The sequence below is a fragment of the Ptychodera flava genome, chromosome 19 (assembly GCF_041260155.1).
Source record: "Ptychodera flava strain L36383 chromosome 19, AS_Pfla_20210202, whole genome shotgun sequence".
NCBI lineage: Eukaryota > Metazoa > Hemichordata > Enteropneusta > Ptychoderidae > Ptychodera > Ptychodera flava.
Genome location: NC_091946.1, coordinates 14380394 through 14452482, shown reverse-complemented (window position 1 = coordinate 14452482; position 72089 = coordinate 14380394). Strand labels below are relative to the sequence as shown.

The 72089-nt window shown below is 37.4% G+C and overlaps 2 protein-coding genes and 1 long non-coding RNA gene across 3 annotated transcripts; 2 read left to right on the top strand and 1 right to left on the bottom strand.

Moving 5' to 3' along the window:
• Window positions 1–26078: 26078 nt before the first annotated feature.
• Window positions 26079–29864, bottom strand: LOC139118242 (uncharacterized). The gene is made up of 5 exons (XR_011548648.1): window positions 29710–29864; window positions 27911–27975; window positions 27607–27694; window positions 27140–27249; window positions 26079–26632 (listed from the first exon to the last, which is right to left on the bottom strand). It is a non-coding gene; the product is annotated as an uncharacterized lncRNA (long non-coding RNA).
• A 31194-nt stretch (window positions 29865–61058) lies between these two features.
• Window positions 61059–68046, top strand: LOC139119020 (uncharacterized). The gene is made up of 5 exons (XM_070682633.1): window positions 61059–61118; window positions 66225–66311; window positions 66695–67175; window positions 67292–67441; window positions 67745–68046. Exons 1-5 carry the CDS (start codon window positions 61059–61061, stop codon window positions 68044–68046), a joined length of 1080 nt encoding a protein of 359 aa, XP_070538734.1.
• Window positions 68047–68334: 288 nt separating this feature from the next.
• Window positions 68335–70925, top strand: LOC139118241 (uncharacterized). Its single transcript, XM_070681520.1, has 3 exons — window positions 68335–68461; window positions 69788–70018; window positions 70436–70925. The coding sequence occupies exons 1-3, from the start codon at window positions 68385–68387 to the stop codon at window positions 70713–70715; spliced, it is 588 nt and encodes a 195-aa protein (XP_070537621.1). The 5' UTR covers window positions 68335–68384; the 3' UTR covers window positions 70716–70925.
• The last annotated feature ends 1164 nt before the right edge of the window (window positions 70926–72089 follow it).

The window sequence follows — 72089 nt, the reverse complement described above, 5'->3', positions numbered from 1 at the left end:
TTATACGAGTCAGGACCCCAAGGTGACTTGACTGTGGTTGCTCGCACACAATGGTTTGCATATTATATCATACTCAGTTCTGTGGCAATTGATATCTAAAATTCTTCATCATTTCCCCAATGAATTATGGTGGACTGTCCACATACCAAATGGTTTCGTTACCTGAGAAATGAGCTGCTGAAAAAACGCATTGCAGTTGGGATTGAGTTTACTAACATACTTCAAAATAGCTGTAACTGGGCAAAGAGGAGAACCCGTTTTTTGCATTCGGTTTTCAGATTCAAAGTCGTCTTTCAAATCCCCATGATGGAGTTTAGTCACTGCTAGATAGGCCAAATTAATGTATTCCTTCCCCTTTGTCATCTCTCTTCAAATTAAAACTCCCCTTGTAGTCCAGTCGGAAGGTAGGGTTCCCATGCACCCCATGGATGTATTTTTTTAACCTACATTTTTGTAATCCTTAGGGTCTATCTTTAATGAATTTTGATGTTCCCAAAATCAAATCGTGTCGCATGGGGTTTATTTGGCGCCATCTTTGCCGCCATCTTGGCCGCCATCTTGGATTTCAACGATGGGGTAGGGGTCACGTATCTACTGCTCGACGGAAACAGAAATAATAAAAAAAATATAAACGTTACATTTTTAGAAAGCCAAGATCATGGCCTTTTCATTGATATATAACTTAATAGGGATTAATTAATACTCGAACGTCGATTAGACTTTATATCGGTCATTGGCCGTAAATCGTAAAATTTGCGAAATTTCACACCCAATAATTAAGTTCCCGTTCCTCCAAACAATTTTTCATAAGGTATTTATATATTTTTTGGAAGAACTCAGTGCAATAAACAAGAAAAACAAGATTAAAAGTATGTGTCTTGAGATTTAGTGGGTGCATGAGCTTGTTTTCTTATTACGCGGTATGCCACATATCTGTGTGTAACATAAGGGGTAGGGGTAATGTTTCCCTTTCTGTTTCGAATCATGAATGATGAAACCATAAAAATGTTACATTTTTTGAAAGTGCTGCATCAGACCTTTCTAAAAATATATAGATTTATGGGGAAAGTTGCATATTTAAAAGTTACAAAGCTTAAACCTTTCGGTTTGTGTCGATTTCAAGTGATTTTTTAAGAACGAAATTACAACATATGGGTAGGGGTAATGTTTCCCTTTCTGCCTCGAATCATGAATTACAAAACCATATAAATGTTATACTGTTTGAAAGCTCTGAAATAGGCCTTTCCAAACATGTATAGTTTTATTGGGAAAATTCCATATTTTAAAGTTACAAAGCTTATGCCTTTCAGTTTGTGTCAATTTTAAGTGATTTTTTAAGAACGAAATTACAACATATGGGGTAGGGGTAATGTTTCCCTTTCTGCCTCGAACCATGAATTATGAAACCATATAAATCGTATACTGTTTGAAAGCTCTGAAATAGGCCTTTCCAAACATGTATAGTTTTATTGGGAAAAGTCCATATTTTAGAGTTACAAAGCTTAAACCTTTCAGTTTGTGTCAATTTAAAGTCATTTTTAAGAATGAAATTACAACATATGGGGTAGGGGTAATGTTTCCCTTTCTGCCTCAAATTATGAATTATGAAACCATATAAATGTTATACTGTTTGAAAGTTCTGAAATGGGCCTTTCCAAACATGTATAGTTTTATTGGGAAAAGTCCATATTTTAAAGTTACAAAGCTTATGCCTTTCAGTTTGTGTCAATTTTAAGTGATTTTTTAAACAAAATTATAATATAAGGGGTAGGGGTAATGTTTCCCGTTCTGCCTTGAACCATGAATTATGAAACCATATAAATGTTATACTGTTTGAAAGCTCTTAAATGGGCCTTTCCAAACATGTATAGTTTTATTGGGAAAAGTTGCATATTTGAAAGTTACAAAGCTTAAGCCTTTCAGTTTGTGTCAATTTTAAGTGATTTTTGAACAATATGCACAAAACAGTTAGTCCGTTGGCCAGGTATCGAAATCATTCCCTCTAAGGCATTTTACTCAGTATTCTGTTAGCTAGTATTCTCAGCTGTCATAATCTGCTTATTTTCCATTTAACTGATGGTGTGTGAGAGTGTAACGACTTGTTTGTGAAGGGCTGTCACGCCCTCAGTAGTAAAATAGGAATGGGTCAGGGGTAACATATTTACCGCTAGTCGGAAACAAAAACAAAAAAGTACCATAAACAATACATTCTTAGAAAGCCCAGATAATCCCCTTACCATTGGTATACAACTAAATGGGGATAAATCGATATTCAAACATCGATTAGATTTTATATCGGACATGAAATGGAAATTGTAAAATTTGCTTAATTTCAAACCCAATAATTAAGTTCATGTTCCTCCAAACAATTTTTACAAGGTATTTATATATCATTTGAAAGAACTTAATGCAATAGAGAAGTAAAAAACATTAAAAGAGTGTATCTTCATGAGACTTATGGGGTGCGTCGATTGTTTTCCTAATATATGGTATGCCGTACATCCCTCTATAATATACATTTAAGGGATAGGGGTATGGGTAATGTTTTCTCTCCTACCAAACGCAGCGAATAAGGAAGCCACATAAATATCATATCTCTGAAACACTAACGCAGTTGTTTTTCCAACAAGATATGGCTTGATTGGGTAAACTCAAAAATTATGCAGTGACAATGCCTAAACTCAAAAGTTTGTGTTACTTTACTGACATTTACTCGTTAAAAGGAACATAGAAAAATACTCTATAGGCACTAAATAGCACTAAAAAGCTAAAATGGTGGTTAATAAAAGACGTTTTACTCATTTCAATAACTCAAATTAGGGAAAGAAAGTTAACAGCTATAATATGTCAAGAATTTTGTATTCCAAACCCACAAACACTAAATGGATGTCATAGTCGTCATGCCAAGTTGATATGACAGCAGCAACAATCAATCCCTTTTCTTTAATTGTATCGCGAGAGATATATAGGCAATAAAGCACCACTTTGAAAGGATACCACACGGTTTGGACCGGTAAACAACATATACGCACGAAACTTCAGTCGTTTGTATAAGTAGTGAAATGGTCAAAATCGAGCTCGAGTGGTGTACCCAACTTATAGGGTTTTTTTATCGCTATATTATATCAGTATATTGAAACTTGTGATGAAAATACAAACAATGTGAAAGAAACCCACTTTGGAGATAGGAATGGCCAACTTTACAGTATATCGTAAATACATGCACAGTCACGTGACCGTCTGGGCAAATCAGAGCTCACTATTAATAGTGTTACTTTTAATACCACACGGGAACACGAGAGAATCTTTTATTGCTGAAAACCAATCACCATTAATCCACAATATAGCTTCTCCATAATAGATAAGATGGATCGACAACACTTTACCTTCCTTACCAGAAAACAAGAGATCATAACCAATTTTTCGAAATTATTTACAACGCAGAACACTATATACTTCCAATGAGGATTACATTTTCGACTGGGCACTAAAATTCAATAGCAAAATAATTCTGGAACTAAAACCCGAAAAGCCAAATGTCACAGAACGCATTCAAATTACGCAACTAAATAGTAAACAGAAGGCGAACAAACACTCTCTACACCAAGCAATAAGAAGGCGAGACAAACCTCAGAAATGACTAAAAAGGCTTATATTCCCATTGACACCTCAATGTTTAAAATGCCTTGTGAGTGAATCTATCATTAGTTTCTTATCATGGATGACATTTAACCAATGTTAGACCCTGACGTCTTTGAAGCAAAGACCCTACAAACGGACGTTTTAGGGTCAATGCTTGAAGATACCATACCCACTAGCATGATCGAATCAGAGAGACTAGATTGATCTAACTTTCGAGCTAGATCAGCCACCAGCAGCTGAGAAAAAATAAGTCAACATAATCATCAGAGTCAAGCGAGGTAGACAACGACTTCACATATTATACTCCACAGAGAGGACATTCTTACACAATTCACAAAAAGCGTTCAAAAGCTTCGTTAAAGGCATTGTTCGCGATCCCAGGGGCGGGCATGGCTGGTGGTGTTGCAAATGCAAAATTTTAGTCATGCTGAATCAAGGTGTAATCAAGTAATAGCTTATTTATAGATTGGGAAAATCCTAATCCTGATAGTAATGATGGAATATAAACTTTGTGAAAAGTTGAGAAAATTTGCCACTTCTATGATTTGTATGTTTTACATTCCATGTTGTACTAGCCTGTACTATACATGAACAGTCAATTCATCCGGCAAGTATTCTGTGCTGTTCTTTTATAGTTAGGTCCCCGCAATCCGAGATAAGTCTTACTATAGTGTCAACCATTCTCTTCGATTACTGTAATCTACTCCAATAAATTCCCATTTAACTCATTTGTATGATTACAGGGAAGCCTAAGCCTATCTCTTACAATCTAAGATTTGAGATATTTGACAACAACATGTATGCAATTTTCATATTTTTCATAGGCCTAAATAACACATAGAAGAAAGTCATACTCAATGTTTTGTCCAATTGAAGGTCAAATTTTCACCGAAACAAGTAGAGGTGGCCATCTGTAAGCCAAACGAGAATTAATATTAGCAAAGATGGATATTAATTGAGCCTTTCCCATTTCCGATCCCAGTTACTCATACAACGGGGTATAAGCGAAAGCCAAGAGTATCGAATGTGTTGAAACCTAAGTGGCCCCTATTCAGTACCACGTAGCCTACAGGTACACCTTAAAGAATACTTACCAGGCCAAAATACCGAGTGTTGAATTCCTTCAAAAGTGGCAAGCCTACAGGTACACCTTAAAGAATACTTACCAGGCCAAAATACCGAGTGTTGAATTCCTTCAAAAGTGGCAACACCTGGAAAGACACTGCGGCAACCAATTTATCACCCTGATCTCTAACTATTTACCTCTACACCCAATAAAGCACCGGGACTCAAGACAGTTGTACATCACAAACTTAAGAGAGCGATCGAAGACGCTCGCTACACAGAACGCAGGATGGAAGGCTGCAAAGACGATTCTTCAAATAGGCAAAAAAGAGGCTAAAAACAACACAAACATTCACAGCAACGACGATAGGTCGGGTTTTCTTCCTATACTACGGTACAAAACCAAACCAAAGGGTCTTTCAAAGGCCACCGCACTTCCCTTAAAGCCCGGCTCGAAATGGACTGGGATCATGATTAGTGCCAAGTTTGGTTGGGCGTTTTGGGGCATGGCTCTGCATAATGAGTCTGTTGGTAACGGTTGCGATCGTTCGCATTATCTGCGGATCTGTTGCTCTCAGATCACGCTCAGGCTCGGACTAATATAGATACGTACAGCCTTCGTTTCAAGGTTCGTTTCAGTCATGCCATGGCAAATACTCGAAGTAAAAAAGAAAGGAAAACTATCAACTTAATCAAACAAGAGTTTGCTTGAATGAATTTACCAAAGTTTCAGGCCATATCAACGTTCGTTATGTGAATGATTCAGCTGCTGACCGCCATGTACATACGGAATATTGGCGCCATCTAAAGTCGAATAATTATCAAAAAAGTAAAAAGATTATATCTGGGCTTTCTAAGAATGTATTGTTTATGGTACTTTTTTGTTTTTGTTTCCGACTAGCGGTAAATATGTTACCCCTAACCCATTCCTATTTTACTACCGAGGGCGTGACAGCCCTTCACAAACAAGTCGTTACACTCGCACACACCATCAGTTAAATGGAAAATAAGCAGATTATGACAGCTGAGAATACTAGCTAACAGAAAATCATAGTGGGTAAAATGCCTTAGAGGGGATGATTTCGATACCTGGCCAACGGACTAACTGTTTTGTGCATATTGTTCAAAACATCACTTAAAATTGACAAAAACTGAAAGGCTTAAGCTTTGTAACTTTCAAATATGCAACTTTCCCCAATAAAACTATACATTTTGGAAAGGTCAATTTGAGAGCTTTCAAACAGTGTAACATTTATAGGTTTCATAATTCATAATTCGAGGCAGAAAGGGAAACATTACCCCTACCCCTTATATAAAAATTTTGTTTAAAAAAATGACTTAAATTGACACAAACTGAAAGGTTTAAGCTTTGTAACTTTAAAATATGGACTTTTCCCAACTAAACTATACATGTTTGGAAAGGCCAATTTCAGAGCTTTCAAACAGTATAACATTTATATGGTTTCATAATTCATGGTTCGAGGCAGAAAGGGAAACATTACCCCTACCCCATATGTTGTAATTTCGTCCTTAAAAAATCACTTAAATTTACACAAACTGAAGGCATCAGCTTTGTAACTTTAAAATATGGACTTTTCCCAATAAAACTATACATGTTTGGAAAGGCCAATTTCAGAGCTTTCAAACAGTATAACATTTATATGGTTTCATAATTCATAATTTGAGGGAAAACGGGAAACATTACCCCTACCCTTATATAAAAATTTGTTTGAAAAACTCACTTAAAATTGACACAAACTGAAAGGTTTAAGCTTTGTAACTTTAAAATATGGACTTTTCCCAACTAAACTATACATGTTTGGAAAGGCCAATTTCAGAGCTTTCAAACAGTATAATATTTATATGGTTTCGTAATTCATGATTCGAGGCAGAAAGGGAAACATTACCCCTACCCCATATGTTGTAATTTCGTCCTTAAAAAATCACTTAAAATTTCACAAACTGAAAGGCATAAGCTTTGTAACTTTAAAATATGGACTTTTCCCAATAAAACTATACATTTTTCGAAAGGCCAATTTCAGAGCTTTCAAACAGTATAATATTTATATGGTTTCGTAATTCATGATTCGAGGCAGAAAGGGAAACATTACCCCTACCCCATATGTTGTAATTTCGTCCTTAAAAAATCACTTAAAATTTACACAAACTGAAAGGCATCAGCTTTGTAACTTTAAAATATGGACTTTTCCCAATAAAAACTATACATGTTCGGAAAGGCCAATTTCAGAGCTTTCAAACAGTATAATATTTATATGGTTTCGTAATTCATGATTCGAGGCAGAAAGGGAAACATTACCCCTACCCATACGTTGTAATTTCCTTCTTAAAAAATCACTTAAAATCGACACAAACTGAAAGGTTTAGCTTTGTAACTTTTAAATATGCAACTTTCCCCATAAATCTATATATTTTAGAAAGGTCTGATGCAGCACTTTCAAAAAATGTAACATTTTATGGTTTCATCATTTATGATTCGAAACAGAAAGGGAAACATTACCCCTACCCCTTATGTTACACACGGATATGTGGCATACCGCGTAATCGGAAAACAAGCTCATGCACCCACTAAATCTCAAGACACATACTTTTAATCTTGTTTTTCTTGTTTATTGCACTGAGTTCTTCCAAAAAATATATAAATACCTTATGAAAAATTGTTTGGAGGAACGGGAACTTAATTATTGGGTGTGAAATTTCGCAAATTTTACGATTTACGGCCAATGACCGATATAAAGTCTAATCGACGTTCGGATATTAATTAATCCCTATTAAGTTATATATCAATGAAAAGGCCATGATCTTGGCTTTCTAAAAATGTAACGTTTATAGTATTTTATTGTTTCTGTTTCCGTCGAGCGGTAGATACGTGACCCCTACCCATTGTTAAAATCCAAGATGGCGGCCAAGATGGCGGCAAAGATGGCGCCAAATGAACCCCATGGGACACGATTTGATTTTGGGAACATCAAAATTCATTAAATATAGACCCTAAGGATTACAAAAATGTAGGTTAAAAAAATACATCCATGGGGTGCATGGGAACCCTACCTTCCGACCCGACTAAAACTCCCCTTGTGTAAAGTTTCAAGGGGATAGGCTGCATCTCTCAAAATGATGTATTGTCCCTGCAGACATTTTTCAGACCCGGTCAACCATAAATTTGATATCCTTAACACTCTGGCATCGTGCATTTGGCCTATAGAGATCACCTCAGATTACAACGTTGTTGGTGAAAAATTAAGTTGTGTATTGGATTTAATAAAATGCATGTATATTTAGTTAGTAACTACAATTACCTTCATTATACTGCTTTTCTGAAGTCGTAGAAAATGACCCAAGTTACTTAAAATCTCGACAAAGAGGTTTATGGAAGACCTTTATCATGACCACTATGAAATTATCTATAGAGAGAACTGCAGATACATGAAGCCATCAGTATACCTGTCTGATTAATCGAAATGTGAGCACAGATATCTGTGAAACGTAAATCTTCTTGGCAGACCCCCTGCAGAATGACTAAGTGAAACTTTTTCCAATTATAATAATCAGCAGGATTATAACGTGGTGTAGATATGGGTACATTGTATATGTGATCCACCAAGGCATCCAATCACATTTTGATAATTTCTGTTGTCTCTGTCTTTGTAGTCTGCAGCAATGGTTCCAAATTCTTCTGCATTTGACCACTTAAAAAGTTGACTTATTAGAATAAAGAGACATGGTATTTGCCAGTTGGTTGAATTTATAGAATATTTTCTTGGCTTTGATTTTACATGAGGTAATTTTTCCATATGAATACATTACAATACATTTTCACTCACTTCCTGCAAATTAAATTGAAAGAGCTTTGGATAATAATAAACAGAATGAATTGCAAGGAACAGACATACCAAAAATAGCCTGAGTGTGTAGAAACTTTACTGTCAGAAACAAAATAATCTTCATTAGGTAAAAGTAAAATTTAAGTTTTGTTGAATTAATTGAGGTAAAATACATCTCTAACTCTGCAGTTGCTTGAATTAATAGAGGTAAGAAAATAATGTTTTCTGGAAATATAGGGATGGTTGAATTATTAGAGTTGTTGAATTACAGGGACAAAGTTACTCTCTTTTGACATTATTTTGGTCATTTCAGTTTATTTTGAAAGATTTATGATTATCTTGACGTAACTTACAAAAATGGTCTCCACCTCTGGTTGACACAACTCACACTCTGTACATACTGGACACAACACATGATTACTTCCAACATTTAATTTTTGATATGTACCAAAACTTATAGTAGTATTCAGGTGTTATGGGAACATAAAGGATGCAATTGAATTGTAACAATTGGTGATTGAGCGTATTTCAGTGAGCAGAACAACATTAATAATCCTTCAAAAGATACCAAAATAACCAAAATAATGTCAAAAATGAGCAACTTTGTCCCTTCAAGGTAAAGGTTTAAATCTTACCGTGTAACATTTTCCATAAACTTGTTGATTATTGCTATTGTAACTTATCTTCTGATTCTTATTATTGAGAATTCAGTCACACCATAAAGCTCACTGATGTCAAGAATTGTTTCCATCAAACCAATATATTTCAGAAATATTGCAATCTCCTCATAACCTTTGATGGGTGGCCGACTTCCATGACCATACTTACATTGAGGATTAATGTTGTTATTCAAGTAGTCAAATACTGTCCTTGGTACCCTGGGCTCTACGGAACCTTCGTTCAGTAAACCGGGGCACTAAAATCTCCCAATAACCATCACATTTAGAATGGTTATCTCTTGTCCTGAAAGGAAAATGAAACAGTACTTTGGGTGTAAAGGAGACTTTCGGATAAATACCCCATTCATTGTGTGTATGTGTGTGTGTGTGTGTATTTAGATATGTATGTTTATGTATGTAGCAAACTTTATATGTAGTGCGCAGATGTACCATGGGTTTATTTGAGGGAATTTGGTTATGTTGCACAGTCCCGCCAATAAAAAAGCCTTTGGTTTGAAATTCCCTGAACATTTCCTTAAAAAGTACAAAAAAGTTTGGTTAATAAAGTTACTATTTGGTGCCACAATATTGTGATCAAAACCTAACATTCTTGCTGCTCAGAAAAAAATATGCAGCTTGAAATAAAAAATTCAATAACATTTCCACCCAGTTTGACTTGTATACCAAGTAGTTTTGATGTAAAAAATATTTTCAAACTTTACGGTATCTGTTTATTATTGCGCTCATAGATTGCAGAAAAAATATTATGATAACCTTACAACTAAGATCCCAAACAGTGAAACAGTTTTGCTTTGGACAGGGGTTATTTCCCTTTATCTGACGAGAATTTACCCAAACACAATACTTATAGCATAGTCAGCAACGTCCTTAGGTCTATGCACTCATTGTCAGCAACTTCCGCAACAATACCACTCAAACAAACCAATTCAATATCCATTTTAACCAATATTTTATATATTTTAACACAACTCTGAAGAAACAAAGGAATTTTTTGTCTGCTATGTAGGGTGCCCAACACAGCCTGCCACTTGATTGGAGAATCAGCCAGATGACCCTGACCATATGATGGAAGAAACCGGTCATTCTCCAGTCAGGTCAAAAGGGGCGCCTCAATCAATACCACCCACTGAAATTTTGTGAACTTCCTCATGTTTTGCAGGCGACAATTTTCAAAAAACCAGAGGCCAATCAAATGCGGAGTTCTCCAATCTTGGCCAGGTCGTTTCGCTGAGAATAAACCCTGGCTCCATACAATCAGCTGACCAGATTCAAGTAAAGCATATTATTATGTGATTTATCATGGTCAATGCCTATGTTTGCTTGAATTTTTCATTTATAAACTGTAGCAGTAAGATTTTTTAATTGTTCTTTTACTAAATATGTATGAAAATTTTTATCAAATTTCTTTTTCTACCATTAGTTATGAGCAATCAAGGTAGCATTTGATCGTCTCATGTAAATCCAGTGGTTAGGAACCTATTCTGATAGAAGTTTACTCATTTTTTAATTATACAGTTGCACATTTGGTATTTACTGGTCCTCACAAGTTGTAAGATGTTAAATACACTGGTCCAAACAAAACTCTTGGTAGTCCTGACCTTTGAACACTTGCGTTGCCCACCCTGATTTATTTTGTATTTTTAATTTTTTAGTATTTTATGATTTTTAAGTTTTACAAGTTTACGTAGGTGCCTACGAATGACCATGTTTGCATGACCACCAAGTGTTTAATATTCAACTCTATCATATATAATTCCATTCCGTGCTGTGCAACCAGCATTTTAAAATCTAATTGGAGTGCTTGGCAAAATCAGTCTATCCATCCTCATCAGCCTCCTGACAAGTATTGTTTTAGCCTATGTTCTTAACCCTCAGGTGTCGCTGAATATCCGTTTTACTCCTCTGATGGGACAGATTAATACCTGAACTAATATGTATGTTGATTCCATGGTCTCTTTTCAGGAGTTGTGGGCCATGATTAGAAACACTATCTATGTAGTTTGTAAGTGTCATGTGCGGTAGGTAGTTCAGTAATAATGCATGTCTGAACTGCAACCACCTTTTAGCCTTCTCACTTAACATGTCACACAGTTGAGCAAAGTCATGAACTACAGTACCGTATCAACTGTTTTAATGCTGTGAATGTTTTATCATTAAAATGAGTTATAATTATAACACCATCACCATTTAAAAGTCAGTTTTGTAATCTTTTGTCAAAGAAATTATAGCATATTCAGAAGTACGTAACAGTTTACACATCCAGAGAGGACATTCTCATCGATGATACGACTGCATGCTCCAGCTTTGTTCTCGAAATTTCTTTACAAGTCTTTTTAACAGGTTTTTCCAGGATAACTTGTTATGGCCATGCTCAATATGATTGAAGATGCCAGATTGTGATATTAACAGAGCTGTGCAGATGCTGCACTCTTACTGGTTTGTTGTTTTACCGTCTGCTGTTTTTATTAAAGTTTTAATATACTATACCATGCAATCATCTGTGTCTACTGTGTTTCTTCATTCATATCAAATAAAAATGCTAGAGCAGCTGACTTCAGCTGCATACCAAGTTTATTGCTCTTTGGCTTGCCATAACTGAATTTGGAAGGCTTCATTGTACACCTCCATCTTCTGCTTAAATTGGTCAGACAGCTGATACTTGTACTTATATACATCAGTTTGAATATTTTCTGGCAATTCTGCTCATTTGTCACTTTTCAAAGCATATTTCTGCCTGTGAGAGAAAAGTTCCAAAGCAGTGCTGCCTTTTTTGATTGCAAATCTACCCACAGTGCCTTTCTTTCCCTCAATTCTCTGGTGCAATAGATGCCATGTAGTTTTCCACTTGCGTGAATACCAAAGGATTTTAAACTTGCCTTCTTTTAACTCCACAACTTTACAAATACGTGGCACCTGTTCATATGTTGTGCAAAAGACTGCCACCATTACACCAGGCTTCAGAGAGCTGTAAACATCAATATGTTGAATGTTTCTCGCCCATTGTCCTTGTTTGCCGATAACAACCTGGAGAGAAATGTTCAAAAATGAAATCTGGAAAAGGGCCCTTGGAAAAACTTGTTTGTAACCTACTTCACAATGATATGAAAAATTGAAATTCAATATGAAACATAGGCATCAAATGATCATTCGAATTGGCTGTTGATTAAGCTTGCAGGGCAAAGTATTGTGCTCATTCAAACAATTAGTTATCTGTAAAAGTGAGCATCATATTGTATTGATAGGCTTCTTGTTGGGAGTGTCACTCAGATAGTCAAGAGAATTACTACTGTCCATGCTGTTAAGTCATACAAATGAGCTTATTAGGTGGATTTATGTTGTAACCAGATATGAACTGAATGGCCTCGCGTGCACATTTTGTAAAGTACTTCTTGGGGTATTGGCTTTTATGAAGAAGGAAAATGTGTCAATAGATGACAAAATTTGTTCCCGAATTTCTCAAAATCATCTGTGCCGCGCCGTGTAGCAGCAAAATGAGTTCGTGACCTTTGAAGTACGCGTTTCAAAAAATAAATACCCATGGGAACCTGCTCACCACGCCACGCAACTCATGTACAGCTGACTATGGTGCACTTGTCAGGCGATGGTCGATGATTCTGGTTATTGCCTATATTGTCAAGTTCAATGCCTAATTTACGGAAACACGAACTCTGTCTAGTGTATTCGAAGCTCTGCGTACAGGTTGTGCACACGGCCTCTACCACGTGGTGTCCTGTGGACAGTGTGGTACAACAAGCCGTCGGCCTACCACCGTACCGCCGGGAAACGCAGACCTATTGTACGCAGGAGCTAGCCTACTGCTGCTGATTTAACATCAATGCCAACATGGAAATATCATGAAAACTTTGTCATTGTTGGTTCTGTAGCTAATACAATCTTGAAAAGCAACTTAAAAGACACAGACTGTCAATACGTCGCCATAATATTATGCTGATCTCAGCGGAACCATGCCGGAATATAAATTCGCTGACACACACACAAGATTGAAAAGTGTCACTCTACATCTCATTCTCAGAGAAAAATGCATTGATCACCTGATAATCTAGCTTTTGGTTCGCTATGTCCAGAGTAACCCACACGATTCTTAAAGTCAAACGTCGACACGACAACATCAACAGTCAAACTCAAGATTAGCGATCAGCGCGGCCGAGTGACTGAATTCAGAAATCACTTTGTGTAAAATGTTTTAGTATAGCGCCCTCAAACATACTTATTTAGCCTCCCCATAGACTTATACAGGCCACAAATTTTCTTTTACTCATAACTTGATAAATTCGCAAAGCACAACACCAAAAACTAATCAGTTCTTGCAAATTTGAAGAACAAATTGTGTGCGAAATGTGATCGGAATCTGCCAAGCCGTTTTTGAGATATCGTGCTAACAGACAGACACACACACAGAAACGCCTAAACCATAACCTCGCTGCGCGCATGCGCACGCGAGGTAAAAATGTGTAAGTGAAGCTAGTTGAATAGCAAATGTACTACACCTTTAGTATTTGAAAAAATGTTGATTGTTCATAGGAATATATATGACAAAAGCACAATAATGTGATTATATGTCAGCAAAATAGGATTCATATTAGTCAAATTAGTTCAGAGTGTAATTTACTGCTTGACAGCAAATAAATAGTAAATGGTATGTTGATCGTATACTAACTTATGAGTGTGATATTTGCGGTAATCTTCCATTGACGTTTTGTATTTGGCCAGACCATCATGGAATCGTCTATGGTAACATATAAGTATAAAATGTTACGAGTACATGTAATTAAAATACACAGGAAATGTTGATTCACACTATGAGATGTATAAAGATTTCATAATGAATAGTAAGTATAGGATAGTAATTATATTTCATAATGAATAGTAAGATAGGGTAGTAATATATTTGATGTCAACTTCCTTGAAGGCATTATTAACGTTTGTACCTTTTGGGTGTGTAAATCTTATGCTGTACGCAGTAAACAAGGCCATTCAAATATAAAATGTAAACTATCATACCAGACCACCTCTTTGACTGTGTGTTGATACACGACCAAGGCCTGCCAACTCCAACTCCTTCATACAATCGAAAACGTCTTGTTTTCGAATTTTTTCAGCACGGGCTTTCTTTTCCTGGAGTATCGATGTGTGCATGGTTTGATGTGTCAGTGAGTGAAGAATAGAGCGTGGGAGAGACCAGTCAGTTTTGCCAGGTGCTTAATTTGCCGAATCCTCATTGGTCTCCTTAGCATGGATTTTCAGTGAGCTGTCTCACCAGCTAGAGTATCAGAGGAATTGATGGCATATAGTTGACAATCTCAATCGCTGCTTCTATGGCGTGGCAAGGTATAGTGGGCAGCTGAAGCTGTTTAGTTGCATTGCTTAGAACCAGATCTTTATTCTTGAGAGCATAAAAATGGCTGCCAGGGGAGCCAAACAACGAAGGACTTGCCCTTTTCCTTTCGAGTATGCAGTATATGTAAGTATAATTTGTCTGAAATCAGTGCTTGTCTTTTGACTGATGAATTTTTCATGTCCAACACTGGGGCTTGTACCCGCTCATTCACCGCAGCTAATACACAAATCACCACTTCCACGCGTCATCCATGTTTACATAGCATTATGGGAAATAAAGCCAGGGTGACGGGGTCATTTGTGCCAAACTCAGCACATCATAGCAGATGATAATAGATGCAGCACCGCAACAGAGCTCAGCAAATTTCTTTTGTTTTCAGAAGTTTCTCGTCAAAACTGAAGATTACTTTGTCAAATTGAATTCAGAACTCACTGGTAAGTAAAATTATGTATATTTCATGCCAAATTTATGTATATTTCATTCCTATTGTCCGTTTCTCAAATGCCCGACGATTGAGACCGGCGAGAGGACAAAGCCAAGTCGTAACTATGTAGCAATGTATTTTTTTAACCGGTTGTCCAGTACAGTGACAAAAATAAAGTGCTGCAGTATAATACATTTCAGTAACTTGATATAGTAAATAAATCTCATTTATCTTTCTCAGTAAACAAGCGAGCGGCCGATATAGCTCCGCTGTGTTTATGTAGAGAATAACTATTTTTGACACATGTTGATGAAGAAGGTGGAAATCTTTGATAGCTCAATGCAGTGGCCAGAAAAAAGTGTCTAAAATATGCTGCAAAAATACACAATTGAAGATTTCATCATATGCCGAATATATCACATTGGATCATCCCTACGAACATGTCAACCAAAGCTATCTGATGAGTAGTTTTTTGAGAATAAAATTTTCTGACCAAAAATGGCAACAGTTGCCCCCAAAAATAAAAATTGCGGATTTCATCATAATTTCAAAAGATCAAATTCAGTTCATCTATAGAAACCTTTATACCAAATTTCAAAGCTGTTAGACCAGTTCTTTTCGAGAAACACATTTTTTGACCAAAAATTGGAAAAATTGCCCCGTAAATTCAAAATTACAGATTTCATCATTATTTCAATAAATATCGTTCAGTTCATCTATAGAAACCTGTATACCACATTTCAATACTATCAGATGAGTAGTTTCTGGAAATACACATTTTATGACCAAAAATGGCAAAATTGCCCCAATAATACAAAATTTACAGATTTCATCAGAAATTCAATATATATTACTTAGCTCATCTGTAGAAACCTTTATACCAATTTTCAAAGCTATCAGACCAGTACTTTTTGAGAAACACATTTTTTGACCAGAAATGGCAAAAATTGCCCCAAAATTACAAAGTTGCAGATTTCATCATAATTTGGATAAATGGTCATTAAGGTGATCTGTAGGAACCTGTATACCGAATCGCAAAGCTATCAGGTGAGTAGTTTTGGAAATACACATTTTGTGACCAAAAATGGCAAACATTGCCCCAAAAATACAAAATTACAATTTCATCAGAAATTCAATATATATTACTTAGTTCATCTATAGAAACCTGTATACCAATTTTCAAAACTATCAGACCGGCACTTTTTGAGAAATACATTTTTGACCTAAAATGGCAAAAATTGCCTTAAAAATGCAAATTTGCATATTTTGTCACCCGTGCTAAAAATGCTTCTGTTCCACACCATCGGTGAAAGATGGCAGGTATAGACGACAACAGAATGTCGCTTGAGAAGTTCCAAACATGGTCGGTCAATGCTCTAAGAGATTTTGTTTTCAAAAGGGGTTTAAAGAAGGACGGAACAAAAGCCATTTTAGTTGCCCGTGATTTTGCTGCTTGGGAAATGAAGCTGCCTCTTGAGAAAAGTCGTGAAGAGATTTTGAAGGAAAAGCAAAGGACATACACAAAGCTCCTGGAAACTCCTCAAGGCCAACTCCCAAATCCATTCTTTGGAGAACGGCTGGATTAGTGAAACAGCTGGATTGACGAAGTGGCCACCAGTTGACATCTACCTTTTCGTAATGGTTGACCATCCTGGAGCCGATATTGACCATAGCAAAAGGATGCTAAATGAACACAAAGAGGGAAAAGCATATTGTTTCTTTGAAAATAATTGGGTAAAGGAGGTTTTCTATCATTGCATATCTGAAAAAAGTAACTATGTATTTCTGCAAGCCACCTGTACACCGTCTCAACAAATCAACAGTTCCCCACATGAATTATGGTTCTGTATACGTACTACTACGCAAGGGAACATCCATTCTGCATATTGTACATGTACTGCTGGGTACGTTTATAAAATATTACGTACGCATAATATTATTCTAAACACATTTAAAAGTGTTGATACAATCTTCTACTTGCTTACAGGTGGCAAGTGGAGATTTTTGTATATCTACCTGACCTGTTATGTTTGCTTCTTTCTAGATAAAATCTCCAACGCATACATTACTAGTAAACCAAATCGCTGTAAGTGAAATAATAAATGCGTTTCATTGCTTTTCTTTCAGTCTGAGTGAAACGTGCGTTCACGTTGTTGCACTGCTGTTTAGAGTAGAAGCAGCCAACAGATCTGGTATGACTAATCCATCTTGTACCGAGGAGCGTTGTAAATGGGTTGTACCGAACCTAAAGACGTCCATAGAGCCTCTACAAGTTATAAACATGAACTTCAAGCAGACAAAGTATAAAGCAGCAGGTAAGTAAATTGCTAATTTTTCAAATGTTCTCTTGCTGTTAACTAAAGCACCATTTACGTGTCATGAATGAATCTTTATAAAACTTTTGTATAATTGGCCTAACCAGCATATTTAGTTGCCTGTTAGTCCGAGTTCAATTTTTAATCCTATGATATTTTTTATATTTGACAAACTCAAATTTCTTTTTCAGGAAATTTCTTCTTCCAGGAATTGTCAAGAGACCTCTGGTAGACTCAAGAAAGAGGCTTTTCCAACCACTTCGAGATAAGTATGCCATTTCAGATGAGGAAAACAACAAATTTGAGGGACAAACTGTTCGAATCAGTAACCCGTGCGTGTTTCCTCACGATGTTTGACAAACTTACTGTGGCTAATCCTGTCTGTTCTGACAACAACATGACAATAGCCGATGCTGTACCTTCTGGTAGTTTGCAGGACATTGCAAAAGCTGTTGCACACATTCATGGTGAAAATAAAGTCGATGATTTTATAAAATCTTTACCTCTGTATACCGATGATGAGATTAATCATTTTGATAAAGGTACTACCAAATAACATGCAAATTCCTTGTGGCACAAACTCAAAGTCGGTAGAATAACCGCTTCGAATTTTTATACAGTATACACAAAGGTGCAGAGTTTAAAAAGTGATAACTCTTGTAAAGACAAATTAAATTCTGATATTTCGTCTTTAAAGTATGGGAGGAACATGGAACCAGTTGCGAGTGCAAAATACACAGAAATCTTTACTAAGAATCACATTGATGCATCTGTTCGACATTGTGGCATTTTCATAGATAAAGAATGCGTATTTAGGGTCAACGCCAGATCTTCTTGTTTAATTGTAAATGCTATGGCAACGGTTTTTTGGAGATAAAATGTCCGATGAGCATTTCCAATACATTCCCTAAAGCAGGTTAACCAAATTATTTGGTCAAATTGAATGAGAAAAGTACTTTGAAACAATCATACTTACTTTACACAAATTCAAGGGCAGATGGCAATAAGGGGGCGCAAATGGTGTGATTTTTTTGTTTATACAAACCATGGATATCATTTGGAAAGGATTATGTTTGAAAGGGAACATTGGTCAATTATTGTTGAAGCTTTAGAGTATTTCTTCCTAAATTTCCTTGCTTTTGAACTCGTTTTTAATGAGATTAAAAAATACCTGATCAACCAGAAAGACAAAAGCATGCAGTTCGCCCGAAAACATCGATAATTCACAAATAAAATTTCAGTCACACGGATGCGGTAAGGTTTTTGAAAATGATGACAAAGTTCAAGTTCATAAGACATATAACAGTAGGAAGAGAAAATGTTAGAATGTTGAGATTGTCATTTGTCCTTTTTGCAATGACATGTGTTTAGAGCAAGAAGAGATAGTTGGTTTCGATCAGAGAAGCATCCAGTGTGATGGATGCAAAATGTGGTTTCATTTTAAATGTGTTGAAATATTAACAATTTCGATTCTAGAGAGTATTGGCGAAATTTTGCTGTGTAAGTATTGTCAGTAGGTTAAGAAATGTTCAACGCTCAAATGTTTGAGAGATGCATGTGATTTTTAGCTACTATAGACTATATTCTATAGAAGCTATTGGGATGGGTATCCGTCCGGCGTCCGTCGTCAGTCTGTATGTATGTATGTATGTATGTCCGTTTGTGAGGCGTCAGTCCACTCAAATATCTTGAGAACCGCAGTACTTACTGATTTGATATTTGTTGTGTAGATGAAAAATATGATTTTGAGAAACTAGTTTTGTAATTTTTTGATATTGTTGAAAATGGGCAAATTAATGCCAAAAAAGGTGTTTTTGGTAAAAAATCTTCTTCTTCATAACCGCTGATCAGACAGCTTTGTTATTTGGTATACAGGTCCCTAGGGATAACCCAACTTAGATTTGTTCAAATTGTGATGAAATATGCAAATGTGTATTTTTAAGGAATTTTTTGTCATTTTTGGTAAAAATTTGATTTACATTGTATGTAATTCTTGTACTGTATAAACCCTATCAATTCACCCAGAAAAAAATAATTAATATGATTTTAAATAATTGAATTAATTAGGAAATCATCAAAGCCAAAATAATTTTAGTATGGAATTATCAGAAAGTTCAACTTTTTTGACAGTTCATAGTGAAATGCTTACCATCTTGGAGGATTAAAACATGTAAAGGCAACTTTCCTGAATCCCAACTTTGATATATTCTGAACCACCATTTATGTTATCTAAAAGAAATTGCTCATAATAGTTTGTCATGATAGGGTGGTCAAATAAATAGAGACAGAGAAAGTTCTAATTTCCATTTATGGTTGACTTGGTAAGGATAAAATAAGATTACTTTTTGAGGAAAAAAATAGAGTGGTCAATTAAAAGAGTGGTCAAAGTGATAGGGTTTTTATGGTAAAGCTAGGCTGTAAGATTCCTCATGTGCTATTTATAGCAATTATGCAATCTGTGTAAACAGTGCAATGAAAGTGTAACATGATTCCTTATAATGCTTTTGATGACCTTGAACTTCTTAAGTTTCAAACATTTGTCTCTTCAGTGTGCTTTCTCTGAGTACGTACAGTCTCAACTTATTCAACAGAACTTACTTACAATGTTAATTTCAAAGTTAAAATGTGCTTGGTTAATACCGGTATGATGAAATACTGATATTAAAAGATAACCAGCTCAAGATTCTTTATAACCTGACAGATATGCTGTTTTTTTATGAGGTAAATCTTGATTTAAGCAAGTCTTGTTTACTTTAATTAGAATGTAATTAACTCTCGTTTATTTGCTATTATAGACTAATATACAATGTAGTCTGATGAAATATGCAAATCTGTATTTTTACGGAATTTTTCTCCATTTCAGGCCATCCTGAAATGAGCTATCAAAGATATCCACCTTCTTCATCAATACATGTGTCACAAAAGGTTATTCTCTACATAACACAGCAGAGCTCTGTCAACTGTTGAGTCGCTTGTTTTTTCAAAACCACTGGTCAGACAGCTTTAATATTTGGTTACAAGTCCCTAGGATGACCTTAGTGAGATAATTTCATACAGTCAGGAAATACTAATTTTGTATCCATGTCCATAGTAGCTTCAGGGACTTTGGCCCTATGTTTTTGTATATGTACCTGGACTAATTAAGTGTTCTTCAAATAAATAATTTGTTAAATAGATATTCGTCTTATGAGTCGTCTCTGTCAGTAATTGAAGTACATGATGTGTTTATACATGAGGTCCAATCATATCAGTCATATTGTCTTGCAGGATTTTAAAACTATGATGTACAAATGTTTATGTCAAGTAAATTAATATCTATCAATTTATTTACACAATGGCGGATATAAATTACACAATACTGAGCAAACACAAACAATATCATCTAAATGTTGCAGGAAAATAATCGGTATTTCATGTTTTAAAAGTCTAAATGTTTTTAATCACCTGATCGCCATCTCAATATAAATTCTGCGGTTAGCAATTTCTTTTGTTTTTAGAATATCAGATCTACACATTTGCTCATTGCCCTTAAGACGAGGTGGAACATACAGGTAAGCATTTCGGAGGGCAAGATCATCTGTAATCTGAAATCCCCTGTTGGCCAAAACTAAATTTTGGGCTCAAATATATTGAGGAATCCTGACTGTCTCGAAACATGGCAGTGAGATGTCCTACCACCCCACCCAGTTCACACAAAGTTGAAAGCTCCGGTAGGAATTATGCTAACAAGATATTTTACAGTTTGATGTTTCTCGTCTGACCAGGTTGATGCTTGGATTTTAAGATGTTTTGGGGTTTCTATAAATAATTCTGTGCAATCAATGATAGGACGACAATTGTGAAATCTTGAATTTGAAAATCTTCTTGGCAAAGTTTGTAAAACAATATCTTTGGGGGATTAAATGCCATGCATTTAAGATTACGTCCGAGGAACTTAATCCATGTTGCAAATATTTTGCTGTCAGTTGCTTTTGAAATTTTAAACCTGTCAGCAAGATCATGGTGTAATAAACCTAACTTAAGTCTCATCAAAACTAAAAGAAATCATCTTTCCCAACAATTTTCTTGTGGGCCGAATTTATTTGGTGACTTAGAAAATTTTCTAAAATGTGTCGAAACTCTGCTGGGGCACTTCCAATAACGCACTTTGGGTAGTTTTACCGAGATCTGGTCATATAAAATATCAAAAGTTGCTCTGTTGGGGAGTCCATTGTAAAATTTACATTGTGTGTCACTTTTGATGTCCTCGTCATTAACTGAATGATTTCTTTTGTCGAAAAACATAGCACTTATAAATATTGATTTCTTTCCTTAACTAAGTCAACCATCATGTGTAGGTTCTTTATTTTCATCACCTTCTGCAACATTTTGAGCATGGTTCATATTGTGCGGCATAGTCATGAAAAAGTACATTCTGCCTTACAAGTCTTTCACTGTCATCATCTGGAAATGCTGGATCACGTATGTTGTTATTGTCCGCCCTGGCTGCATTCTGCAAATGAATTTCATCATCACGATTATTTGAACAGTGCGCTACTGCTGCATTCTGCGATACACTATTACTCAGTTCTGGTTTGTGTTGGTGCCTATAATTATTCAGCGATTCATCAGTTAATTGGGGCTCGTTGTTATCTATGACTTTATTTCTTCCTTTTTCAGGCTTTTAGTCCGCCTTCTTTTGTCTGGTATGCAGAGCTTCCTGACCAATGGTATTTTCCTCTGTTGTGGTATGTTGACTGGCAGGTATCCTAGATTTTGTGTTGGATATGGATGACCAATCGTTGGTTTGCCATAAACAAAATGCTTTAAACAAATTCGTGAATTAAAATTTTGAGTCCAGATTTTACACTTTGAAGTTTACCTGTTGACCAACTTCACCCAGCTCTTACAAGCTTTAGGATCCTTTTTGTCGGTCGGAAAAGGAAAGAGGCGGAAAGGTGGAGGACAGGTACATATGGTCCTGTTTCAGGTGGGCAATCATGTGTTGAACATTGCCCTGCTCTCCATTTCTTCATGAGTTGTAGACTGTTTTCACAACCAACAACAGCACAAAGTCTATGGGACATGGTATACATGCTGTAATGAATTATGATTAATTTTATTGCCTATGCCAGTAATACTTACATTTAAATACTTCGATTGATACCGTACTAGTAAGCTGATACGTACTTTCAAACTCAAAAGAAACCTGAGTCTAACTTGTGACAACTTTTGGCATATTTTCAGAAAGAATACTAATTAAAAATAAATGGTATACAAGCTATGACAATTACATCTAGATAGAATAAGACAAAATAGGCATGATATTTTTTACTGCAACCGGTTAAAAAATACGTTGCTACATAGTTAGGCTATGACTTGGTTAAGTCCTCTCGCCGGTCTCGATCGTCTGGTCTTTGAGAAACGCCGAAATGAAATATACATTAATTTAACGCGAAATATGCATAATTTTACTTACCAGTGAGTTCTGAATTCAATTTGACAATTTGAAAGTAATCTTCAGTTTCGACAAGAAACTTCTGAAAACAAAAGAAACTTGCTGAGCTCTGTTGCGGCGCTGCGTCTATTATCGTCTGCTTCGCTGTGCTGAGTTTGGCACGAATGACCCCGTGACCCTTGCTTTATTTCCCATAATGCTATGTCAACATGGATGACGTGTGGAAGTGGTGATTTGTGTATCGCGTAGCGAAGACTCACCACATTAGAAAGGTTAAGCATTTCAAACGGGAAGGGAACGGGAACGGATACGTCATCACTTTCTGAGCGCTCTTATCATTGTTCTTATGATATGTCACTCGTTCTCTTGTGAATGGCAGTCTATGTTCAACACTGACCTTCCTTTCTTGTGTATTGTTGCTGTGGTGTTATCGATACCGAGTTCCCTGCTAGTTCCAAAGAAGTGATTGGCATAGACGGTTTAGGTCTGGTTATAGAACATGTACTGGCATTGCTGTGCCTTTGTGGAGTAATGTGATAGAAATGGTTCAAGCAAATGAGATGTGAACGACTATGAAATCAAAGAGAGTTTCGATCGCTCCAGAATTACCAGTATATAGCAATGCACTTACAGCACAAGTAGGAGTTCAACAACATCGTCTTCAGTATGAGATGTTGGAATTGGTTATACGCGTCTTCAAATATTGCTGTCGACATGTCTATAGACATCTTCTGGAGCGGTTGGGGGACGTCACGTTCTCTGGCAGTGATCATTAGTTTCAACATGAGCATTTCTAGGAAAGAGAATCATCACACATATAAACTTTATGACCTGTAAATGTGACCTATTTTATACTTTATGTTGTGTTTAAACTATTGTTTCTGTTGTTAATTCCTCAACTAGGACAAAATACTAAGTGTATAGCTTGTCAATACAATAAATGTGAGTAAAATCATGCATCGCTGTTGTTGAAATTGGATTTAACTCTGAATGGGAATGTACATATAGAAATCACAAAAGCATTGGTCATTATATGTGTAAAGGTGTTTTGTCTGCCCTGTTTGAAAATATGTGACATGCAATCAGTTGGGTCATAATTGAAGAAGCAAAACGAAGAAAAGATTTTAATAATATTTTGAAGAAACTGTATATCCCAACAGTTCCGTGAATTCATGTAGTTGTTCCTGTTTTGGGGCATTTTCTGAGCCAACAATTCGTCTACGTAATGTGGGAAAATCTTGGACATTCGGTTTGGGCACTATAAGTAAAAACCTTGAAGAGAAACCCCTTTTGACATTTTTGGAAGTAAGAATAGAGTGTCGAGTTCCTGGCTGTGAAAATCCATGTACGAAGAGACCAATGCGGTCCATTTGGAAGTTGGCATTTTTCATGACTGAAATAAACGAAAGGTTTATTGAGGCCGCACCTCTAATTGAAGCCGCACCCTGACTTTGAAACATTGTCTTGGCTCATTGTTTGCCCATTTTGGGTTTTTGAATTGTACCATAATAGAAGCCGCACCCCTTCTCTGAGCCCATCATGAAACAATGCATGCTGAAATACACACCAGCTGGCTTGCGTCTTGTCATTGACTTGTGCTAATGAATGATAGGTGTCTTTCTTACAGAAAAAATACACAACACAACACTACTACCATTGTGCATTTTGTCATTGATAGTAACAAAAGTACAAACAATGCCCCATGTATTGGTACGTTTGTGTGTATGTTTGAACACGGCCGAAGTTTTTGTCAGTGTGGTAACACTGTACCAAAAAGCACATTTAACAGGGTAGGCAAAGTACCAGGCAAAATATGTCAAAGTAGCATCTTTGAACATATAATACTTCCTGCTTCTCTGTTCACATTAGTACCTTTTTCACATCTTTGACTACCTACGTGCAGGAGATATAAGTACCACTTTTGCTGATTATTGAAAAGGTAAGAAATATGTGAATATGTGTCTTACTTTCTTTCAGCTTTCCCATACAGGCAAATTGTCCTATCTTTAAGTACTTATACTACTTCACAAAGGAACTTATGATATGAGATTTATTTAGGCATAAAATATTGGATAGAGGAAGTCCTATACCTAGCATATTCATGGCATAATCCAACCCTGTAAAAGTAGTACTTGTAACTTTATACACAGAGCGAACAAGTATGGACAAAGGTGGTCATTTATTTGTCATGTTTTAGCCTAGACAAATGTTGTCAAAATTAAGACATTTGTCAGCATATAGAAAGCAGCTACTTTCAGTGTTCTACAACAGGGGGGTTTAATTTGGGCAAAGGTGGTCATTTATTCTTGGTATTTTAGCCTAGACAAATGTTGTCAAAATTAAGACATTTGTCAGCATATAGAAAGCAGCTACTTTCAGTGTTCTACAACAAGGGGGTTTAATTTGGGCAAAGGTGGTCATTTATTCTCTGTATTTTAGCCTAGACAAATGTTGTCAAAATTAAGACATTTGTCAGCATATAGAAAGCAGCTACTTTCAGTGTTCTACAACAAGGGGGTTTAATTTGGGCAAAGGTGGTCATTTATTCTCTGTATTTTAGCCTAGACAAATGTTGTCAAAATTAAGACATTTGTCAGCATATAGAAAGCAGCTACTTTCAGTGTTCTACAACAAGGGGGTTTAATTTGGGCAAAGGTGGTCATTTATTCTTTGTATTTTAGCCTAGACAAATGTTGTCAAAATTAAGACATTTGTCAGCATATAGCAAGCAGCTACTTTCAGTGTTCTACAACAAGGGGATTTAATTTGGGCAAAGGTGGTCATATATTCTCTGTATTTTAGCCTAGGCAAATGTCAAAATTAAGACATTTGTCAGCATATAGCAAGCAGCTACTTTCAGTGTTCTACTACAACAAGGGGGTGTAATTTGGGCAAAGATGGTCATTTATTCTTTGTATTTAGCCTAAACAAATGTTGTCAAAATTAAGACATTTGTCAGCATATAGAAAGCAGCTACTTTCAGTGTTCTACATCAGGGGGGGTTAATTTGGGCAAAGGTGGTCATTTGTTCTCTGTATTTTAGCCTAGCCAAATGTCAAAATTAACACTTTTGTCAGCATTCCATTAGCAGCTTCTGGTGGTCAGCTGATACCTCAGATAAATGTCAAACTTGTCACAATATATATCATCATCCCAATAGCAGCTACTTTCAACCTCTGCATTGGCCAAGGGAAATGTTAGGAGCCATCCTGGGAAATTTGGGGGAAAAGGTGGTTAACTTTAAAAGTCACCCATCAGCCAGCACTGCATGTGGTAACTCCCATCCATCAGACATACTCACTACCAGGCAAAAGGAAATTAAATCAATGTAAAAAATTTAATTCAAAGAAAAATCATTGGCAATCTTATTACAGAAATTGTTTGACAAATAAATTATGGCATTAAAAAATGCTCAGAAAAAAAAGTCAGGCAATAAATAAATAAACACAAATAAACCGAAACAGCAACACCAAGAAGGGGCCTGCAGTGGTGATCAAAATTTGCCAACATACGACTCTTTCACTGCCCAAGCAGGTGCACCATCAGGCACAGGCCTGCTTGAAGCTGTCCCATCACTCCTTTCGTGAATGAACCCACCCCCCATTTTAGTCAATCTTCTTTCGTGGCGCTTGTCAAGCAGTGTGAAGGCTTCGTTGACAAATTTTGATCGCCAAAGCAGTTGCCTCCTTCTCAATGGCTTGGCTTTCCTGGAGACAGCCAGGTCATCATCCGAAGAAGAAAACTCAGCAAATGAGTCAGTGTCCTCGCTTGACATATAGAGAGTACTCATAACCACTTTGAGCTTTTCTTTCTTTTCTTCCTCTATTGATGAGCACTTTTTTAGAACCTCACGTCGCCTTATTAATTTCTGGAAGAAAAAAAAAAAAAAAAAAAAAAAAAAATATATATATATATATATATATATATATATATATATATATATATTAATTTCTAGAAAAAAAAAAAAAAAAAAAATATATATATATATATATATATATATATATATATATATATATATATATATATAAATCACTATTCCTGATTAGTTGTTTATTCATCTGATGATCACTAACCAGCATGAAACTCGAGTAATGAGGTTGAAGGTACAACTTGAAACTATTATTATTATACTGTACAGACAGCTTAAATTCCCTACGTAGACAACACAATAATGTATGGCAGTAAAACTTTATATATCATTCCAAAAGTAAGACTGGCTTCGGACACAAGATAACTGAAATGCGCACAAACAATAAAATGTCTACCTAAGTACATTACCACTTTGGAATTGTCATCATTGACCGAGATTTTGTTAGCCTTTGTACTTTGAATCCATGTTACTAATGCCAATAAGAAAAATAAATTGTCTCATTACCTGCTGCTTTCTTTGCCTCCTGGCTTGTTTGACTCTAAATGTGGCAGCATTGCCTGAGGTCTCTCTCTTCTTTTCTTTTCTTTTCGTGAAAAAGTATGTCCTCATGGCAACTAAAAGAAGAGTTGAGACAACTGGATTAATACAAGGGAAACATACATTTTGAATATTACACTGTGATATAATGTCAACTGAAGACCCCATCTATATTTGAATACCCTTTTCAGAGCAGCACAATAAAATTATGCATGAAATAAATATGGTGAGAACTTAATATTTGTAAGACCATGAAATTGCATATTCAATCCTGGGCTGTGTGATCCATGCAGCAACTGCAACATCCTTGATCCCAACAAGGTGAATGGTTTATTGATGGTCATAACATACAACAGCGGTGATACAGAGGTATATTCTCCAATTATGTTTGATGTAGCCTGACTTACTCGCAAATATCATAAGAGTAAACTCACCCTGAATAACTGCTTCATCATCATTTAGTTGACTTTTAACGGCTTTCTTTATTTCTTTGTTCACGCTCTATTAACTGGGTGACCAAACCTGAAAGAAATAATTGGCAACAGTCAGACCCTACCAAACAGTACCAAAACAAAACATATCAAGCTACATTCCATTCTTTAGTGGTAAGATCATTCATTTTTGGTGGCATTTCACAACTAAACATCTCTATAGTTTATATTTATAGTCAATGATACTTGCATATGTTAGCAAATTGTTTGGCAAACGCATGAGGGACATCATGATTAAAATACTTACGGTTTACTTGTGTCCCACTTCTGTTCATTTTCAACAAGAGCATTGTACACATCGTGAACCGCTTTCTGCAATAAAAAAACAACAGACATCAGACTTCAGTTCAACAGGATTGACTTCTTCACACATGCTAATCATCACAGTAAACATTCAAAGACAATGTATTCGCCAGCAACAAATGTCAAGGGTCAAAAAAAACCAAACATCAGATTTGAACTCAACAGGATTGGATGAAATATGTAAATAATCAGCTGTTTATTCTTCACACATGATAATCATCACAATAAACATTCCCAGGCAATGTGTTCGCCAGCACAGTAAGTGTCAAGGGTTATGTCTGGAATTAGTCGAATTCTGTAATTATTCACGGTATGTTTGGTGGTTTGAGATTAATGCTTCAAGGTACGGAACATACTGATATCGGTGATTTATTCTGACGCTGGCGTACGCTACTGCAACTGTAGCAAAAATAACAGGCGACCACTAATTTGTACAAGGAAAAACAGGGTTACTCAGAATGACCCGTTGCCCATAGCAATGTCCCACATTATACAGTAAACACTGCCATAGTCAATTACCTGATGCAACAATTTTGAAGAAACGGTGTTTGTGTACAAGTTAAAATAGTTGAGAGATTGAGATACCATGTTTCAAATACGTAGTTTTCATTCAATACCCACGTACCCTTACCGATGCCTGACGTACAACAACACCACCTGCATCATATTGACATAATGAACTGCTTATACTGTACTGTGGCTGCTGAATGACCATGGTGGGTGCGTATAAGCTTGTGCACGTTCCGTTTTTGATCATGAGAAAATAAAATTTGACCGCAAAACAGTTCACAAAAACATGCCAGTAAAGTTACCAAAGGTCATTCACTTGCCTTTATTGCACAATCCGAGTATGAGCCACCGGTTCGGCAACACAAGACGGCTGTAAATCAAGGGGACCCATCTGCCATGGACGCTTAATTTATGCTAATTTTATGCACGATTTTTTTCAACACCATTTGATCTTCTATCGCTTTCAAAATCGACTTACACGTCCAAAGAAATTGATTGTACAATCTCTGAATACAGAAGTGACATATTTGTGAAATTTCAGCGTCCAAAAACCCGTAAACTTGAAACAAAGACATCATGCATGCTGCTGGTCAACATGGCCGACCTTAGTGAGACTATTCTATTTAGGGGACGGGGTGAGCAGGGTCAGAGAATCAAGAAAGTACTGGAAAAACGTGTCATTTTCCTTACAATGTTGTCAAGGGAACTCCAGTTTCCCATTGTTTTAACATCTTTTAATAGTTTCCTTATTATCTAAAAGGAATTTTACCAAGTTTAACGACCAAATACACTCTCCTAACGTTTCTGTATTGGAGTTACACTAGGGTAGGGGCTTTTTATGCGGGTAATTTATTCACGCAGAATTCATTGGTACTAATTTGCATAACAATAGTGAATGCCCCTGCAATGCTTGGTGAGCATTGAGAAAAATATCGAAACACAGGAAATGTACGTAATTGAAGCCGCACCGGGACTTCAGTGCCTGATCCCAGGGGTCCCTCAAAAATATTTCTAATACAAGCCGCGGCTTCAATTGGGAATTTTACGGTAATTAGTATAGAGGTGAAGCGCACATGGTGGTCTCTGTCTGTCTCTGTAGTCTTTGTATATGTGCTGACAATTTGTCTGTTAATGTGTCTATACCTCCGTGAATCTCACTAATTGTCTGGCATTCTATTCCTCTCTCTCTCTCTGGCTAATTTATGTGACTTTATAAAAATGAAAATTGTTTACCTGTTTGTTGATGCCACTTGGAGCCGTTGTAAAGTTGTAAGATCATGCTGGTTTCTGGAGTATCAAGCATGCCATTTTTTTGAAGAGAATATATTGAGTTGAGATAACCACTGCGTGAGTTCATCTATAATGTGGATATTGCGGCATCCGTTTGAAGTCATAATGTCGCATTAAGTTTTGGTAGTGTTAAGTCTTCGGTGCCCCAGAGTTCAGAGAAGGGATGTGATTCTTTGGAGGAAATGTCCTCCTGACTTTCCTGGGCTGCATCATGGGACTGTTGGAAATGCTGCTTCAACCTGTCGTGTACAGTGTGGAGTCTGTCCTATAGCCAACGACACAGTGTTGATTTTCCGCAACCTGACAACACAATAGATTAAAGAATAGCATAGTATGGGTAAGATGTTTGTTTATCAATTGTCGAGGTGGTTGAATTGATAGTAGTGGAATAGTAAGTGATTGATAGTAATTGGTAGTCCTAACACGTGATATAATATGTATCGTTTATGCACAAATGATAAACAATAGATATAGTGGCACGTGCGACCAAAATTAGTGTCTTTCCAAAAAAGGGCTATTTATTTAGTATAAAACTAGGCACGTATTACATTATAATCGACAAATGATATAACATGTGAATTCATTGTGAAACACAGACCGCGGCTGTAATAAACATGATGTTTGTGTTATTTGAATACAAAGGGTCGGCCAAAGGGTTAACAGAGTCAAAGGGAGGTGAGCAGAAATCCACATGCAGTACAGTCACAGGAATATTTTCGTGACGTTTTCATGCTTCTTGAACCTATACCCTTTGAATACTGTTTCAACAAAGGACGCATAAGCAAAATTATTGAAACTTTTAGTCAAGGGACATAATGTATTTATTGGGAACCACTTCCAGTGGTGGGATGAAATGTCATGGGTTTAATTCCATGTCTCACCTGTAGGCAGGGCTACTGCAAACCATGAAACAACATTTTAAACCCAAAGTACCAGGTACAGTGACTTGCACATATGGCTAAACTGAAAGACAAGAGTGCGCAGATCCCAGCTATGCTGCTTCCGGTGGTACTCCTAGCACCCGGCTGATAACCTGGCAAGCCTTTAATGGGAAAAAGAAGACAGCTTTTATTAAAGGAAGTAAATGACTAGTAGATGAAAGCCAGACATGGGTATTATACGGTGTTTTATGTCATTTGAATATGAGAGGTTAAATTAACCTGTCATGTGGACTTTTACATACGAGTTTGTGTTTCATGGTGTACTGAAGTTGTTTGAGAAAGGTTAGAATAATTTCTATTAGACGTCTGTAAGGTCACAGATTTTGTTCAAACAAAAGTCGGTAATATTGTCTCGTTCACATTGTTAGCATATTTCTCTTTAAACGAGGTAATGACATTGCTAGCAACGATCCTCAGGACAATGGTTACACTAGGATTGTAACTAAGATAAACATGTATATCTAACGTGATTAAAAGAGAGAGCTCAAAAAGGCCCGAAAATCCTAGAAAAACCATCGAGAAAGCAAAATTTGAAACATTTTGGTTCATACACCCATGAATATATAACTAATGTTGTGTCAACAAGATACGCGTCACTTTGGTGATAGTTTAGAGGGGAAATTGAGGGGAAATAAAAACGAGTATAAGTGAAGTGGATATTTGCAACACGTTTCATCTTGAAGGACCCATTGAATCCATCCTATGTTGCTCGACAAAACACGTTCCAAATCACGACATGCGAAAAATAGTTCGATCACTTGAGGGAATGGTTGAAAAAACAATCATTTCTTTACATGGGAAAGAAAACGATGAGTGTAATGAAGACCATGTTGTTGTTGTTGTTCTGGAGATACATAAATGTTTGTTACTGAAAATTTAGGTTTTTAGTGTCACAACTCTATAAATTTAATTTTAGAATGGGAAAACTCAGCACATACAAATTTTTTAAAGATAAATACAATTTCGATGTAATGTCCAGCTGCACCACAAAAAAACAAAATCTTCCACTTTGAACTTGTATTCTTCTGGAGTAGTAGTTTTGCCATCTTCTTCTTCTTGCAATAATCTTCCTGCTTCTTTTGTCATGGGTGTTGCTTGTTTTCCATGGGGTGTAATAACATATCCATTATCTTTCATGAGATGGTATAGATAAGCCACTTCATCACCAACTTGTATCGGAAATGATGAAAACCAACATCCAGTTTGTTGTTTTAATCGCCATAAACGATTGGTAAATCCATGAGCGATGAAATCATCTGGACCATTAATCTTGTATAAAATGTGGTAGTGGTGGCTGACATTCCAATGGCACATTTGAAGTTGTGATGTATCATGACAAAGTCTTTCAACTTTTCACATCTTAGGATATTGGTCAAATAAGGTTGGGCCATATACTCTTGTTGGTCGGTATTATACTCAATGTGGACCATACTATGAAAACTTGCACCAGGATTGATATAGTTGAAATCACTAAACACATCTTTTCCATTGTAGAAACTGGCCACAGTAAACACTCTGTATTGTGATGGCTATAATGTGAACAAATACAAGAACCTACTTACATAAACATTTATAAATCAATGCGCGTACATAGCACGTGCTAAAGAAAGAAAGATTTATTTTGTTTGCGCGCCAATACTAAAAACGCGCAAACATATTACGTATTAGGCTGCTTTGGGTTGTTCTTCTGCAATATGAACATCTTGGATATATTGATGGTAAAGTTCACGTATTTTGTCTGGTTTGATGTCATTCATAGCTATGTCAAAATGCCAAATACAAAATATACTGATGTAAAGTTGACCTTCATCCATAATACCCATAGTATGGGCATGACACAGTGTACGAAGATCATCTCGACGCGCTTTTCGTTCTAAGAAACATACAAATATTAATTTATATGTTTCTTCACTTAAATCTGAATCAAATACAAACGGTGTTGTATGCGTAGTACCCATATTGAAATAACGTATTACGTATGTACGTACATTAAAAAAAAACCAAAAGCACGCGCAGCGGAAAAGCTAGTTAGTGAGGTTCCATTGCTCATTCTTAAAGAGGCACTCCCACTTGGTAACATTTTTAAAACACATTTTTTAATGCCAACGGTCGATATTTGACATTGCAACTGCGCGCGGATCGCGAGATATCGATAAAAACATGTCCAGAAAAAAGTTAAAGTGTGAATTCCGGTGGCCCATCTGAATTCAGCTTCCGAACATAGAACGTTCGGCACTTGGGCCATTATCAACTAAGCTATGGAGTACGAGTCTACGCCGACGCTGCTGTACCACTGTTTTACGATCGTAAAACCACTCGCGTCGGTGAGCGGTCATGTCCCATGGGAGTAAGCTTAGTCCTACTGACTGGGCAAAAAAGCGAAAAACAAAGTTTGCTGATTCCACCAGAATTCGCATAGATGACTAGCACAGATAGGTGCAGTTGATACATAGTATGCATAGTGGCCGCCGCGTGGTATGCGCGCATACAACACGCGGCGGCCGCTATGTATCGAACCACGCGTAACTGTGTGGCAGACGACAAAATGTAGTCATCAGAGGCAACTAATATTTTACACGTAAAAACTGATATCTATGTGGTATTGTTTAAAAATTTAACACATCTGATTGAGAATAATGAAAATGACAAAAACTAAAGAGAAGTTTTAAAAAAGAATTACGAGAGGTAAAGGCATTGATAATGATGTATATAAAGTCATCGCAGTAGGAGGTAAATTAATTGCGTCATTCGAACGTTTTTGGACTCCTTAGAATATCGTCAATCAGCACTACAACATACTTTCGGGGGATTTCGGGTCATAACCAGAAAACGATCGTAAAACTTCGGGATGTGAAAAATACACTCTGGAAATGACATGTTTTTATCGATATCTCGCAATCCGCGCGGAGTCACCACGTCAAATATCGACCATTGGCATTAAAAAAATGTGTTTTAAAAATGTTACCAAGTGGGAGTGCCTCTTTAATATTCATCACCCCCATTAGAGACCTATTGTTATTGCCATTAGTAGGGGGTGATGAATATTACAATGTCACTTCAATGCATGAGACAACCCCAGTGCGACACACACACATGTACACAAAATCAACTACAAGTGAATACTAGTGCACCGGTTCACTCCTTGTGTTCGCTGTCTGCGCTGGGAACACACTGGAAAACTCAATGATTATACTGCGACCAGCAAATTAATATGTACACAAAGCACGTCTTTTCGATGAACATTTGGACTTATTCTATTACTAATGAAGCTAAGCTAACAAAGACACAAGCTACTATTTTGCGATTAATCCCTCATAGGATTCTGTATAAGTATAGTGGAGACAAATTAAAAAAAAAATAATCATACGGTGAGGTGATTTTCTCTTTTAAAAATCCATCGACATTCAAATTAAAAATACGGCACTGCATAGCAAAAATTATTTCAAATTTAGCAAAGGTGACAATATCACTTAAAGCAAGCAAACAATACTAAATACAAATAATTTAGTACAATATAAATGTAAAGTATTGTATATATAGTGTTGTTGTGTATGTTTTATATAAATTTGCGTACAGTTTATATCAGTTGGTGTGATTTGTTTGAAGTTAGTGTTCATTGACAGGAAAAAAATATTGTGAAACGGTCAACTCTTAGATTTTCATTTGATTAGTCACTTTGTTTTAACTTTCACAGTTATCATCATTTTCATCGGTTTATTTTTTTTTTACCATAGGAACACAGGTCTGAAACAGAATTTAAAACAAGTATAAACAAGGTGATATAGTAGTAATTGCTTTTTGACTTTGCAAGCTCTCATTCAAAACATGGCATAATTTCCTTTGTGTACCTTACATTTCAGGGCTCGAAATTAACATTTTATCCCAGCAGTCCGCATTTTGACCACCACATTTTAAATTTGGTGGTCATTTTAAGGAAACTGGTAGTCAATATTTTTTTTTGAACTGAATCATATTATCAGGCTTTTTGTATTCATGAAAAGAGAGGTCAATGTTATGGTAGGAGTCTTTGAACATGCATGGCTATACCCAAAATGTACCGGTATAATACCTATGTTGGATAAATATAAAAACTGATTTTGCCAACAACTTCTCATCTACTGACTCGTGCTTTATTGGAACCCAAATAACATGCAAATATGTGGCACAATGTCATTCATGTTGTTGAAAAGTTATTTTTTTCAATCAAATCTTGATGATAACAAATACAAATTTATGTAGGGGAAAATGGGGCAAGTGGGCCACTTAGTGGTATTTTGCTTTATATAATTGTAACGACTTCATTAAATTTTACAATTAATATAACAATACATTGTAATTTTTTATTTCAAATAAGTAACTGTATCCTCACAACTTGGAAAACATTGTGATAGTACGCGAGAACTGAGCAATGCTCAACAATTTGGATTCAATTACTGGTAGCTCTCAAAGCGATATCTAACTAAGCACTAAACTATCAGCCTGACCATGCTTTAGTATTTTGTGCCTTGCCATCTCGTTACATTTTTGTAGCTACAGCATCTCATAACTTAGAACTACACATTACAGAATGGCAATCGCGATGCAGACAAAATTCAGAGTAAAGTTGACCTTACTTTTGTTTAAGTATAGTGCCATTCAGCAGTCCTTTGAATTATGTGACAGTGGCCTGAATTTTAAACTGATTTATGCCATCACATTCAAAAGATGTATTGCATCAGTTTTTAACATGAAATTGTTGCAAGAATAAATCACTTGTCGTTTCATTTGAAATATAAGTGTATTGCTCTGGTCACTGATATATGCTGAATAACCAGTTGCTACAGTTCAACTCTCACCATATGCATAGTTATAATGCATGAATTCTTCCACAAAGCAATTTTTGCAGTGGTACTTGCCAAAAATTAAAATGATGGAAGTAATCATGCCTTATGTCCATGTACAGGGTGTGAGTTGAGCTGTGGCAACTGGGTAATTCAGCCTATTTCAATAAGCAGAGCAAAACAATAATATTTCACAAGAAACTTAAATAACTGGAATAATGTCAAAATGAGTAACTTTGTCCCTTTAATCATTGTCACTGCTGCTGTGGTCCGAACAGCAGAATTGTTCCAATTTAGATGAACCAAAGACACCAGTGCATGATTCATGGTGTCATTTTGTACATTTTCGGCACTTCCACCAGTTGTAACGAACTGCTCTGACTGCATTTTGCATGGCAAATAGGTTCCAGAGGCCCTGCTTCTTGGGCAAGTCTTTTCTTCTTACCATGTTCTGTTGTGGAGCAAAATATATAAAAATCATAGTCATATAACATATAATTGACTGTATTACCCTAACAATATAATACACATTCTTAGTCAGACATATTTAGTTATCCACATACGCATGCACGTATATTACACATACTATTAAATATATGCTATGCATACAAAAAATAAATACCTACATATTATTTATTTATAAGCTAATAAATTTATATATTAACTTAGTATATATCAATAAATATATAATTTTAATTGATTGAATAATTCATTACATCATCAATTTATCCACCAATAAATATAATAATTTATTCAATTACTTTTATGCAAATAAATATATTATCTATATTATAAAACAATGTTATTATTGTATACTTGTAAACTCATTTATCCATTTATTTATTAATTCATTGTCATTTATCTATTTATTTCCTATGTGAATGTGTCTATGTGCTTACATGCCAGCTGCTTCCGCTGGTAAACATTAATTTTTCAGGCAGTACACAGCTTTGAATTCACTATATGTGGTGGCCCACTTGCCCAGAATAGTTGGGGTAAGTGGGCCAGTCACAAAACATGTCACAGTGTTCGAAATAATCGGTGGCAATGGTGGCATTTGCCACCAAAAACTGTCAATCTGCCACCAACATTTTTTTCTGGTGGTATTTTTCTGCCACTAAATTTTGGGTCATCATGTCATCGATCCTACGGCTTGAATGAAGGAACACTGAAGGAACACGCGTTGTCTGACGGCGGAAAAACTCATTAGCAAAAAATCCCCAAACTAATTGCGACATTTTGGCATGAATGAAAACATAGCGTGAATCCAAACTTGTGATTGGCTATCTCCAAATCGATGACAGCAGCTATTGTACACTTGACACGTTGTTGCCCTCTGTGATAGCCGCATATACGGCACAAGATTAAAAGCATGTTGTGACTTTTGAAAACAAAGCCAAACTGCAGTCTGCATGAATTAAATAATAATAAATACTTGCAATTCATTAGCCAGTACAGGGCTCAAAAATTCCTATCGCCCGACGCCCGTGGCTAGTGAATTTTGCGTTCGGCAAGTAAAATCAATATGCTTCCCCTCCGGGTAAGTGCAGCAGCGGTTGAATTAAACTAAGCTCTGGACAATTGAAGCTTGAAAACGTATTTCATTAGGTCTGTACACGCCTACAATCATTGTAAGTCCTTCAACTCTCAGACGTTTTTCTGAAAATCCTTGAAAATCCGCCCGACATTGCAAAATAATCATTCTTGCTGTTGTAAAACACAAAAAAGTCGTAAAAATAGAGTTTTGCGACATGTTCTCTCCGACGACACGGAGTGAACTCACTGTTTTCTATGTGTGCAGTAAATGGTATGCTCTTGACAGTGGTTGCCATTCTCTCTGTGCAAGTGTATCATACGACAGTCGATCGGCTTCACGCGATAGTGTAATTGCTCCATGTGCTTGGTAAATGGCGATGTAAACTCTTTCGAAGCCATGGATCTCGGCAAAGCTTACTGTTCAACGTAAATCAACACCCAGTTGAAAAAGTACAAGTTTACATCGTAGTCGACACGGGCTCAGTCGACCAAGGAGGCCACGTATTGCAGCTACGTAGTGCGTGAGATGCAGACAGTTTCAAATTAGGTGACCTTGGTTGTTAGGGATCAGCTCTCACTTATAACAGAAAACAAATCTTCACTGAAGAGTAACGGAAACGAAACTTGAATCTGCTCTGTTCACGAATACATTTATCAAAATAAAACTTTGAAAGACTGCTGTGCTCAGTGAGCAAACATGTAAACAGGTAAACGGGTTGCAGAGGTACATGTGCGTATGCATTGGCAGACAAACACTAGCAGAGCAGTTATTTGTGATCTCCGTTTTATAATAAAGAGCAGCAGCCAGCCATGCACATTGTAAATCACACAATCTTATTACTCTTATGCAAAGATTTTAATTCGGATTAGGTTGTGGAAAAATTCAAAATTCAAAGATGTTTCTAGCTGGCCAAATCTACAGAAAAGACTAAAGTATTCTCACATTTCTTCTGCGACATTTCAGATTTGGTAATAGTCCTTCATTTTAACAAGATGTAGTTCATGTTTGAATCTGTTTTTTTCCCTCTTTGAATTCACTTCATATGGCCAAACTCTTGCTCTCTGTTACAAATTACTGGTACAGTTATTAGAAATTTAGGGCAAGTAATATTTCCTCTCGGGCAAGTGAAAATGAAATTCACGTGTCTTTCGGTTAGTAAGTTTGAAAAAAATTTTCGAGGCCTGCAGTATGGGTTGACTTTTTGTGACGTGTACTCACCATATTTTCAAGAATTTATAAATTAGAATGAGTATGTGGCAATGACAAAATGTTGTATTATACCTATCGCATGATGCGTTAAACTGCCAACAATATTTCATAATTGCCACCTGATTTCATATCCGGTGGCAAACTTTGCCACAAGAAATAAAAAAGTATTTCTATCCCTGTGTCACCATATTAGTAAAATATAACTTGCTGTACTGATTCAATGGGCTGCCATGGAATATTTATTCAATAACATATATGTTTTGATAGATGAATCAAATTGTAATCGAGAATTTTCAGTTTATAAATAATTTTCTCAAATTTTACCAGTATTTCCCACGAGAAGTATTTAAAAATGGCCGCCGAAGGAAATCAAGAGAGGAAATAATCGACCCTTGTTATCGAATACAATGTAATATATGCAGCAAAACTTGTACAACATGGAGGAGTTATTTATACATGCAAAATACAATGATAAATGTGAATACTAAAATCTTAGAAAAATACGAGATGTTTTCACTTTATGTCGTTATTATGAATTTGGCGGCCTTATTGGAAAAAGCAAATACGATTTCTGTCAAAAATCGTGTGATAATTCAACAACTGTCATTGATCGCTGATTATTTGGTGCCATAAACAAATGCACCGTTGTCTCTGTCATGTTTACATAGTTATTTTTTATCGAAGTAATATCAATAGAATACGGTCGAAATCCATGTTATCACCACTTTCACACATACTAGTGGACACGTGACAAGTAGTAAAACACCCAACCCTAAGAAGAAAATACGGATTTTTACCTGAAATCGGCGCCTCTGCTGACGGTTGCCACCATCGCCTGGATTCGTCTGATGTCTCACATCGCATTCTCTTTTAGAAATTTGCTTGTTCAATTACGCGCGCATGCGCCAACTTTCAGCCAATCAGAGTTTGTAATTTAGCTTGAAATGTGTAGCGCCACCATCGGTGAAATTTAAATACATTTACCGTTTCTACCCTTTTCCTTAACCACTCTATCTGATATTTGCTCCCATAAACCCCTATGAATGACTACTGAGCATGTGCAAAACACACTACCAGTAACTAGGGTAATAGTCCTCCACCATACGTCGAAAACCGGGCCGAAAACGGGCATCTACTTCAGAAACTAGGTAAGTTTTCGCCATTTTTTCAAATTTTTTCTAAAAGCATCGTTATTTTGGACGCCAAAATTGTCTAAAGAAAAAGACTGTATAACTGATCGGCCGCATTTTTTAGTGGAAACCTAGTATTTTTCTGTCAAAGACCGTGGCTCATTGCATCCAGGAAAACAGTGTGTAACACGATCGATCAGCTGGTTTTCAATGGCCGCGATTTTGAATGTCATGCTGTTTTTGTTGTTTTCAGAATTTCAATAATGGCTGACCACAAAAATGAAATCAGTAGTAGGTGTAGGATATGTTCCCGTAGTAGATTTAGCGATAGTTCGAGTGAAACTTTTAGAGAGGCTAAGAACTACGCAACGGAGATCAATGACCTCTTCGGTGTAAATATTAGCTTAGACCACCCAGACGTTCACCCGACATTAATTTGCCCAAACTGTAGGAAGGTATTGAGTAGGTTTAGGAATGAGGACCATGGTAATTTCCGTACAAGCCTGAAGTGTGTAGTTTTCAAGCCACACCATGATGATTGCCAGCTGTGTTTTTCTAAAGGTAGTTAGAAAGTCTGTAGCAATAGAGGTCACTGCCTCCATACGCATTAGCTACTAACATATATAGAATAAAAGCTGTAAATATGTAGAGAAAACACGTTGTTTACCATTTTTAATGATTTTACATTGGGACAGTTTATAAACAATATAATGAGTTTAAAAGTAATTTGAATTCATAGTGTTGTCTTTAATTTATCCAAAGTCAGTTATTTTTCTGGTTTAAATATTGTTTATGAATTTTTTCTTGTACTTTTTTTAAGTTATTTGTTATTACTATTACGAGTACCATGAGCATGTTTGTCCTATGGTAGTAATTAGAGTAATTAACATGAAGCAGTTTTGTTCATAGACTATATTGTGACACTAGGAAAGTAGCAAAATTTATGATGAAAAAATGTGGTGTCAATACAGATTAAATAATAAATTTCTCTCTTAACTGTGCTCTCCCTGGCCTTTCGAAATTGTTAGTAAATTTACGAATTTGGTTAAAAAAAAATTAGTAAGCACAAATTATGTAATGCTGAGCCCGCCCATTTTCAACAAGCACTTCTGGTACTCAATAAATGATGTTAAGGGTATAGAAATGATGAATGATATATTATAGACAAAGGAAAGTGAAAAATTCCTTTTTAGTTTTTTTTTTTGACAATGAACACTCATATTTTGATACACATTTTCAAAAGATCCATTAAATAACACAGTACATCATGGGTCATGAGTGCATGTAACATTGAAATTTCTTCCTTGTTTCAATAAAGTGTGTTATTTTGATCAACTGGCCCATGAATGTTATTTAATTAATCGATCTTTATTACACAACATAACATTTTCAAGTATATTGTGACACAAATTGTAACTCCCTTTGTGTGTGTAGTCAGTGCTTGATGATTATATATATTAATATATGAAGTGGCCATTAATATTATCAGTGCTTGCACAAGTTTTAGATGCTAGAAAATCTCTCCCCTGTTTTTTCGTATTTGGAAAGCTCTGTTACTTTGAAAGTATGTATGTCATCCATAGGTTAGGTGGTGCCTCTTGGTAGCTGCAGTCATTCTGCCATGTTCATCTCTAAAATTCTTTTAAAACAACCACTGATCAGAACATTTGGCAGTCTGTGGTTTCGCACAAATTTTGTCTCATTATAACAGCAAATTTAAGTACGCAAACTGAGACTGGAGATCCTGCTAATGTTTTTTTAGAGACAGTTATACTTTTAAAACGCTGCAGATGATCGTCATTTATTTTTTGTCTGGATAAACGTTTTCATCTTGGGACTGTGCACAGCATTGTCTTTGGATCATCAAAGAAAACTATCAGTATTCATAACATTTGCTGAGACAGTTTCTTGTAAAATATTTTGAAGGAAACCTATTAAAATTGGCAAGTTCACTGAAAAAAATTCAATCTGCAGATCGTCAAATGACAAATCTATGACAACTAAGATTTCCGGCTCGTTTCCACCTCCATGCACAGACAAACACTTTGTTGTACGGTACATCAACCATGGGCGGTTGGGACTGCAGTTCGACTGTCTTTCCGGCTGACTGTCTTGATCTCTTCTCGGCGGTTTCATTGTTTCCAATTTTTTCATATCAGGTGCCGTTTTTATGCCCAACTTTCTTTCCCAGCTGAGGATACTATCTATCTGAAGCATTTGTAACTGCCCGCTTCCCTCGATCGACCCGCTTCAACATCCATTCGGAAAGTTGACAGCATGTGAGTGTTTGGGTGTCTCGAAACTACCGTAATGGGTGGTATGCATGACACACCACTATGAGAGTATACGACCCGGGGATCTTGAAACCTTTTCGCGCATGCTCATGTTAGCACAGGTCAAAGTCCAAAGCTATTACCATCGTCGATGCGCCGATGATATGGCCGAGTAGTTTTTGAAGGACGAGATATGACAGTATTTCCCGGAATTCATAATCTTGACCGAAAATCAGGCTTCAAAAATAACAAAATTGTTCGTAAATGGCCGATCGGGCATGTATTTTTTTTCGTAAATTTTCATTTTTGTTCGTAATTACGAAAGTTACGAGCGACAGCGAGAGCACAGCTTAACAAAAAGACTTTAATTTTTTTGCAAGCTAAGACCATATCAGCTTTAGTTCCATCAAGGCATCTGTAGATGTTTACATATACAAAGCAGTCACTGCTGCCAATAAGAGAGCATTCATAGAAAGATGTTTATTGCACATTCAGTTGTGACAGTCTACATTTACTAATACTTGTCTCTTTGTTTGTTTGCAGAGGGAAGTCTTGAAAGTACTATTGACCATTCATATGCAATGACTGAAACTGCAAAAAGAGGGAGACCTCGTAAACGAAAAGGATGCTTTTTTGGCAGAAGCAACAAAAACAGACAAGTAAATGACTGTGATTTCAGGACTGAGTCAGACACAGAGGATGAAAGACAATGTAATTCAAATGGAAGTGAAAATCAAAAATTGAATGACACAAAATGTACAGAAGCACTCAAATTAAATGATGATTTAAATAAATTGTTAAGACAACGTTTGGGTATTTTAAGTACTGTTGAATCTGTTGTTACTGATACAGGTTTTGAATTGGAAAGGTTTGTTGATTGTGATACTGCTAGTCTATTTAATTGTTCCATCTGCCGTTGTGTTTCTTGTCAGCCAGTGATAACACACTGTAATCACATTTCATGTGCTACATGCATGTACCACTGGCTGTCAATGAACAAAACGGCAAACACATGCCCAGTTTGTCGTGATATTATAGATTATGAAAACAATGACACAGATATTGTTCAAATTGGTCATCCAACCGTCAGATATTTGCCTGATGTGTATAGAAATTTGAAATTGAAGTGTTTGTTTTGTTCTTCTCTCTTTAAAGTTTGTGATATTTTTAATCATGAAAATGTCTGCTCTAAAAAGGGAAGTGGACAAGTACGGCGTCGAGGCAAAGGTCGCAAAAAGTTACCACTTTTTGAAATTCCACCATATTATGCTCGTAGACGGGTACTTGAAATTGATAGAACTATAGATGATTTTTGCACCACAAATTTTGAAATCAAAAGAGATGTCCTTGTGTTCCTCTTAGCTAATTATTTACATGAATCTGGTGAAAAAGAGAGGAAAAATAAGCTAGCTGATCTGTTCAGAGATAATTTAAAATGTGAACTAACCGTGGAAGAAAGTCTGGCAAGCAGAATTGATACACTTCAGACAAAAACTCAATATATAGAGCAGTATCGCTTGTTGAAAAGTAAAGGGGTTTCTGCTGTTCTGCAGTCGATTGATTCAACTAACAAATTTGAGCGAGAGCTAATGCCAAGTAATGTTGAATTCTGGGTTCAAGGGATTGGGGGTACTGAAACCTACCATCATAAAGCATCACTTAGTGTGGGGGATACTGAACCTTTGGATGCATGTGCTGCAATTCCTTTCCATGTTGCTGATTTTCACTGTTCCAAACATTCAAGGTTCTAGGTTTCCATACGATCAGGCAATAGCAAAATCTCTTCAGGAGCTCGATGATGACATTGTTATGGGATTGCAAGCTCATGGCATTGACCCAAGTGATGAAAATTTGATATTGGATACAATAATAAAAGATGGAGAAGATGGTCTGGGGACGTCAAGGTTAAAAAATATGCATCAGATACAGCCCTTCCTGACAAAGCTTTGCGTTTTTCATTCTGTGTGTACAAAGCTAGTGTGTGTAGAGATGGGGAGTCTGTAGATGTGTTTCTAGAAGATAATCCCTCCAGTGTCAAAATAAATCGCCCAGTCCTCACAGCCCTTGCTGACGAAAACTGGGGCAGTACATGTAGTGTCCCGTTCACAGAAATAAATGCAGAAAGAGACTGGTTAAGGGGGAAAGTAATGAAAATAAAAGTTGGAGATACATATCGACATCATAAACTGCATTTCATGCACTCTATGGTCGATGAGAAATTGTCACGGGCTGAATCTGGACTGCAGGGTGCAGGTTCAGCATATATGTGTGACCTATGTACAGCAATAAGGCGTGATGCAAAAACTAAAATGGGAACATATACAATAAATCGGTCATATGACCAACATGTTCAAATTGCTGAGTACATAAAACAGAATCCTGACAACCTCTCAGTAAGTGCACTAAAACAACTAAATCTAGGAGTGAAAACAATGCCTTTGTTTAGAATAGAAACTCATGAAAAGTGTATTGATGCCACACACGCAGATATAAATATTGCAAATTTTGTCAAGAAAATAATAATAAGAGAAATTGCAGGGGTGTTCAAATGGGAGGTATCTGATCAGAATGAAACTCTGAGAAGTGCAGCAAAAAATGTAGACAGGCATTTAAAGTCTACCCTTGGAATTAATCCCGAGCTAATGATGCCAGGCAACTATGCTAGGCAGTTGTTTCACCAAGAGAACAAAGATGTTGTTGTAGCCCTCATTAATAATGATGAGAGAAGAAGTAATCTGGCTCTCTTCCTTGACAAGTTTAGATTTTGTCGTACAATCTACAGAGCCTCAAGGAAGTCTCTTCTGGGTCCCTTGAAGGAAGACGTCAAAGTATACAAAAAAACAGCAGTGGAAATGGGGTGTATATTGAGGGATAATTTTTCTTATGTTCCTTTCAGTAATTATTTTCATAAAATCATTGAACATGTTCAAGAGTTGCTAGAAGATCCAAGGGGTCCTGGGTCAATTGGTGATTTGTCCAGTGAGGGTAATGAGGCTGGTAACAAGCTATTTCAACTCTTGAGATGTCATCACAGCAGGCGTAACTCCCAGTATGAAACCAGGGATGTTATGTGGTTTCAGTGGTTGTACTGTAGCAAACGTTTACACAGAGCAGCTAAACGTGCTAAGCTTGTGTACTCTTGTAGTGTATGTGGGAGGGAAGGACACACAAAAAAAATATGTCCACTCGCAAACGACAGGTGAATTAAGTAATCTCTTGGTAGAGGGGGAATGTTGCATGTAGAAAATGCAAACAAGATGACATTATTTCTTTCTGAAATTAAACGGAAATGTAGTGATACTTTGGGTATTTTGATAAAATCTCATAAGTTACAGCTGTTGTCCTTGTGGCTTTACATTTCCTTTAATTTCAGAAAAAAATAATGTCATCTTGTTTGCATTTTCTACATGCTACATTCCCCTTGTGTGATACTTTGAATATTTTGATAAAATCTCATGTAACAGCTGTTGTCCTTGTAGCTTTATATTTATAATGTATATGAAATTACTTACAGCCTAAGAAATGCACACAAAACACTTAGATTCAATTTCTAAATGATGAGATGATTTATTGTACAGTGTTATGAATACAACATGTACATCTTTAATATGTGCACTGCACTGGCAAGCAAAATAAATAGGTGTTTTTCTTTAAAGACTGGAATTGTGATAACTTTTATAAACTTGAAAGTACAGTACACTTGACATGTTCTGAATACATTTACTAGTCTAAATCAAATGAGAGTCTGCGATAATTTCTGGCAATATGATGTGTTTATAGATTCTGTGAAATACTGCGGATCACTTGTCTAAATGGAACGAATCATAGTCTATTATAACTATAGCAACAGCACATTTCTAATTCACAATCAATCAGAGTCCATGTTATGTTAGTGATAGGATGTCATTCCTCACATGTCTCTTAATGTCCTGTATTAATCTAAGCTAATTCACAAAATTTTCTTCCACCATGCTCTCAAAACACATTACTTTAGAGAATAGTTATTCTAAGTGTCCTTGTCATGTGCTACAGTCGAGATAGGTACATTTTAAATCGCCATTATTATGATCATTATATATAAGTTTTAGCTGAATGACCCCTACCCCAAGTGTTCTCTTCTGAAATCAATTTTCTTTTCTTAATAAAAGTTGATTTTTAGGATAACCTCCAGTTATGATTATATTTTCTCCTATTTCAACCATTTTATGTCCAGCAATTGCATTTTGCTTTCCCATATCGCTTTGAACAACATCACCTGTGTTTAAATTGATTTCAAACAGTACACTGGATGGTTCTTGCCTATGTGTTTTGTCACCCCTACATTCCCTTTCCCAGTCAACAAACCCCCATATATTAAAATAGTATCATTAGCAGACTTGCAAAAGATAGCAGCATGGCTTGAAATATGGACTTGTCTAACATCAACCTGAATAGTTTGTAAAACACAGTTGCTATGTGAAAACTTCAAAATAAAAATGTCTGAAAGTGGATATCTGAAAACTGTACCATCTTCCTTCAAATGCAACCCCCCCAACAAAAGCAAGACTAGTTTCATTAATTTTTGAACATGTGTGAAAACAACGGGCATCAAGAGTTACATTTGAAATGACAGACCACTCGAAAGTAGATGGTTTCAGCAGGTAAAATTTACTGTCAATTGTGTAGGCGCTCAAGGTTTTTCCTACGGTAGGTCTACCTGCCGGTTCACAATATGGCATTGCGTACCCACCAAAAAGGACTGCTTTGTCATCCGACAAAAATGCTAGAGTATGACCACCTCTTGCTTCGGGCACAACTCCCGTTTGAGTACATTGGCGATACAGGGTTGCTTTCATTTTCCAACCAGTAGTTGTTTGTTTAATCATTTCAAGGTGGTATATATCCGCCGTGACCTTCCAGGAGTTCAGGTTCCTGCCACCATGCAATATGAATTCCTTCTCAGAAAGTCTTACTAAACTAGCATCAGTGACTTCAGTGAGCGATGCGCCTGCAGTTACTGTGGGAACTTGAGACAGGTGACTCTCTGGTGAAACATTGAACGTAAACAAATCCTTCGCTGTGTGCCAAGCCAAGCTGACGTGACTGGTGTTTGCTCTCGGCTCCACCCAAGCAAAATGAACGGTCACTCACTGCAGCTGCAGCATGTCCTTCTGGGGTATAAATAAACCCTCCTTGACCTCTTTTAGGGTTTGTTTTTTTGTCTGCCTTCGACCAGCTGTATTACTGTTTGACAGCGACAGGGAGTACACCTTCCACATAGCGGCAGCCATATTGGATTATGATGTCATAGATATAACTGAGCATGCTCAGAACTCATTGGAGCAAAGAATTTGCCCGCAACTAAACAAAGCATATTTCTAATGGTTTAATCAGGTACAATGCGATGTGTGTCTGGTATACTGGATATCCCTAACACAACGCAACAACAAACACGGAAGGTTGGGGGTCAAAGGTCAACTTTATTTATAGTTGACATAAATAGCCAACTTGCGCCAATGAATACAAAAAGAAAATTTTTGCTTGAACAATGTTGTGCACTACAGTGCAATGCTGAGTATAAGTGAACACGAGGCAGCAACAATAGCCTCGTCCCAGGACTGCCAACAAACCTAGGGCATCCTCTACCAAGGCTATTTAAACTACAGTAAAAAGGGGTTGTTACTGTGCACTTAAATATCCCTAACACAACGCAACAACAAACACGGAAGGTTGGGGGTCAAAGGTCAACTTTATTTATAGTTGACATAAATAGCCAACTTGCGCCAAACCCCCAACCAAAGTAAATAAATATATATATTTTTGCATTTTTTTTCACCCCCCCAGGCTGCTCATTTGCTAACACAGCCTATTTACAAAGATATCAGTTCACTAACCCGCATCATAATCTATTGCCTAATTGCTAGGGCAATAGCTCTAACCAATTTGCACTTTGTATCAGCACTAATTACAATGTAACGCTCAAAAGCATTGGACTTCCAATCCCCTTGATGTTTAATGAGCAATGGAGGAATACCCAGACTAAATGCAAAAGTAGCACCTCCCCTCCTAAAAGAGTGTCCAGAGTAATCGGAGGGGTCATACCCAGCACCACGGAGCACAAGTTTCAATGTCTTTACAAACTGTGAGTGAGTTAAGGAGGCCAGCACTTTAAATGACTTTCCTGTTGTAACATAAGAGAACAGTGGATCTGTGGGAGATTTTGTTGGAGACAACTCAACCATGTGCCTGAGTGCTGCAACTGGGCATAGGGGGGAACCACTGATCTCAGGGATAGGAATTTCCAGTATCCTCTGTCCAAACCGGATGGTTTTTGTTTGCTTAATGGATATCACAGCTCCAGTATCAGTAAAGGCAATATCTTTCCTGCAAAGAGATCTCAACGGATCATGTTTAGCATGAGACACTGGCAAAAGTGTAGACTTCCTAGCAAAGGAAAAGAATGCAATTAAACATGTACACCAAAAGGTTGCATTAAATGGGATTGACAAGTCGAGACTACTGTACATACTTGCAAGTATCGCAGGAGAGATGGGGAGTTTTTGCTTTGGTGGGCTCCCATGTAACCGGTTAATTCCCTGTTTTACTATTGCTAGCAACCAATTGTTTTCTAACGGATTGGGAGCACCAACCTCAGCATGCATCAGTCTTATAATGTTCAAATACCCAGGAATGCTTGCTGGCTTTAATGTTCTTGCAAGAAAACCAGCATAACGAGCTACTGTCAGATGTGAGCATGGTACCGGAAGGATACCGAAGTACATACAAAATCTCAGGAAGGCTTTCCTTTGGGAGGAATATGTCCTTTTGGTGGTTTCTGCATATGCTGCTGCTTTGTACTTGTCCAGATCCTGATCCAGTTGTCGTACTTGCCAGTAGACAGAGCCTGTAGTAAATAAGAATATGAATCATCAGACATGTGTTCTCTCCAATCTTTCAATGGGTAAGTTTCCGACCGGAGCAGGCTCATGGCTGAAAAATAATGTTTACGATCATGCATCCGTGAAAGAGAGTCTGCATTGTTTGCCTTGGATGGCACATAACGTGCTGTAATGTAGAAGTTGGATGTGGCCGAAAGCCAAAACAGTTCGCGCAGCCACCCCATGCTTTGCTCATCGCGAGATGTGCCTGCATTTATCATATACAGGGAGGCCATATTGTCAGTGTATACGACTATATGTCTATTATGCCATCGTTCATGCCAACGCCTGCATGCCAATAAAACTGTATAGAGTTCTTTGTTGTTGATATGTCCGCCAGCCACGTCAGGGTGGTCTACCTGCCACTGCGTGTAGAACCAGTCTTGCGCAAAATAGCCTGCACCCGCTATAGCACTCGCATCGGTGACAAAGTCCTGCTGGGGCAACGGTTGGTCTTCAATGAAGAAAGCCGTGCCATTAAACTTGCTACACAGGTTTGCCCACCATTGTATGTCCGCCTTTGCTTGTTTATTGATTCGCACATGGTGTGTCTGCCGCGACACTGAATTCATTAACGTGATCAAACGACGCAAAAATGTACGTCCGCCGCGAATGACCCTGGCTGCCCAGTTAAGTTTTCCAACAAGTCGCTGCAGATTCCGCTTTGTCGTTCGCTTGTAATGTGTCCAAGACACCAGCATATTCTGCAATTCCATAAGCTTATTTGCATCCAGTGACAGTGTTCTTTGAGCTGTGTTCATTTGAATCCCTAGGAAGGTAAGGCATTGAGTTGGTTCTACTACCTTATCCCAATTAATGGTAAAACCCAGTTGCCGTAGTAATTGGAGCAATGCCCTGAATGCTTGCTCGCATGCTAGTTTTGTGTCTCCTATGATGAGAAAATCATCCAGGTATACAATAATTGCACGATATCCCCGCCGACGGATCATCCTTGTAACACTCTGTGTAAGCCGATTAAAAATCTCTGGGCTTTTAGCAGCCCCAAAGGGTAGCCTAGTATCAACCATGTAGGTCCAGTCATCATCCCCGGTAAACTTGTATTTAAGACCTGTAGCGCTTTGAGACTCTTTGCTTATAGGAACAGCACGATATGCTGATTTCAGGTCTACTTTGGCAAGGTAGCAGCCTGGCTTACACAGACGTACTGCATTGTCAATGGATTCATAAGTAAATGGTTCTGTGGTAGCATATGAGTTCAAACCATCTCCAGCCGGCTGACTGCAGTCATGGATAAGTCTTACTCTGTTTTTGTTTTGTTTTGGGATAGCACCCAGACTGCTAATAATCGTTGGCTTTGTACCTGTCACTTTATAATTGCCACAGGCTATCTCTTCCAGGATTTGCTTCTCAGCAGCTATCTTATGTGAAGTCAGAGACGAGTAGTTATTTCTCTCAGCAGGCCGAAGGTGGCTGTTAGGTTCAATGATATGGAAACCGTTTGAAATTCCGTCTAAAATAAATGAGCGGTCAAAGTCATCTTCTAATTCGCGTTCCCACACGTGCAAACGGTCTGTCAGCGGGCTAGTGATTGGATCCTATCGTGAGGTGCCTTCAGTGGCACTAGTCTCTCGATCTGCTTGTTTATGGCGAAATTGTGGGTGACCCCTTCCACAGCCCTTTTCTATGCAGATATGAGCAAACTTGCATTGGTTGCGACTACAGCCAGTCGGGTTTTGGAAATCGTAGCATATTTCTTTGCCCGCCTTGTCATAGCTGCGCTGCTTCTGTTGAGGTTTCGATGGTTGCGTGTAGGTGCGGCGCTCAAGATGGTATAGAGACAAGTGGAGGTCGACGGTTCCCCACTTGCTGCCTGATACCGCCTGTTTTTTGCGATATTCGTGATCGTAACACATCACCGACGGAACTGTAAACGTCTGAGCATAGTCCCCGATATTTATGGTATGATCGAGATAGTCGACGATATCGGATGTTGACAGCTTTCCCGCCATTATTTGCTTACGCAAAATACGCGCGTTCGCCGATATCCATTGAGAGAGTGAAATCTGTTCTGGTTTTGGCCTGGTTTTTGAAGTACGAACAACTAGTTTAGTGGAACCATCGCTCACTAGTTCAGCTTCGTCCGTATCGTCAATCGTTCCCTCTTTGCTGTGACAAAATCGGGATGAGTAGGGGTTTGTTGCTCTGCTCACCTTTGGCGCCATCCGGTTCCTGTGGCTGTTGCATTGCCGCCGTTGTTGGATCAGAGAGGACTGTTTTCAAGGCATCGTTTCCTAGGACTTCTAACAGCCGATTCAGTTCCGAATCCCAGCCAGGCTCTTTGTTGTGACTGGTGCCTGAGGGGCCGTACCCTTCCCGTCAGCATCATGGACTGGAGATTTACCGGCTGCTTCACACGTGATTTTCTTCCATGCTTGACGTAGCAAACAGCATTGTCCGAGCGGCAGGTTTAGTGAGTTGATGTCGGTCACGTCCATCGCTTTTAAGACTTCCAATGAAGTAATCTGCTCAGTACCCAGTTTATCTAGGGTACTTTCAACGAGACCCTGCTCTTCGCACCAGTTTTTAAAGTCCGTTCCAGTCTCCATTGTCGTAATGTAAGGAAAATTTTTGCTTGAACAATGTTGTGCACTACAGTGCAATGCTGAGTATAAGTGAACACGAGGCAGCAACAATAACCTCGTCCCAGGACTGCCAACAAACCTAGGGCATCCTCTACCAAGGCTATTTAAAACTACAGTAAAAGGGGTTGTTACTGTGCACGTAAACTTGCCGTAAACGGGGAGATCGCTTTTAACGACAATTTATCGTAAAATGGAAAGTGGCCCACTTGCCCCGACGGCCCACTTGCCCCACTTTCCCCTAACAGCAACCAGTATCTACACAAATATCTAGTGCAACCGCCAAGAGTTACTCATCGTCACTTGAACTATCTTCCCGCTGACCGTACGGTAAAATGTAAGGACGGCGACGACGTTGACCACTACGAAACCATCGTTCAGAGGCTCGTCGAGGGTCGCAGTCCTCAAGAGGCGGTCCGTCGAGAGCGATCCTTATCAGATCAGACAAGGTGTCTGTGTTCAACGTTGCACGCCAATCAGATTTTATTCGGCCCATTACGGAGAAACCTCTTTCACATTCGCTCGTATGTATTGGGATCAATAGTACGATCTTGACGATTAGAAGAATGCTATGAAATTCAGCCAAGTTCTGTCGAATTAATCGTTGCCAGATATCTAAAAAACGGAGCCTTGGTTTGGGTCCACATTAATGATTCCGGAAACGACGGGTTTTAGCCCTGTCCATTCGAGAGCAAGGTCGTCCTCGCTGAAGTCAGGTTGACGTCGAAGCAAATCGCGGAAGTGGGTGACTAAGGTATTTATTTGAGCTGCACCATACGTGCGCAGTGCGTTGCGATCCTGAGGCCAATTACTAGGGTCAAACACTTTCGTTGCGTCTAAAGATCGGGTCATCGTCGAAAGAACGGACGATATTTTAACGCGTGTTAATTTGGTCAATGCATGCATTGATAAGCATGACCTTTGAAAGTTGGCGGTCGGCATTTTGATCACGTCGTCGTTGAGTTTCATTCAACATAATTCCACCGTGGAAATTCATGCCACCATTGGCTGCCAGTATTTCATTAAATTCTGTCTCGGACGGCCCTGGATTTTCGGCTAGTACGCGAAAGTTGTCAATAGCCTGTTGTATGCCATTCTTGACACTTTGCAGAAGAAGTGTCATTTCTTTGAAATAGGAGCGACAGACGGCCAAGATTTCTATATACATCGAGTAATATGTACATGGAATTTATGGAGCAAAAGTCCTTCAAATTTGCCAGGAAGCCTTGAGCTTTATTTTTCGAGTCGTTTGTATGGTCGCTACCGGGAGTAACAATGTCCTGCATGTGTGTTACGATAGGGAGCCAGTCTCTGATAATTGCCTCAATGGCACGTTTATGATGATCAATCTATCGTGTGCCTAGTACATTACTCGGTTTCAGCACCCTTATCATGTGTGCATTTCCAGCTTCTTTCAGCGCGGCAAAGTTACGCGGTGAATTATTAGAAAATTTGAAAATATGAATGAGAAAATCTTCAATTTTCGAGTAGCTTGGTGACTGTTTCATGGCAGATTTCAAACAAAGCTCCAATCTATGAGCCGTGCAGTGAAGACCGACTAAATGATTGACATCCTAACGCACTCGCGTAGTCACGCAGATCGTGCCCCAACCATTACCGACGCACCGTCAGTGGCCGTGCATACTAAATATTGCGTCCACTCATCATTTGCCATATTCATTTCTGTTTGAAATGCCCTATCTATCGCATCGATAATTGCCACGGCCGTACCGCGTTCCATCGCTTGAAAACTCAAGAATTTAGTTACTGGGCGACTGTCTTGCAATATTCGTACTTACACGATTTCTTCTTCTACTACTGAGCTAGCTGTGATATCGCAGCGGGACTTGTGGCGTGTATTGGACGCGCTCGGGTCATTGGGGTCATCGCCCACAGTCCCGCTGCGAGCCAACGCATAGACTTCGTTGGCAGTTTACGACGAGACCGACCGGTGTCGTAGATTTAGCTCGCAAAATAATGAAATGGGTTAATCTTTGAATAAATCGACCTGTACCTACTTTATCACTGACTATCTATGACTCATCTCCTACTCCTGCTAACTATCTTGACCGTGACAACATGTATTTTGGACCGTTTTTCGGAGAGCCGTCAACGGTTTCTGCTCGAATAGCTGAACTTTTGCCCTTCGATCCCGCCTTCGGGACATGTGACTAGACTCATTTGAATATGGCTGAACTCATTAAAATATGACCTCAATGACGTAATTCATCTACTGACTCGTGACGTAATTTACGCGCTAAAATCGCACACCGGCGTTTTTACTATTCTAAAACCACCTACATTGAACCTATTTCGATTAAATAAAGTTGTGTTTTACTCAATTCAATGACTCGGTAGTAATTTCTTTCACAAACACACCATTCTTGTATGCATGAGAGTGAGACAAATACAACAAGATTTCTCTGATCTCAAAACTTCGACTGATACATGAGAACAATTGAAATTGTTTAACTTTTAGAAAATTTACCTTTGACATGTAAATTTACAATCAACCTAGACACCATACATGCAGTGAAAATGGCGTGTGTTTACTGTTGGAATGCCTTCCTCGTGAAAAATGGGGGATTTCAAAGGCAAAGTATCAGTGTGCTATGTCGGGGCACAGATATCTCTGTCGGGGATGCCCTCGAGTCCCTATTTAAAGTTTCTATCACCCCAATCAAAGAATCTAGCTGTTCAGTAGCCGAAAGAAGTCTTTGCAGTCAGTGCTACAGCCTCGTCTGTCGGCTGTACAAGACTAAGAAATCGATGGAAGTTATCGCGGAGGAGTTGTGTGAGAAAGCTGCCCAAGCTACTCCGACAATTTTGAAAAAAAGACTGAGGTCACCGGCTACTGGTTTGACACCGAAGACTAAAAGTGTGAGATATGGAACACCTTCACTGTCACACGTAAGTTGTAATTCCGTATCAGTTACAACAGGTAGACCAGTATATAATAGAATATCGACCTCTGTCGATTACATGCCTGCAAAGCATCAGTCTAGTTCCTTATTTTACCCCAAACATATGTGTTCATTGCAGGTTCTTAACTTTAAAAAATGTTTCAGTTAACCGAAATTATTATATTTACTTAAAGAGAGAATCTGAAAAACTACTATAAATGCAGAATGTAAGGGGAGAAACATGTATTTACGATTCTAATTACACACGTGTACGTACGTGAATCGTGATTGTTTCGTATTTTAAAACTGAACTTAATCACACGGAAGTGCTAACTTCGGTGTCACAATTAATAGCACGTAAAAGAATATATGAAATATTTACAAAGTAGCACTTAATGATGACGACGACGCTGATAATGATGATGATGATGATGATAAAGTAAATAAATTGCCTTTTTTGATACAGAAATATCCAAGAGCTGTATTGAGTTAACCTCGACTTCAATCAATAAGGACACCATTGAAACCACACAAGACACCTAAGAAGACATCTACAGAATCCAAAGTAAGTTCAAAAAGGGCGCAAATATGTTAAAAGTTTGTAATTAGGGATTCATATTAAATACAAAAAAATCACAATGCTAAAAATTGCAGCATCTTTTTGGACACGTTTGGGTATATCGCGAACATTATTCGAATTTCTGCTTGCCATTATGTAGAATAAGAGAGCTTTGTCCCCGTCAAGCTAGTGCATTATCACTACAAATTAAATTGTAAGACACTCTTACCATAGCGAAAAAACTAAGAAATGCTTTTTCTCTATTGTAGCCTCCATGTTTGTCAAGGAAGGCTTTATTGGGCGTGTGGTTAAACTCCTGACAAATTACAAATACCAAACGGCTCCAAATGGCTCTGAATTTAGAGACTGCACTACATGTAAATATTACATGCAGAAAATACGGGTGAATTTTAATATCTACAGACGAAATTTATTGAGCAAAATCTTTAGCTGGGAGACAAATGGCACCCCCGCTCATGTTAACAAACATGTAAAACTTGAAACGACACGGCGGCAATCATTAGACCGGAGAAGAGAACACCACTAGTCCGTCGTTAGTTGAAGGAGACATTTCCTGAAGGTGTCACAAACCTAATTTGCAAAATCAGGAATGCTTGCTACATCCGCACTGAACACAGATGTAAACGATTGCGAATCCCACAAACGTTTTCCAGATTTCCATAAAATTGTTGCGCAATTTGCAGACTGTTGCATCAGGCAGTTATAAATATATAGACATAAAAAAATATTACAGCGTAGCTCACATTTCCTCACAGAATGAGTCTAAAAACAAGCGAAAAGTGAGTCTAGATATAGTAGGTCTGTGTTAGAGAATAGGCAAAACGTTTAGGGTGGTACCTCGAAGCCGCTGATTTCGCAAAGCATCATGGGTATAGAACGCTGGTCCACGGAACTTTAAAGGGGATTATTGGATCAGCACACCGAGTAATACCGAAGGATCTAAATTAAAATGTGCGCTCATGGGTCCCCCGTTGTGTTGAAAAACCTGGATATTAGGTGTTTCAACAGGCTTGAAGGATTAGAACAAGAAGTTGCAATTATTAAACGAAAAAACATTTGTGGAAAGTCATTAAAAGATAGCAATAACCGTTTCAGTTGTTAAGAGCGATACAAAGAAAGCGTATAATGATCAATTTCAGAGGGAAAATGGTATTGCAGCGAATGTAAATCGACATCCCATATTCAAAATGACCAAGAGGAAGACTACATTTGTAATCACTCCTTCGCAGTAACATACAGAGGATTGCTGCATATGGCGGAGAAGGACGCGGAGAGTGAGAATGACGGCTTGGCGATGATTTCCCATTGGAAAATTGACATGCTGGACTTTTGGGCCAACAACCACTACAAGTACCTGACCTTAGGTCATAGATTACTGGCCAGTAAGTGTTAGTATTTTTCTCCTTTCCGATTTTCTTACTCTTTCATTTGCCAGAAAGTTTACCGTAGCTCCATGTTCATTTTATAAGGTGTCAACGGATACTTACCAGGAAGACTAGCACTGAGATGGTTTGGAATGCAACTGAGGGTCATAACATTGCCCTAGACCTCGTCAATGAGTTTTTGAACAACGATATCAAAGGTTAGTATGTCAAGATTATAACACATATAACTATCTAAATCTCAGTAGCTAATAATAATAATAATAATAATAATAATAATAATAATAAAGTAAACAAAATAAAGAGATATTAAAGTCGCCCATTTTTCATGAATTTTGTTTGATGAAAGATACTACTTTTATTGTTTGACATGTTGAAAGAAACTGAATAAATTGGTGACCATACATATATTAGACCCGTTTCAAACACGCTGCATGAAACCATGGCGAAAATGAATTAATGGTCATGACCATTAAATCCTTTTCGCGATAGTTTCATGTATCGTGTCTGACACCGGGGTCAAATATACGTATGTTCACCAAATCATTCAGTATCTTTCAACATGTCAAACAATATAAGGAGTATCTTTCATCAAATAAAATTCATGAAAAATGGCCGACTTTGTCCCTTTAACTTTCCAATATTACAAACGGTATTAACACAGAACCTTAAAGGAGCGCATTAAAGGATCAGCACCCCGTCATATTAACGAAATATATCCACTATTTAGTGCAAGGCTGATATTTTCTACACTAAGTCTTACTGGTTTGAACTCTTCTTTATCCAGGCACTCTTTTGTTCCCGATATCCATGAAATATATGTAAAATTTACTTGGAGTCTTCAAAATTGTGAAAACATCTACGTCTGTTTCTCTTGCAATTGTAGGTTATCTGACACACATATTTTTCTTTGGCTAACTTTCTACCGAGGATGTATAGCTTTCTTTTTGAGTACGTTGTGTATTTGAGAGCATATTCAACATATCAAAAAAATTCACGTGACACTCAAAAATAACACTCAACAGTAACAAAGACACTATGTTTATTTTCTTTCAGAGAATCTAAAACACAGTCGAGGGCAATACAGTGATCTTCAAGTTGCGAGGTGCAGCCAGATCATCGGGACACTGCGAAAATCCGTAGAAACAAGGTGGATTATAAAACCGACTTAAATAAATTTGTCAAAGCATATAAAGTATATTCACTCTTTGATAGATGTCAGGGTAGGGCCATGTCATTTGCAAATATTTTACAAGAAACTGTCCCAGGAAATGTTATGAATACTGATAGTTTTCTATGATCCAGAGAAAATGCTGTGCACAGTCCCATGACCAAAAAGTTTATCCAGACAAAAAAATAAATGACGATCATCTGCAGCGTTTTAAAAGTGTAACTGTCTCTAAGAAAACATTAGCAGGATCACCAGTCTCAGTTTGCGTACTTAAATTTGATTGAGATGAAACAAAATTTGTGCAAAACCACAGACTGCCAAATGTTCTGATCAGTGGTTGTTCTAAAAGAATTTTAGAGATGAACATGGCATAATGACTGCAACTATAGAGGCACCACCTAGTGCCTATTGATGACATGCATACTTTCAAAGCAACAGAGCTTTCCAAATATGAAAAACAGGGGTCAGATTTTCTAGCATCTAAAACTTGTGCAAACACTGATAATATTAATGACCGCTTCATATATTAATATATATAATCATCAACAACCGACTACACACACAAAGGGAGTTATGATTTGTGTCACAGTATACTTGAAAATGTTATGTTGTGTCATAAAGATCGAGTAATTGAATAACATTCATTGGCCGGTTGACCAAAATTACACACTTTATTGAGACAAGGAAGAAATTTCAATGTTACAAGCATTCATGACCCATGATGTACTGTATTATTCAATGGATCTTTGAAAATGCGTATCAAAATATGAGTGTTCATTGTCAAAAACACTAAAAAGGGATTTTTCATTTTCTATTGTCTATAATGAAATCATTCATCATTTCTATCCCCTTAAAATCATTTATTGAGTACCAGAAGTGCTTGTTGAAAATTGGCGGGCTCAGAATAACATAATTGTGCTCACTTATATTTTTTTAACCCAATTCGTAAATTTACTAACAATTTCGAAAGGCCAGGGAGAGCACAGGTTCACCAGCATAGCTGGGTTATATTCATAGACAGCTTTTACATCAAAACAGAGGCGTATTTCCCCATTTTAATTTGGTCGGTTACACAAACGAACCGAAAGTCAAGTTGCATGTATTTATCACCGGCCGATTTTCTCGTAAATCTTAGGGGTTTTAAAGACAGCAATAGTCATATTGTAAAATTGAGTATGGGATTGTATCAAAACTTCCAATCGACCCCTATCGACCCCTCTCGTTCAGGAGCTATAGGGCTCTATTTTCGTTCATCATTTTGCTTCATGACAGCTTTGTGCAAACAAATGCTGGACGTAATGTTTACACAGGCCCTGCTTATAGTGCATAGCCGGGGTACATAGCTGCTTCACGATCCGTCCATTATCACCTCGCCTGCACGGAGGTAAAGAGAGAGATGTAGGGTAGGGGCTTTTCTACCATCATGGTGTGCTAGTCATGTGTACAGGCTGGCTGGTTGGTTTGGCTTGAGAAAAATTGGGTATCATCACATTGTCACTATCAGTGAGAAGTGCTTCATGTTATTTTTCTGTTATTATGTATTTCACAGGTATCCCGGACAGGTATGCACAGTCATACAACAATGTAGCTTGTGTGGAAAAAAGAAATGTAGTATATGTAGATGTAGTGTAGAGTTGGTGATGGTAACTTTTACAAAATGTCTGCAAAAATAACAAAGCGGCAGCTGTTCAATGGTCATTCATCCTCCACCAAAACTACTCCAGAAAAACCAGTCAAAAAGAAACATGCCATTGGAGTCATAAAAACAGTAAGTAACTTGCCATGCTTGTACCTACTAAAATAGTACCTACTAACAGTAAGCGGGGCCATGTTTCATGTACATATGGTTCCCAAAGTTGAATGCTAATAAAGTCACTATTTGTCCAATGATACACAAGAATAAATGATGTATGACAAAAATTGTTATATATACAGTTATGATTTTTCAAAATTGATTAAACGTTATATAGGCTATGTCATGTAGGTTTGAATGCAATCACCATGTCATTTTGTGTGCTGGTGAGTTAAAGGTTTACCAACATGTATGTATGTAGCTTCTGGTTATGAAATTTCATTACGTATGTGCTGTCCTGTGGAATAACAACATTGTAATATTCATTTGCAGTCAAAGAAATGTCAGTGGACTGTTGATGAAGAAAAAGCACTTGTTGAGCACATCAGTCTATCAAAACTTGAACATGAATTCAGCGAATGGCCATATATGAAGGCAAGTAGTCCTTTTTGGATTGAAGCTGCAGCTGAAGTAAATAAAGTGGGTTTGAAAGGGAGAACAGGTATGTTTTAGTTGTTTATATTTATGTACATTTGCTGACTGATTTTTGTGTAATTTTGTTTGTATTGCTAACACCATTAAATTTTTACAAGATGCATTATTAAACACCTATTGCCAGGTCATTAGGGCTATAGCGCCCGTCTATTACCCCGAGGGGCCGTGTGTTAGCAGAAACACATCGCTATTCCCCGTGGCCGTAGGCCGAGTGGTATAGCGATGTGTTTCTGGTAACACACGGCCACGAGGGGTAATAGACGAGCGCTATAGGCCGAATAGAGACCAGGCTATAGATGTTTTATATCACACCACTTGCTCATGTTGTATTGATATATAGTTTTTAATGTGTTTTGATATCTTGCACCGCAACAATCCATTGTGACAAGTTTACTGGGCGACGTTTCCACCGTGACAGCAGTTTCAATTGTACGTGGTACCACTTTCTTTCAAAACATATTCTAAGCATACCTAGCGACATCCTTAGTTGCACTTTAATCTTTTCCGTCGATGAGTTGTTCAAGTTCCTACGCTGTTGGAATGTTGGAAAATGTTGGAAAATCTGTTTTAGAGAATGTGTTGTCACGTATCCCAGTTGCACATCACGTTCTAGTCACCCGCCATTGTTGCAAAGCTGCAGACAACACTACGGTCATATGACCGGGCACTAACTTGGTCAGAACTATTTCCCTAGGGAAATAGCTTTCAAAAAATGCCCTCTGACGTCACTTTTGTTGATCCGATGGGGACTAGACGTATCGATTTTCTCGTCAAGTGACGTATTCTGGCAAATTGCGACACTGAATGAGCATGTGGCGTGTTATAATGCCTCCTAGTAGAGAACACGAATCGTGTAATATGGAGTGATCGTAAGGAAAGCATATAAGTAATAAAAATTTGTGACAGTGTGGGTAAATAGTAAACTTCCACTCAAGAAAAAAAGAAAAGTAAATTCAGTGTTTTAATCTTCGTTCATTTTGTTGCAGGTAGTGCTTGTAGACAACGTACAGTAGAAGGTGAAAACTCACTAAAAGCAAGATTTTGCACCCTTGAGAAGGCAGAAGTGAAGTTTGGAATCTTGCAGGTTGATCTTGATCTTCATCACATAGGTACAACAACTACACAGTCGCAATCTCAATCAACTCTTGCAGATGGACTTAAAACCCCAAAGATTCTGAGAGTACACAATTCAGACATACCACCATTATATCTTCTCACAAGCCCAGAAGTAGTGAACATGCTGTCCCCTGAAGTAAAATCAGCTGTCATTGAGCAAGTGTTTTCATCAATGAGTGCAAGTGACCAGCTATCTGTATTAAAGTCGCTGGTAACATCAACAGAGAAGAAGAACCTACTGCCAGCTACAGAGCATAGCTTTCAGTCATTATTACTACATCGTAATGTTGTCAACCCTCCAAATGACTACGTCCAGCTGTCCACTGCTCCAATCAAGAAACGAAGATAACATCCCTTATGAGTTGTTGAAAGCCATTGGTTTACAAAGAGATGATGGATCGATCACCACGAATGCCACTGGACAGAATGCCATATCCAATGATTTGTTATGCCATTAAATTCTTCAACAGTTCAGCTCCATCACAGGTAAATTTCATTAGTCACTGACATTAATATGTGTACTCTTTCATACACTGTGTAGATTAGTCTGCCTACTCCTGAAATGTTGTACTCTGTTCAGCTGACAATGTGTTTAAGTTATTATTTTTCTATTTTTTTTAAACAAAAGCGTATTATAAATTTTGTTCTTTCAGGTAAAGTGTCCGGAAATTTATCTGCAGTGGTTGGATACCATGTATGCAAATTTTGGTGAACGGTTCGTACAGCTGTACCGAGGGCCCTGTTGGAATGGTGTATCAAATAGGGACTATCACACTCAGAATGTAAGTATTAGTAGGTGAAACCTGGAAATTAATTGGAGTGTGGTACCAACAAATAATGATTTCAAAACAGAAACTTACATATGTCAACACACTGACTTGTTCACAATGCAATAATGCAGTCAGATGTTTGTGCTGCTATAAACAAAAGCAAGACAGGAATTTGCTTCATAATGCATTGCACTTTTCTTCAATATGGATAAAATGTAATCTTTTATGGATAAAACATTTTTAAACTGATTTTTTAGCGACGAAGTTACGTAACTGAGGTAGCTTATAGAGTTGGGAGAGGCAAAGTTGACGTCATTTCCGTCAACAACTTCCGTAAAACTATTTTGTCACACCACGTGATCACCACTTCCGTAAAACTATTTTGTCACACCACGTGATCAGTGTTATCTAACGACTATAGCATACCATTCACGCTGCACACTCACTATCAGCGAAAATAGTATCGTGTTGGATTGACATATAATTGAACTTAGAGCGTACGTGTGAGTGTATTGGCTTACATGAAAATGCGATAGACAAGGATGCATTTACATTAGAACGTCCATGCTCGATCAAATTGTTTTTGTTCTGTCAGTGCAAATTACGAGATTGGTGGATGTGGATGGACATCTTGTGTGCGTTTGGTCTTTGTCTGACATGCATGTCGTTTCGATCTCTTTTTTTACTGTGCAGGGGAGAATGAATTATGTTCCTCATGGGTTTCAAATATGTAAAAAAAATACGAAGTTTTGAGTGGATTTACGATTTCGTTTGCAAAATTACGAGCGAAAATTTCAGCTTCCCATTTCATCGGCGCGACCGTGCAAGAAACCTCAGTCTCCTACTACCTCCGAGGCTCCATGATCACATGTTGTACCACACGAACATGAAAGGCCTCTGAAACACTCAGTGTGTAAGCGTGTGGAAATTTTCGTAGTGTTTTTTCTCATTTAATTTGGCAAATTATCAGCAAAAACCTCAATAATTCAAGGTAACCCTTTCTTCTTAATCGCTTCCTGGAGTTTCAAAGTCATACCAACGAAAATGAGTGAAAAATTTCGATGCAAAAATCGTGCATCGGCGAGAGTAGAAAATGAGAGTATTCTTACAGAAATAGCCCATGATTCGAGCTTGGTTTTCGTGTTTTTCGTTTGAATTTTGGCCAAATAGTCGCTTTTTAGCGGGTTTGAAATTTTCAAGGCATCTAAAAACATTAAAATGACTTTTCATTAACAAACGAAATAAAAAAACTGAGAAATTCAATTATTATCTACAAAATAAAAATATTTTTGGCAAGTGAATCATGCAGCTAAAAAGTGAATAATCAATGTTTTGGACGAGTACGTAGTGTGAGCGATTTTCGTGGGGATTCCCCGACCGTTCGTTCATTGCTGTGGCGCTCGAATACACAGTCAGTTTCTGTGAAACGGGATGAAATTTTCTTTCAGGCGAGGCGTTTCAAGTTACTCTTGAGAAAAATTACTTATTTTATCAGTTGTGGTTTTACTGTTTTATGACACACGTTTTTGAGTCAATCGCTTGTTGACCTGAAAAACAACGATATTTAGTACTCTTTTTCAACAGACTTTTTATAGTAAGTAGCCGCGGTAACAGCTGTCAAAATACTATCGTTTTCAAAGTACATTTTGAGTGAACTTTGTAAATGAACATTCTGAACCATCGTGTAATGTTATGCTTGGAATTTTGTTGCTTTTGAGGTTTATTCGTGGGTTTTTATAATTATTGTTTAAGTTAGTTATATTTTGTGTTTCTTTCCATCATCAAACATTGACAAGTAAGCTTGTAAAAGTAGCCTTAAATCACTTAAATTAGAATTATGTGTTACTTTCTGGTTTTGTAATATGTAAATAAATAAATAAGTTGATTTCTTTTGATCCTTTCCACTTATTGGTATTTTTTCCTGGTTTAAAGTTACTAATATCCTTAACCCTTAGTCTCTACAATCTTAGAAAAAAATGAAACGATTGATTTAATTTAATAAAAAGAAACTTATTGTGACACAGTTCAGTCATTTTCATAACTCTGGTTCAAAATTCAGTGTGCTATACTCATATCTTGGCAGTGCTGAACTCTAAGTTCTGTCATAGTATCTGCAATTGGAGAATTACTTCACATAGAATAATTTTTAAATGTAAATCAGTGCTGTTGAAGATTATTTAATTGTCAGGGTGTTGCAAAATCTTGTGTGTATATAAGTATGTCCGGTTCTGAGATGAGCTGTATTGGCATCGAAAGGAATTTGTTAATAACTGACAATTTAATTAATACAATCAATTTTGAAATTTACTCAAAACTTTTGAGACTGAATTTGTAAATTTACTAAGAATTTTTGGAAACTAGAGGGGAAACAGACATAACAGTGTGATGGGCGGACCAGAAAGTCCATGGAAATCAAGCAGGTTGTTCTTACATGAACATTGCTGTTTGGTGTGTTGATTTGTAACACGTATACTATGCTAGCATGTTTCAACACCCAAGGAAACATTTGCAACTTTATAGTCAATGCGACATATTAATAAAATTATTTTAATTTTGTATTGGAATATCACAAAACAATGTGGTCATCATCACAGTCCAGCTGTTATGAGTAAGCATGTGTACTTGGCTGGACCGATCAAGTTTCTGCAAAAAATCATTTCACTGTCAATGACAAGCTAAAGTGACGTCTTTAATAAATGTGTCCATTCAATATCCAAAGAAAATCAAGGCTATCAATGACACGAAGAAAGTTTGTCAGTCCCCACGGATGAAGTCTTGGGGGACTTATAGATTGGGTCATGTCCGTCTGTCCATGCGTGCGTGCGTACGTCCGTCCGTGCGTTCACGCAGACATGCCCTGGTCAATTTCTTTCAAACTTTGCACAAGGATAGTACCCTACCCCATACAGATGCACGTCGATTTGTTTCACAATGCGATCAAATTTGGCCGTGTTAGACTTGGAGGACTTTTTAGTTTACACCTCCTTAGACTCCCATGTATAAGGCAGTTCTCCATAGACTCCCATGTATAAGGCAGTCCTCCATAGACTACCATGTAAAGGCAGTTCTCCATAGACTCCCATGTATAAGTCAGTTCTCCATAGACTCCCATGTATAAGTCAGTTCTCCGTAGACGCCCATGTATAAGGCCAAGAAAAATAAAAATTTAGTTTCTCATCGTATTCTAGTGCAAAAAGGATGCAGTGACACAGTTTTTAGTTCCCATGGATGAAGTCCAGGGGGCTTATAGATTGGTCATGGTGTCCGGGTCATTGTGTCTGTTCGTCCATCCGTTCGTCCATCCTTTCAAACAGATATCTCAGACATTTTGACAAAATGTCACATGACCTTGGTGACCGTTGACCTCAAATATACGTATTTGTCCATAACTCAGTAACCACAAGTGCTACACCCTTCATATATGGTATGATGGGATGACGCCACATATTCTACCTCATTAATTATGCACATATCTAATTTTGAGCGAGCCAATAGAGCTAGAGGTCTGATTTTTGGTATATAGGGATAACTTAGCAATACAATTTTTTATACAAAATGTCACGTGACCTCAATGACCTTTGACCTCAAATATACATATTTGTCCATAACTCAGTAACCACAAGTGCCACACCCTTCATATCTGGTATGATGGGAGACCTTATGACGCCACATACTGTACCTCATTAATTATGTGCATATCTTATTCTGAGCAAGCCAATAGAGCTGGATGTCTGATTTTTCGTATATAGGGATAACTATAGCATAGAAATTTTTTGACAAAATGTCATGTGAACTTGATTTTTTACCTAAAATATACGTTTATGTCAATAAATAAGTACCACAAGTGCTATGTCCTTTATATTTAGTAGGATGGGAGACCTTATGACAACACACATTTATTATGCACATATCTAATTCTTGGCAAGCGAATAGAGGTAGAGGTCTGATTTTTGGCATATAGGGATTAATTAGCAATACATTTTTTTTAAATGTCACGTGACCTCAATGACCTTTGACCTTGATTATACATATATATGCATATCTCAGTAACCACAAGTTCTATACCCTTCAATTTTGATAGGATATTAGACCTTAAGATGTCACATCTTGTACCTCATTTATTATGCGCATATGTATTTCTTGGCTGGCCAATACAGCTACAAGTCTGATCTTTTTTCCGAATTTAGAACCATAACTTAGACATGCCTCATGTGCTTCAAATTGGAAACAACGACATAGACCTATGTGCCCATAGATCTCAACATATCAATCCAGTGATACTTCTTAATGACCACATTTCCCTGCCCCATCAAGACTAATACTCCTATTACTATGTCATTGTCAATGACTTGTTAGACTTGTTTAGAATTATATTTTCATTTTAAACTACAGTTCTTTGATGCAGTGTGGTCGTCTGGCAATCCATCATCACGGCAGATGTAGTGCATGCAATACACAGTCCACACTGTCCAATCATGCGTGCATGTTTTCCTGTTATAATTCAATTGGGTCAGAATTTTGTAGCAAGGAACATACAAAATCTTGCAGATAAATCAATTTGGATGATCTATGTACATCTATGCAAATTCCAAGTTTGGTGGACATGTGAAAATTATGTTTTTTGCCTTCATGTACAAGATGGCATGTTTACCAAGCTGGACGCTCACTGCTTAAAAAAACAATAGGTTTTATTACAGTTTCACATTTCAACCCTTTCTTTGCATCTTTCTCAGCAACATTCCCCAAACCTCTCTCCTTGCATCCCTACCGCTAAATGCACTGAGGAGCACAGTGTCATCATTGACGCTATTTTTTTCTAAAGGCAAGAGTGAATATACCATCTGTGAGTACACGAAGACTTAGAGTCAGAGCTGAAGAGAATGAGTTTAAAGCTGACACCTCAATACAGGTAAACACATTAATACATTCTTTCATTTGACGCCTGATGTGCATGATATTTATAATAGCTGATACCCCAACCTATTTCAATCAACATTGAAATTTTAACAAGACTACATAAAGATAATAACGTAAATTGTGTGGTTTTTTCTTAACTTTCAGACATTTGCTTTGCAACAATTGAAACAAATATCACCAGGAACAAGACTGTGGATTAAAGCAGATGGGACAGACATGCATCCTGTATTGCAGGAATCCAAAAGGTAGCTTTGGCATGGTGATGTTGACATTTGTGATGGGAACCTTGCAGCTCTGTACCGTGACTATAATGACAGGCGTAACCGGTTGAAGTAGATTGTCAAAACAGTTAATGGCAATGTGGGTTCCCTTCAGAGGTGGCATGAAGACTTACAAGATGACAGGGTATTCCTCAGAGAGGGACAAAAAGCAGCAGTGGCGAAATTCAACAAAAAGCAGGGGGACAACAACACACCTGAAAGCACATTGATGAGACTCTCATGGGAGGTACATGAGTACACTATGCTGCACCAAATCTGTGATGAATACATAGATGTCTGTGCATGCTATTTACAGGAAATTAATGAAGATGCTCAACGCAGTCCAAATCATGTCATAGCTGCTATTCACGCTGAACTCAATGAAATGCTTGAATACCTAAGAAATTTGTACAAGAAGAAGAGAACAGCAGCCTCTCATGTATTGGTATTCATGGTAGCTGATGAGCAGCGACAGACAAAGCCTTATGCACTACCAGTACGTTATATCCTGTATGACTCTTTGAAGGACAGTACATATCAGAGATTGATGGACGAAGTGAAGAAAGAAATTGTGAAAGCTGGATTGAAACCAATAGGTATGTGAAGTCAGAAAACATTGATATTCCTGATTAAAGTTCAACCCAATTATGTGTATTTTGCTTTAACTTTTTTGTATTTTATTTGATGGAAGAACTATTACTATGTCTTCTAGGTAGTGTAACAGATGGTGAATTCAATAGTTGCCGCTATAACAGTATTAGTGGGAAACCGACGTCAGTGTTTAAGCTGAGAATGATGGCTAAGGACAAGGTTTCCAGATTGCATCCCAAGACACTGCTAGAAATGCTGCTAACTAGGAGAGGTAGGTAAAGTCTTATTTTTCTCCATGGCCAAAAGAGTGTGATGTGCATCAATAAATCCAAACATAACTTTACTAAAAATGTGGTTTAAGATACACTTCAGAACACATATTGACTCGTCATTTTTTCTCGTAAGACACATATTTAGCTTTCTGTAGGTCTCTGAATGACCACAAAAGTAACTTTGGTAACGCACAAGTATGTTACCCCAAACCCAAATGATCGAAAAAGAAATTTAGTGTTTTTTTGTGTGTGGTGTTGTTTTGAATGGATAATTATTATCAGCAATTTTCCATTGGTTACAGTGAACAATGAGGGTATACATGTCACTGAGAGACATAATCCTGCAATACCGCAGTCTACGATTGCACGTGTTGATGAGCTGCTTGCCAGAGGATGGTCCATGAGAGATGTCTTACTGCACATTCGCCAGGGGCAGTTTCCTCATGAAGATTATGCACCCTATCCATGGAGGGCCAAGACCCCAGAAAGTCAGACAGACCTGTTGAGGTCTATTTTTGCACAGTTCGAGTTCAAAGCCTTGGTATCAGCCCACAGCACCGCAGAGCAGTTTTCATACTTATGCATATATTCCAGTATTGGATGAAGACACAAAGGATTTTTTCACAACAGGGAAGATCATAACCACATCCTAAAGCGAATTCCCAACACACCAGATCCGGAGGACCAGATGATATCAACCTACAAGCCTTTAAGGAAACCTTGGAAGACAGCCGTACAGGGTTGACATATCCAGCTTTCAAGGGTCTGAGGAAATAGTCTGTTGAGGATGCAGAGAGATTGCTGTCATATCCAGTGGCCAACTTTATGGAAGAACAAGGGTATGAAGAAACGGCTCATTATGTAAGAGTTGTAGCAGGTTGGCATGAAGCCAGTGATGGTCGAGGCTTGTCACAGTTGCAGCGCCAGAAATATAATTACAACATGCTGAATCTGATATTGGAAGAGCTAATGCCATTGTACAGAGATGTATATGACTTTGCCACTGTTGATATTAACAGGTAAATAAGAAACCAGTTAAGTATGCAAGGTTAAGGTTTTTCATTGTGTAATTGTTACTTTCAGGCTAGATAAAAGTGTGACTCTCCTTATAAAAATTGTATTTGAAACAATGTCATGATTGTGGATGCACAAGATGCATGGTGACAGTTGAAACACAAGGTGATTGTTTTGGCTGCTCACCAAATCATTGATGCTATGTTAGGTTTTACTGTCGTAGACAATGACCCACAGTGTAATTGGGTCAAGAATGATGTTAGCGTGTATGAAATTTCAGGCCCAATTATGTAACGGATAATACACCTGGAATAAGACTGAACAATCCAACAATTTTTTTAACCCTTTCACCATAGTTTCCAGTAAAGAGGTCCAACTTTAACACAGAAAACAGTGAGACTAAAACAAAAACATTTGTGACAGGTCAAGGGATTACTGTGTAGCTCAGTCATTCTGAGCATGAATTCTATGACTAGATGGTTTGAAACCATATGTTGTGGGTTTGAATTGTATCAGACAGTTATATAATGTGTAATATGTTTTTAGCTCACATTTGGTGTACCAATGTGAGGTTATCGAATAAGCTGAATCAGTTCATTTGCATCTGATTTGCATGTCTGTATGTCTGTATATTTGTGGGTATGTGTGGATGTATGTCCGTCACACACAAAGGCTCCCATACCACCAAAGCTACCATCTCAGTATTTGGTGTACAGGTAGATGTAGGGGTTGAGATGTGAATTTGTTCAAATGAACACATCAGTGTCAAAAATGTGCAAATGACGTAAGAAAAAGGGAAATACTGCAAGTGTGCAGGAGTAGTGGCAGTGAACTGAATCAGCCTACACATCTGAATAAGAGGATTTTGACCTTTAACCTATTTGTATGCAGGGTACCTATTATGTTTGGGAGTGGTAGCAGTAACTGAAACAGCTAATTGATCATTTCCTGTCATTGTTTATGAACTGTGACATATTAACAGATCTGCTTAAACCATATGGATGTCTATTTTTGTACATCCATGGTAGAAAGATTCTCTGCTATGCATGTTGCTAAAGTTGACCTTCAGTACCTAAAGTTTCAGATTTAATTTACTTTTGTCATTCTTAATTTTCTGGTTTAAATATTTCTCGTTGTTTTTTCTGGTTGTACAGTGCAGAAATTGTCATAACATCAACGTATAATTTTCCTGCACTGAACAGATAGAAATAACACTTATTGTTGATCTTTGGTATGTATCAATTCTGATCAAATTTGAGCGACACCGTATAATTGGGGTATTTTTATGTTTTGTAGTTTAAATATGAATATTTTTTTCTAATTCCTTTCAGACCATTGCAAGGTATAAAGGGATTTTCTCGAGAAACCATCATTGCAGTGGTAACAAATATTGAGTCCCAGGAATTTAGGAGGCGACAGATTGCTACAAGTAACCTCCCGCAAGAGCATCCTCGTGCTGGTACAACTGATGATGTGGAATGCTTCTTCAGTCTGCTCCGTAAAAAGCTGGGTGATTCATTCACACACAAACAGTTCAAGTGCTGCTGGAGATCCATGTGCAGGTATGTCTGCCTTATGTCAAAACAGCTTGACTAATTTTGAATGAGGCAAAACCATGGTGTAACTTAAATATGTATTTGGATTAGTGTTAGGGCCATGAATGGCAACTTTTATCATCTGTAAGATAGCAAGCACTGAATGAAAACATTATGTTGCTGTGTGAAAGAGTTTGAATTTTGTGTTATGTAAGATCTGTGATTTTCATAATCTGCAAACCAAATGATGGAATGAATGGGAGTTGTTTATAACCATTACAATGTTTTGTGTTTATGACACTAGTTATGCATGAAAAAGCTTAGTTCAAGGTGTAGAAATTCTTTAAAATTTAATGACCAGTACTATTTACTAACTTTATGTAATAAAGCAATGCAGAATGTTCTTCTATGCTTATGCTGTATTTTTTGGTCATTGATTTCCAGTGAATTCTGTAAAAAGTCGAGACCAGACTTGCCATTTTATTATTTCACTGCAAGCAGCCACTACAGAGATGAGAATGAACCAAACTTTGATGAGAGTGATGAAACACCTCGGTTACACCAAGTACAAATGCGTTATAGAGAAGATGGGTCCATTTTTGCTGCTGGAAGAGCCCAACTACCTGTTCGTAACCATCTATCTGTAAGGGCAAGATTTCATCGGACAGCTGTTGATTTGCCCCCACCACCAGGCTATGAGAGAACAGGGGAACATGATTATTGAAACTCCAGAACACTGACAAATGTAGCCCAACAACAAGTTGCTACACAATAACATGGTCAAAAAGACACAATTGTAATATATTGTTCATTTATTTTTGTGTGAAAAAATCAAAGGAAATAAATATGTACATTAATAGTGTGAAATATGTAGCGTGAATTTCTGGAAAAGAAATGTAACTTTCCTTTCAAATTCTGTAGTAGAATAGATCAAAACTAAAAACAAGTGACATAACGGCCGACACAGCCTTGCTTTGTAATGTTAAGAATAACTATTTTTGACACATGTTGATAAAAAAGCTGGCAATCTTTGATAACTCATTTAAGTGGCCTTACAAAATATGTCAAAAATAGCTGCAAAAATACACAATTACAATGGAAAATTAAATCATCATTTACATGTATCACATTAACATCATCACTGAGAACATCAACCGTAGCTGAGCAGTTTTTTGTGAAACAATTTTTTTGATCAAAAGCAAAAAGTTGCCCAAAAATACAAAATTATGAATTTATTATTGTAATTGTAATATATCACATTTTGATCATCCCAATGAACCTGTACATCAAATATCAAAGCTGCCAGACAAAGAGTTTCAGTGAAATACACTTTTGACCAAAAATGACAAAAATTGCCGTTAAATACAAATTTGCATATCTCTACACAATATCAATAAATCTGATATAGGTCAACCCAAGGGACCTATCCCAAATATTAAAGCTGTCTGAATTGCTGTGTTAAAGATGTTCTGACCACAATTTAAATAGATTGACTAAAAAACATAAATTTCTGGTTTTCACCACATTTTGAAAAAAGCTGAGGTCACCCGAAGTGAACTGTACATCAAATTTCAAAGTAATTAGATATGTGGTTTCAGAGAGGCAATTGTTGACAGATAGATGATGGAAGACAAGGAAATTTGATAAGCTGCATCATTGACAGTAGAGCTAAAAACTATATTTACAATGAACGGGATGGAATGCAGTATCTATTTGATGGGTCATCTTTCAGCCACTTCCCACGTTTTGTAACCAAAGCAAAAGCAAAATATCTAGGCGCATATGTTGTTACTTGAAATTTGGGTTTTGTTAATTCAATTTAAACAATTTCATTATTTAGCAGAGCTGTCTGTACTTTAGGAATTTTTTCCACACCTACAAATCCAAGGAGGCTCCAACTACCCTGTATATGTGCTTCAAATTTCAGTGCATTGGCATCTGCTGAATTTTTAAGATCCCTGGCAACCCTTACTTCAAATTCCTCTTTTTTCATCTGCAGTTGCCTGCACAGTTTCAAAGTTCTCTGACATGAGTCTCTGAGGTTACAACCTTTCAGCTGAAACTGCTCTGTAAATAACTTTTGTTCGTCTTCGAGTTC

What these genes read in the sequence shown, in the direction of transcription:
- LOC139118241 (XM_070681520.1), top strand. Translation starts at nt 68,385, where the DNA reads ATGCTGAATCTGATATTGGAAGAGCTAATGCCATTGTACAGAGATGTA. An exon ending in GCCACTGTTGATATTAACAG is followed by an intron (nt 68,462 to 69,787) that starts GTAAATAAGAAA and finishes AATTCCTTTCAG; the next exon opens with ACCATTGCAAGGTATAAAGG. An exon ending in TGCTGGAGATCCATGTGCAG is followed by an intron (nt 70,019 to 70,435) that starts GTATGTCTGCCT and finishes ATTGATTTCCAG; the next exon opens with TGAATTCTGTAAAAAGTCGA.
- LOC139119020 (XM_070682633.1), top strand. Translation starts at nt 61,059, where the DNA reads ATGCCATATCCAATGATTTGTTATGCCATTAAATTCTTCAACAGTTCA. An exon ending in AAGCTGACACCTCAATACAG is followed by an intron (nt 66,312 to 66,694) that starts GTAAACACATTA and finishes GGTTCCCTTCAG; the next exon opens with AGGTGGCATGAAGACTTACA. An exon ending in AGCTGGATTGAAACCAATAG is followed by an intron (nt 67,176 to 67,291) that starts GTATGTGAAGTC and finishes TATGTCTTCTAG; the next exon opens with GTAGTGTAACAGATGGTGAA.